Here is a 72,089-nt window from a genome sequence, read left to right on the forward strand (position 1 = left end):
TGTATAAAACCTGCCAGAGGAGATTTGTCAGAAGATACCGTACCCGTCATTTCAGCAAAGCAGTGACAAAACTATAGTAATCTATTATCATCTGTAAAGAGTTACATTCTTCTTCCATTTAACTCAAGCGAAGTATTCCATATTCACTAGCTCAGAATAGTCTTAAGAACCATCCACATCTTGAAATCAAATAATCACTTGATAATGTGGCTTTGGATCACTTTGGTTTATGGGTGGATACATCCATATGAAAGATCATAGTATACCTTGAACATATTTATTAAGCATGTTCTGATATCATTTTACATAGCACATTTTTATCTTGAATATTCCTTTTCACATACACCTGGTTTCCCACATTGACAAAATTATATATTCCTTATGTAATTTAATAAGTTTATAATTTATATGCCCTGTGTTTTTTCTCTCGCTACTAGAAAGGAGAGTCAGTTTCGTCTAGAGGTTAAGGCAACAGGCTAGAAAGAGGGAGACTGTGAGTTCTAGTTCCAACCAGTGGTGGGTTTCTACCGGTTCGTCCCAGTTCAGGCGAATCAGTAGTGGCGGTGATGGGAGGCTCCGCCCGCCCACCCAGATGTCATCATGGATGCTCTGTGCATGCACAGAAGGTTCTGCACATGCACAGAAGTGCCACGCGTAAGCACTCACACTTCCGAACCAGTAACGAAGGTAAGTGGAACCCACTGCTGCTTCCACTTTAGCCATGAAAGCCAGCTAGGTGACTTTGGGCCAGTCACTTTTTCTCAGCTTAACCTACCTCACAGGGTTGTTGTTGTGGGGAAAATTGGAGCAGGAAGGTGTGTTGGATAGGTTCACCACCTTTGGCTGTTTCCTATTGGTCACCATATTGAACATGAATTTGGCTTGTCTCATTCATTCTTTGAATTCTTTGTATTGATATCTTTCTCTTGGCAGAAGCTTAGGTTCAAAAAAAGGACAAAACGAAGCTATCCCCAACGAAGCTATCGAAGTGCTGTCCCGGTGTTTGGAGGCCGTACGGGTCTGGATGGGGAGAAACAGGCTCAAGCTCAATCCCTCCAAGACAGAGTGGCTGTGGATGCCGGCATCCCGGTACAGTCAGCTGAGTCCTCGGCTGACTGTTGGGGGCGAGTCATTGGCCCCGATGGAAGGGGTGCGCAACTTGGGCGTCCTCCTGGATGAACGGCTGTCTTTTGAAGATCATTTGACGGCCGTCTCCAGGAGAGCTTTTTACCAGGTCCGCCTGGTTTGCCAGTTGCGCCCCTTTCTAGACCGGGATGCCCTATGCACGGTCACTCACGCCCTCGTGACGTCTCGTCTGGATTACTGCAATGCTCTCTACATGGGGCTCCCCTTGAAGGGCATCCGGAGGCTGCAGTTAGTTCAGAATGCGGCTGCGCGGGTTATAGAGGGAGCCCCTCGTGGCTCCCGTATGACACCAATCCTGCGCAGACTGCACTGGCTACCTGTGGCCTTCCGGGTGCGCTTCAAGGTTTTGGTAACCACCTTCAAAGCGCTCCATGGCATAGGGCCGGGTTATCTACGGGACCGCCTACTGCTACCGAATACCTCTCAGCGACCCGTGCGCTCTCACAGAGAGGGACTCCTCAGGGTGCCGTCAGCTAGGCAGTGTCGTCTGGCGACGCCCAGGGGAAGGGCCTTCTCTGTGGGGGCTCCCACCCTCTGGAATGAACTCCCCCCAGGACTCCGTCAACTTCCGGACCTCCGAACCTTCCGTCGCGAGCTCAAGACACATTTATTCATCTGTGCAGGACTGGACTAGATTTTAAATTTATAGGGGTTTTAATTGGTTTTTAATATTTATATTTATATTTTTAATAATTTGGCATTAGAATAAGTTTTTTAATGGTTATCTTAATTTGTACATAAATGTTTTATTTGCCTGTGAACCGCCCTGAGTCCTTCGGGAGATAGGGCGGTATACAAATATGAATAAATAAATAAATAATAATAAATAAATAAAAAGTTATAGACCCACAATATGGGTGACTCTTAGGAGCCACCGCCAAGCCACCTCTATGCTTCCTAATATAGGAATTATATCTCTAGACTTTGGAGGTGTTTTTACAAAGGAATTGAGACACAACTTATTAAAAAATAAGTTCATGATGAGAAGAAATAATGCAAGCTGTCAGAGTCAAGATTTTTGAAATGTGTTTATTACAGTCATTATTGTACTTCAGTAAAAAGAATGAAACCCTCTGGAACAGGGGTCTCCAACCTTGGTCCCTTTAAGATCTGGGAGTTGAAGTCCACAAGTCTTAAAGGGACCAAGGTTGGAGACCCCTGCTCTGGAAAGAGATCAGCCAGGGTAGCTTTAACTGCAATCATCTTTGCCTGATTATCTGGAAGAAGTGATGAACTCTTTAGCCTTTCATTCACCCCACTTATTTTTCAGGAACCTAGGGGAACATTATATTTTAAATTTATTTATTTATTTATTTATTTATTTATTTATTTATTTATTTATTTATTTATTTATTTTTATTTATTTATTTTGTCACAACAATATATATAAGCATCACACAAAAAGATTATATAGTATATAGACATATATATGAGGTAATGTAAGGAAGTATAGGCATATGTATATAAGAAGAAAAACAAACAAATAATAGAACAGGAACGGTAGACACGTTTGTGCTCTTATGCACGCCCCTTATAGTCCTTTTAGGAATGGGGTGAGGTCAATAGTAGAAAGTTTTTGGTTAAAGCTTTTGGGATTATGGGAAGAGACCACAGAGTCGGGTAATGTGTTCCAAGCACTGATAACTCTGTTACAGAAGTCATATTTTCTGTAATCTAGATTAAAGCAGTTAACATTAAGTTTGAATCTATTGGTTGCTCTTGTATTATTGCAATTGAAGCTGAAGTAGTCTTTAACAGGAAGGACATTATAATAGATGATTCTATTCCCCATTGGTCAAAGAAAAATCAATAAAAGCTGCTTCTAGGGTTATGAGGGGAAACAAAGACCAAAAAAACAGTCATAAAATGATTAAGTTTAATGAAAAAAAAATCTTCTGTATCAATCTAAAACCAAACTGCTATTTTCTGACAGTGAAATACTCGGCAATAGCAAACCTGAAGGAGAAAATTATTGGGTCAGTAAATTCTCACTGTAAAAATTAAAAATACGGAAGCATTCTTTGACTTCCCATTCTGCCATCATCAACTTTAATTTCTAGAGCAGGGGTCTCCAACCTTGGTCCCTTTAAGACTTGTGGACTTCAACTTCCAGAGTCCCTCAGCCAGCAAAGCTGGCTGAGGAACTCTGGGAGTTGAAGTCCACAAGTCTTAAAGGGACCAAGGTTGGAGACCCCTGTTCTAGAGGACTCAATATGTACATTACTTTTAGCTGCAGCCTTTTATGGGAAAAGCAGGAGACACTTTTTTTGCTTGCCAAGTGCAGCTGGGGATAATTAAAAAGACAGCATTCATGCTTTCACCCATTTTGATGCAAGAATAAGGCACATCATTCACAGAATAAATGTTAAACTTGCCCAGTTTTCAAATTGGAAGTGTTGCTGTACCTTTCACAGCAGCTTTACATGCAGGGTGATGCCCACGTGGTAAAATCGAGGATACCTGCTCATTAATCACTTGAAATGTTTCCATCAGACTTAAAAACTTTGAGCCATTTTCTTTAATTTCACCTTGAAAACAACACTGCAAGAGCTCAATTAAAGATTGTCTACCTCCTGCTACTCTTACTCATTTAAGACTCTCTTCTATTTGAGAACAGGAGAGTCCAACAGAGAACATTTGAGAGTCCAACAGTTGGACTCTCTTTAATCAGGAAATTCGTACACACAAGCTGAACTCATATGCTGTGCTGAGTCATAATATGGTTGGATTGGTTTGGGCTTCTTGTGTAAACCGGCAGCGAAGGCTTGCATAGCAGGTTTTTGAATTACTATGATGTACGAACCCAGGAATAATGTTTCACGGCTGAAGATAATAGGTTCGTTTACAAGTTTCTTTGAATTTGTGATTAATTATCCATGCTTCACAAAATTGTGGTTCTGTGCAGTCTAAAACCCAGTCACTAACATTATGAGCACTATTTACAGCCAATGAGGGACTCAGTGAATTGTATCAGCTTGGATCATAGTCAAAACTGTTCAAGAAGGGAGTTTGATTTGAAGATGATTGATGGGAGGAAGGGTTGCCCCTGAACCCTCTGCATTAAATGAGCAAGATGAAGTGTGTCCCCTGGAGGAGTTTAAAAGTCATTAAGACAGCTGCAACCAAACAGGGAATCAAAGCCCTGTTGTTTGTAATGTGTATTGCACATAAAAATAGTCAGACCTTTGTGTGGTCATAGCTGCCATCTTAGCTTTTTCATTCCCCAGCCTCTGCAGATGCCCCTGTGCCAGGTCATAGCATAGGAATCTCTCTACTATAAGTGCCACTAGCCCAGGACTATCTGCACAGATCTCTAATGTACACTCCAGAATAATCCCCAATTTATATGAATGATAGCAGCACTAAATTACATAGTGGAATGCAGCGAGGAAGCACCAAGTGTTCCCCTACAACATGGGTGTCAAACTCATAGCATCACATTGCCATCATGATGTATCGCAATGTTTTCCACCTTTGCGGAGCTGAGGTGGGCGTGGCCTGTGTGTGACACATCCAGACTGTGGGCCGCCAGTTTGACACCCCTGCCCTAGAAGGAAAAATGCTTTAAACGTATATTGAGGACATTATGTTGAGTTCAAAGTGCATTATTGGTGTTTCGGACCAATTCCCAATAGACTTCATTGGCATATCTATTCTTTATTGCCTATGTCCTGACTGCCACCTGAATTATGTGACCCCAGTTTAGGAATAGACAATCTGATCTGGAATAATATGATTACCAAATAATACCAGACAGGTAGAGTTTCCAATACCTGCAGGCTGTGTGACAGATAGCCAGCTTTATAGGGATTCAAGTGTTGTGTTAGGGCAATCATATTTTGGACTACAAAAATCTGAATGACCTCTAGAATGCAGCAATGCGCTCGTCATCTTTTTCCTGACATGTAGTAGATATCTAGCACTTTCCACATCAAATCGGGTAACTTTACTCAAGCTGGTTTTGCTTTGACTTCCGCACTGAGTTATAGACTGATATGTGTATGACTTAGTTCACCTGAGAACTTGCCTACTTTTTATAATATAAATATTTGTATAATAATATAATTTTATCTATTTATTCACTGTTTTAGCTTTGTGGTACTCTGCACAGTCACTTTTGGTGAGATGGTGGCTAATACATTAGTTAAATAAACTTTAGACTAAAAATAGGCCGTAAGCAAAACACATCAAACTAATTCTTGTGTATGAATATTCCCCTATGCCTTGTCCTCCTCCCTATAGTTAACATATCTGATATTTAAGTTAAAATGCTGCCAGTATTCGGGAACAACCAGGGAGACTAAAGGCAGTCTCCCTCTGGTCAAGCCAGCAGGACTTGCATTATAATGATCACATTGAAGGTCATTTGTGGCTTGTTTAAAGGCCATCCAGTTTGAAGTCCACGCATATTAGAAGGACAATGAGCGATCCAGGAAAATCAACCATCATTGAAGTGGCACAAACTCTACGGCACTTGGACACACTAGGGAGAAATTCAGTGAGTGATGCTTTTCAACAGGAGGTTCCAAACTAAACTGGACCCTTTGCAGAAGCAGGAAACAGGTGTGTTGGATTCCCAAAGAGCACCGGAAGAACAGTTTGTCACTTTGCACAGCTGCCTCTCCACCGTCACTAGGAAATAATTACTCTTGGATGCTGTAAGGATTACAAACACCACATCTTGACAGTGTTTCCTGAAAATGCCGTAATTCCTATTGGATGGTCCCTATGAATGAAATGATTAAATGATTGATTCCAGGTTTAGTACTTTTTTTTTAAGGACAGAAAGTGAGCTAAGTTTATTTACTTGATCGAATTACATTGCATGCCAAAACCTGCACAGAATTACAGCAGTATTTTTATTTAGATCGTCCAGCACCTGATTTCAGCCAGCAACAGATGCCAAAACCCACACAAAAGCTGTTTATTCAATGCTAGCCAAGAAGATTATATATGTGTGTGTGTGTGTGTGTGTGTGTGTGTGTGTGTGTGTACCTACATATCTACAAAATACACATCCACATGCATAAAGGTGAGATTTTTCAAAAAAATAACTATTGTTTTAAAAAAATGTTCAAAATGTTCTCGCTTCAAAATAAAAGGAACCTGCAGATCACATTGCAAGATAAATGGAAAAGATGGGAATTAAAGCCTCTTGTGAAAAATAGGAGGGAAATCGTTAGAGAAGTCTGGGAAGTATTATGTTTAACAAAAGGACTATCATTAAAGGGATTACAGACATGGTCAGAAATTGAACATTATTATTATTATTATTTATTTGATTTTTATACCGCCCTTCTCCCGAAGGACTCAGGGCGGTGTACAGGCAAGATAAAACATACAATGTACAAATTAAAAATGCAATTTAAAAAACTTATTTTAAAATTAGCCTGAAAAAATTAAAATATATCAAGAACTAAAAACCCCATTTAAAATTAATCAAATTTACAAAATTTAAAATTAAAATTCAATTCAAGCTAGCCCCGCGCGAATAAAAAGGTGTGTCTTCAGTTCGCGACGGAATGTCCGAAGGTCAGGTATTTGGCGTAAGCTCGGGGGAAGCTCGTTCCAGAGTGTGGGAGCCCCCACAGAGAAGGCCCTTCCCCTGGGGGACACCAGCCGACATTGTTTGGCGGACGGCACCCTGAGAAGTCCCTCTCTGTGAGAGCGTACGGGTCGGTGGGAGGCATGTGGTAACAGCAGGCGGTCCCGTAAGTACCCAGGCCCTAAGCCATGGAGCGCTTTAAAGGTCGTAACCAACACCTTAAAGTGCACTCGAAAGGTCACAGGCAGCCAGTGCAGTCTGCGCTGGAGCGGTGTTACGTGGGAGCTACGTGGCTCCTCTATCACCAGCGCAGCTGCATTCTGGACTAACTGAAGCCTCCGAGTGCACTTCAAGAGCCCATGTAGAGAGCATTACAATAATCCAAGCGAGAGGTAACGAGCGCATGAGTGACCGTGCACAGGGCATCCCGATCAAGGAAGGGGCGCAACTGCCGAACCAGGCGAACCTGGTGGAAGGCCCTCCTGGAGATGGCCGTCAAATGATCTTCAAGCGACAGCCGATCATCCAGGAGGACACCTAAGTTGCGCACCCTATCCTTTGGGGCCAGTAACTCGCCTCCAACAGTCAGCCGCGGCTGCAGCTGGCTGAATCGGGATGCCGGCATCCACAGCCACTCCGTCTTGGAGGGATTAAGTTTGAGCCTGTTTCTCCCCATCCAGACCCGTACGGCCTCCAAACACCGGGACAGCACTTCAACAACTTCATTGGGGTGGCCCGGGGTGGAAAAGTACAGCTGGGTGTCATCAGCGTACTGCTGGTATCTCACCCCGAAACCACTGATGATCTCCCCCAACGGCTTCATATAGATGTTGAACAGCAGGGGCGAGAGAATCGACCCCTGCGGGACCCCACAAGTGAGGCACCTCGCGGTCGACCTCTGCCCCCCTGTCAACACCATCTGCGACCGGTCGGAGAGATAGGAGGAGAACCACCGATGCATGGTGCCTCCCACTCCCAATCCCTCCAACCGGCGCAGCAAGATACCATGGTCGATGGTATCAAAAGCCGCTGAGAGGTCTAATAGGACCAGGGCAGAGGAATAACCCCTGTCCCTGGCCCTCCAGAGATCATCCACCAATGCGACCAAAGCTGTCTCCGTGCTGTATCCGGGTCGGAAGCCAGACTGGAACGGGTCTAGATAGACATCTTCATCCAGGTATTGGGGTAGCTGTCGCGCCACAGCACTCTCTATAACCTTCGCAACAAAGCGAAGGTTGGAGACTGGACGATAATTACCCAAAATAGCTGGGTCCAGGGAGGGCTTCTTAAGGAGGGGTCTCACCACTGCCTCTTTCAAGGCAGCAGGGAAAACCCCTTCCAACAAAGAAGCGTTGATAATCCTCTGGAGCCAGCCTCGTGTCACCTCCTGAGTGGCCAGTACCAGCCAGGAAGGGCACAGGTCCAGTAAACATGTCGTGGCGTGAAGCCTCCCCAACAACCTGTCCACGTCCTTGGGAGCCACAGGATCAAACTCATCCCAAACGGACTCAAAAAGACGTGCCTCCTCTCCCTCGCTTGGATCATCCCAATTTCGGTCCAGACCGTCCCGGAGCTGAGCGATTTTATCGTATAGATAACCACTAAACTCCTTGGCTCATCCCTGCAAAGGGTCATCCCGCACCTCCTGGTGAAGGAGGGAGTGGGTCACCCGAAACAGGGCAGCCGGGCAGTTATCTGCTGACGCAATGAGGGTGGAGGCGTAAGAACGCCTCGCCTCCCTCATTGCCACTAGGTAGGTCCTAGAATAGGACCTAACTAGTGTCCGATCAGCTTCGGAGCGACTGGACCTCCAGATGCTCTCTAGGCGTCTTCTCCGGCGTTTCATCTCCCTCAGTCCCTCGGAGAACCAAGGGGCCGGGCGAGATCTGCGCCGGGTCAGAGGCCGCAAAGGCGCGACACGATCCAAGGCCCCAGCCGTGGCCTGTTCCCAGGCCACGACCAGTTTCTCAGTCGTGCCGTGGGCCAGATCCTCAGGGAATGGCCCAAGCTCCATCAGGAACCTCTCAGGGTCCATCAGGCGCCTGGGACGGAACCAACATGTAGGTTCCGTCTCCCTGCGATGGTGAGTGGCGGTTCGGAAGTCTAGGCGAAGGAGAAAATGATCGGACCATGACATTGGTTCTGTTACTAAATCATCTAATACCAGATCATTTAACCACTGTCCAGAGATATAAATCAGATCCAGCGTGCCTCCCCCCATGTGCGTAGGGCCATCATTTACTCGAATCAGGTCCAAGGCCGTCATGGAAGCCTGGAACTCCCGAGCTGCCGTCAATAACAAGCCAACTGATGGCAGATTGAAATCCCCCATGACTATAAGTCTGGGGGTCTCAACCGCCATAGCGGCAAGTACCTCCAACAGCTCAGGCAGGGCTGTGGTCACGCAGCAAGGAGCCAGGTACGCGATCACCAAGCCCAACTGATTCCTACGGCCCCACCGCACATAGAGGGATTCACAGCCGGCAATCTGAGGAACAGTGGCCTCCCTCGGCTCTAGATCTTCCTTAATAACAACCACCACCCCACCACCCCTACCTTGGGCCCTCGGCTGATGAAATGCTCGGAAACCTGGAGGACACATCTCAACAAGGGGAACCCCCCCCCCCTCTGGGCCCAACCAGGTCTCCGTAATGCCCATAAGGTCCGCGGACTCCCCCTGAATAAGGTCGCAAATCAGGGGAGCCTTATTAACCACGGACCGGGCATTACATAACATCAGCCGAAGATCCAAGCTCTGAGGATCATGGCCGCCCGAGGAACAGGTAGGGACTGAGGGGCCGGAGCACGTGATCGCTTTCAGACATCGAACACGTGCTCCCAACTCTCGATACGCCCCCCCCCGCCATATCTGCCTCTCCCACTTACCGTACAGATCAAACAACCCTCTAGTCCTGGAACAACGCCCTCCCCCCCTGCCTTCGGACCAGATGGAGTAGTGTCGCGAACTAGCACAGGGGCTGGATCCCTCCCCGACGGGTTCTCACCCCCACCCATCAAATCCCTCCCCCCCTTAAAAAACCCTTATTTAAAAAACTATTTAAAAAACCCCACAAATTCTTCTTGGCCGCATGCCACCTCTCTGGGTCCCAAGACCCTTCGTTAAGGTAAGCCCTCGATAGCTTGGAAGGCCATTCCTGCGAGGCAGGGGAACCTCGCAGTCGTAGTAGTTCGGCAAATGAATATCTCATGGAGAAATAGTCCATATAATCGCGGGAAAATGTCCATCCTTAGCCGTCGAAGATGTTACCGTCGTATCCATTGATCGCCAAGGCCCAACAATTAGATAGTCAACCATGTGGGTCCTAGTCCGTAGGAGTCCGTGGGACCACAAGAATAAAAAGGTCTCCCTCGAATTCCCGGCAACGCACCATCACGGGACAAAGACCCGTGCAGTACGATAATTGAAACGACACTGCCAGTGCCCTCACACCGTCCATGTCTCCACCACTAAGTCGGCAGATTATACCTCTGGGCCCAATATGGCCCCAGTGTGCCGCTATGCCGCTGTTAAAATTGTCCAGGCCAAGCCACCTCTCAGTCGCTGATGGAAAGAACAACTCAGAGAGTTGATGACAGTTGCGGTATATTGGCAGGCCATAGCAAAAGTCAGCATTGGGGAGAAAACGATGTTCCAGTCCATGAAGGGGGGGGGCGATGTTCGTGCCCATACAAGTCCCGTCCCAGCAACCAAAGTTAATAGCGACCCAACCACCTGGTGTCCGGCATATCACCATCGACGCCCTCCGTCGGTGTTCGGGACGCTCCTCAGCCTTTGTTGGTATCCTTTGTTGGTATCCGTTGGTATCTGCGGCCAAAAACGGCCGGAAGACTGCTGAATCATGCCGGGCGTCTCCTCGTACCCCCCCCCAACATGGCCGCCGCCGTTCGCTGCTTGTAAGCAAACTCCGGCTCCGTACTCGGCAGCCGAGAGTTCAATGAGGCCCAAAGACCTCGCTCTCGGCGGCTGGGAAGATCACAAGACCGGGGCCAGAGAGCAAGCAGCTGGGCGAGCGGCAGAACAGCATCGCGGCCCAAGGACTTCCAGCCGCCGTCTCCGCAAGATTTCAAAACGCCGCCATAACGCCATAATACGTTTATTAGAAAGCAAACGGTCACATTTTATAAAGTACCAGGATGGTTTCTGCTGATTCACTTTGCATTTGTCTTTTTCTGTTCTGTTTCCAGGCAAAACACAGCACAGCCATCCACAATATTATTTTCTGAAAACAGCACAAGGCACTCTTGAAATGAAGATGTAATTTCTGTCTGGTGTTGTTTTCCTGCTTCAGGAACTTTTTATAGAGTCCTTTGGTAGCAGTTACATCTGCTCTAAATCCTCTCTTCAACTGCTGACTTTAGTTCTGAGAACAAACGATAGACAGGTAGCCTATACGTCAATGCTTTGCCTTATAAAAGGTTTTTTCCCCGAACACCATCCCTCTGCTAAACAAATAAATCCCTCAACACTATCAAACTATTCACTAAGGCTGCATTGCTATTACTATTTTTAGTCGTCTCATCATTCCCATCACCCATCTCCTCCCACTTATGACTGCATGACTGTAACTTTGTTGCTTGTAGCCTTATAATTTATATTGATACTGATTGCATCCTAGTACGATTTGATTGCTTATCCGTACCGTATGACTATCATTAAGTGTTGTACCTTATGATTCTTCATGAATGTATCTTGTGTACACTGAGAGCATATGCACCAAAGACAAATTCCTTGTGTGTCCAATCACACTTGGCCAATAAAAAATTCTATTCTATTCTATTCTATTCTATTCTATTCTATTCTATTCTATTCTATTCTATTCTATTCTATTCAAGCAGGTTTTGGTCTCCTTAGGTATCTTCTCAGGAGTAAAGGCTTGGTTCAAAGCTTTTGATGGTATTTCTACTCTGTTTTGAGTATAGTGATACTGAAAGTCAAATATTGTCTCAGGAAGGCATGTTCTCTTCATGTTCCTAAAAGGCTGTAGCAGCAGAATAGAAGGTTAAAACAAATATTTACCAGGGTTCCTTGAAACTGTTCTCCAACTGCTCTCATTCTGCATATGGCTCAGACTTCTTATTAAAGAAAGATGCGTATCAGCTACTGTTTAAAGAGACCCTTCAAATACTTGACAAGCTTCCTCTGAGAACTAAGAAAGGAACACATTTCTATTAGGAAAAATTGTCTATTAGAGTGAAAGTGTTCAGGATTTGTGATCAAAGCAAAGATCAAATATTGATTTCACCCATCCCCTGGCGAGCTTTCTGGTGGACCATTGCTGGGATATAGAAGATTGCCAGGTTTAAGTCCATTCAATTGAAATTTTAAATGCTATGCTTAAATCATTTCAACTTTAAAGCAGATGGAACAAACTGGCTGTACTTTTATAACATGCTTACCATGGTTAAATGAACCACTCAGTTAAAATATTAGTTTAAATATAGTAGATAAAAATAATGATCCCTTTGTGATTTATTGTATCATGTGTACATTAGCCACTGTTAACTGAAGAACAATCTTCTTCACAATTTCACCAAGAAACCAGGTGGTGAAAGAAACCTGTTCTCTTTTGGATGGCATTCATATGACTCCTTGAATCACTAACTATCAAATCCTATTTGTAGCCTAGTATCCACATATGTCATGTGAACTAGTGGTGGTTGTTCCCGGTTCACTCCAGTTCTGGAGAGCCGGTAGTAAAAATCTGCTGGCGTTCGGAGAACCAGTAGTAATGGCTGGCTGGCCACGCCCCCGAACCAGTTCCACGATCATCAGAGGTTTTGGGGGTTTTTACTTTTAAAAGCATCTTTTCTTCAGCCAAAAAAAGGCTTTTAAAAATTTTAAAAAAAACCCTCTGATGATCGCGTGACTGAGCAGTGATCATCAGAACCCTTTAAAAGTTTTTTTTTTAACAACCTCTTCAGCCGAAGAGGTTGTTAAAACAAAAGGTTTTAAAAGGCTCCTCTGGCGATCCCAGATGAGTTAAGAGGTTCTGGGCTGCAATTAAGCAACTTCAGCTGGGATCATCAGAGGAGCCTTTTAAAATCTTTTTTTCCTCCGGCCCACCCAATCCCCCCTCCTTACTTGCCTTATTGCTGCTACTTTCGGGCTGGCAAAGCCATGCTTTACATCAGTTGCATCAGCTAGCAACTGAACCTGCCTGCCTGGAATCCATCTCCTCAGTGAGCAACTGCTTTGATGGCTGAGGAACTCTGGGAATTGAAGTCCACAAACCTTAAAGTTACTAGGGTTGGAGACCCCTGATCTAAAAAATATAAATAAAATAAAATAATAAAATAAAATATTTGTGCAGCTTTCTGAGATTTGGTGTGTTTCTGTAGTGTTTCACTCTAACTACACGGAAACACAAAATCTCACAAAGCTGTATGTGGCATTTTGTGTGTGTGTGTGATAATTAGTTGTGTTGTGTTGTGTTGTGTGTGTGTAAAGTGTGAAAGTTGGTTTTTGAGCTTTTTGTAGCTGTGTGAGGTTCCTGCTTGTTGCAGGGGCCATTTTGGGTGAAGTGCAGCTCTTTTATATTGTGTGTGAGTCTGTTGTGTTGTGTTGTGTTGTGTGTGTGTAAAGTGTGAAAGTTGGTTTTTGAGCTTTTTGTAGCTGTGTGAGGTTCCTGCTTGTTGCAGGGGCCATTTTGGGTGAAGTGCAGCTCTTTTATATTGTGTGTGAGTCTGTTGTGTTGTGTTGTGTTGTGTGTGTGTGTGTGTGTGTCCCTTCGCAAGGACTTGGAGGCGGCTCCTCTGAGGAAAAGAGGAGGCAGCAAAGCTCTGGCTGTCCCCCGGGAGAAATCGCCCTGTTTCTGCAGCATTGGTCATGTGACTGAGTGGGCGTGACCAACTTGATGTCACTCACAACAAGGTGCAGCCCCACCTTGCCCTGAGTGACTTGAAGTTGGCCACGCCCACTCAGTCACATGACAACCAAGCCACACCCACCAAATAAGCCATGCACACAGAATAGGTAGTAAAAAAATTTGGAACCCACCCCTGATGTGAACCCAGAAAATTATATTCATTGAATAAATTAAGTTAACCACAGGCAAAGTTTCATGCAAATACAGCCTTTGTTTCAGAAGTGTTAAAATTATTTCTATCAATAAATAAATATTAAAAATATTTATTGAAACCATGTGTTTAGAATAGCAAAATCCCATGGATTTCTTCATTGAAATTTAGAGCTGCTGCTCAGAAAAGAAAATATAGGTTAAAACTACCTATTATAATAAATATTTTAAAAAAGAAAAGTTTCACATTTTTATTTTTTCCGTCTTCCATACAAAAGTGGTCATGGAAGGAGAGATGTTTGCAGGAGGATTAACCTCTAAATATACTTCCAATATAGAATTTATGTCATTTTCTTGTTAATAATTAGGTAAAGGTAAAGGTAAAGGTTCCCCTCACACATACGTGCTAGTCGTTCCCGACTCTAGGGGGCGGTGCTTATCTCCATTTCAAAGGCGAAGAGCCAGCACTGCCCAAAGACGTCTCCATAGTCATGTGGCCGGCATGACTCAATGCCAAAGGCGCACGGAACGCTGTTACCTTCTCACCTAAGGTGGTCCCTATTTTTTTTACTTGCATTTTTACGTGCTTTCAAAACTGTTAGGTTAGCAGAAGCTGGGACAAGTAACAGGAGCTCACCCCGTTACACAGCAGCACTAGAGATTTGAACCGCTGAGCTGCCAATCTTTCGACTGAGAAGCTCAACTTCCTAACCCCTGAGCTACCATGTCCCTTTGTTAATAATTAAGTTACCACAAATTAGTTAAAAAAAATCCAGATGATCACAAGGTGGCAGCAAAGAGATGAATGTCACTTTTGCTATTTATCACCACCTAGTGGTTATCAGATTTTTACCACCCAGATCTAAATATGTAGATCTTCCAATAAACACTTCCCCCTTAATGTAAACCCCATCCATACCAAGAACTTATTCTGTATATACTATGAGTGATCTTCCACCCCCTGGAGGAAGGCGGAAGGACACAGAAGGAAGAGGGGAAGGGTTAAACACCTTTTTCCAAATATGCTTGTCAGGATTTTAATTCTGATTGGTAATGGGCCTGGCAGTTATTTAAATTTAACTATGTAGAACAAACATGTCACCTCAAATTGTTAAGTGTTGAGAGCTCTAATGGCATTTTTTAAAATATATGCCATTAAAAAAGAAAGTGGATGGCTACCTCTAATTATGACTCACTGCCAAAGGTTTTATATAGCAATGAGCAGCAAATTTAAGTGAATGCAAGAGCTGCATTAATGGAGTGTTGCATAGCATACTGACTTTATGGTGTTATTTGTGCCATGCTGCTATGAACTGAACTAAGAAGCTCTAGTGTTTCCAAGCAAAACCGAATTGCGAATGAATTTCGGAGACTCAGGCAAGGAAATTGCCTATTTACTTCTACATAATGCTTTATTGAATTATCCTTTATTTTTGGACTTCGTTTTGTTTGTCCAACCATTAACTGATAAGGTTTTGCAAAATGAAAGTAAATTATGGAGCAATTGTTTCTCATTGCAAATGCTTCATGCCAGTAGCCCCAATATTTATTCTTTTTGAAACTAGGCTCCAGGCAGCTATGGAGGTCAATTCAAATTTACTATTAGCAGAATACTTTAAGGTTACTGAAAACATGGTTCAGCTTCTTATGGATGTTGAAGTGTGGCCCCAGATTAGTAGTATTAATTTTCTAAAACCGCCACACATGTGTTAAGATTTGCTGAATGCAATACATTCAGGTCAAGTGGAGAAACTGAATATATATTCATAATAATAATATTATTATGAATATTATTTAATATCCAGTACTATTGGTTTTGTATTGGGTATTGCAATTGTGTATCAAGCTATTGTCGTATGTAGTACTCCAAAGTATATTTGTTTATTATTGACTAAATTAATTGTGGCTTAGTCAACAAACGATGAAGGAACTTGTCCAATAAAGATTCTGCAGCAATTTGAAAGTAGCTCCTGGCCTTAGCATCCCCACTTCACACAATCATGAATATTTGCTCGCTGAGCTGATTGATTGATCAAGCGATCAAGGCATAAGAAATCACGAAATTTTTGTATCCAAGGGTGAGACTCTGGAACAACACAGGTCTTGGTAGCAGTCTGTTTTTTCATTTTCTGAAACTCATGCGGTATTCTGTCCCCAACAATCTCAATTTAGGAGATTTGATAGATTATACAGGCAGCCTTATTGGCTAAGCAGATCATAATTCTAAGCAGATCATAATTTTTCTAGTATCATGTCATATCATAACTGGAGTATAAAAGTTAGAAGGGCCATTTAGGCATTCAGTCCCAGCCTTCTTCAATGCAAAAATCTAAATTAAAGTATCCCAGAGTGCAGAATGGGAAAACTCATGATGACATCAAGGACAATTTGTTGCAGCCAACTTATCACAGCAAGTTCACCACAGGACAACTTGCTATGGGACAATTATTTAAAATAATTTTTAAAAATTAAATTTTGTCATTCATATTTCATCTTGTCCCTCCTTTTGCCGGGATAGCTCAGGCTGTTAAGAAGCCTGTTATTAGAACACAGTAGCCTGCAATTACTGCAGGTTCAAGCCCGGCCCAAGGTTGACTCAGCCTTCCATCCTTTATAAGGTAGGTAAAATGAGGACCCAGATTGTTGGGGGGGCAATAAGTTGACTTTGTAAAAAATATACAAATAGAATGAAACTATTGCCTTATACACTGTAAGCCGCCCTGAGTCTTCGGAGAAGGGCGGGATATAAATGTAAACAAAAAAAAACAAAAAAAAATCTTTTCTTTAATAATTCTATTTCACCATTTCTTCGATATTCGTATAACTCTTGTTCCATGGCTAGTTGACTCACAGCAAGTTAGCGATGGCTAGTTGCCCTCAGTGAATTGACCATGGCAACTTGTCCTAGACCCTCCCAGAAAGGTTTATGTACAATATTGGCTTGAATACATCCTGTGAATGAAGGCCACCGTCTCTCTAGTTGATTCCATTGTTGAATTACTTTAACTACTAAGCAGTCCCACACCCACCAACATTCAATTGAATTTGCTCTCATAAATCCTCCATTTCATATCCTACATTCTGGAACAACAGAGAAATAAGTCTAGCTGTCCTTCTGTGTGACATCTTTTCAGGCATTTGAAGAGTGAAACATCTTTACCAGTCTTCTGAAAGCTAAACTACTTACTACTTACTACAACTACTTACAATTCCTCAGACTTAGTCACTATTCTATTAATTCCTGGTGCTTTTTTCAGAACTGATTGCAAAAACCCCACATCCTTCTCAATGTATGATGTACAGAACTGAATCTAATAGTCAGGGTGGGTTTTTGACCAATGCAGAGTAAAGTGAAATGATAACTTCCTGTAATTTGGAATTACATTTTTATTCATGTAGCCTAAAACTGCATTTGTTCTTTTTGTCTCCAAATCTCATGCTTGCTTCTATTCAGTTTGCAATCAGCTATTATTCATCAAGCCAGGTATACACCAGTTTCTATGAAGAAAGAACATTTCTGTAACTTCTTAAGATTATTTTGAATTTTATTTTTGTCTTCTTACCCAACTTTGTGACATCGTTATAGATTCCTTCCATCTTTTTATCTAAATCACTAGCGGGAGTACTAATACAGACAGAAGCCTGGGCCTTGTGACATCCCACCTAATATTTCATTCCAGTCTGATGAAGAATTATTAATTACCATTTTCTAAGAGTGCGCCAACAACATGACTACAGCCTTGTTTGCTGCTAAATTTCATCACTGCTTTCAGTATAAATGTATTTTGATGAGGCAATTTCCATTGCTAAACAATCTCCTTGTTCCAGCTGCTCATATTTTAGGGAAATGATGAAGCACATAGACACATGTTCAAAACATGGCAGTGGGAAGGGAGGGGAGAAGAGGAGCATCATTTTCCCTTTCTACGTGACTAGGCTAATGTAGTGTACTATCTACAAGCTGCAAGCTGCCATGACTGATTGGGACAGGCCGTGAATGGAACGAATTTTTCAAGCTTTCCTATTATAGAGGCAGCACAAGATAGGAAAGAGTAAAGACAAATGCACAGATAAATGCTTTGGAGAAACTGGGAAGTGAAAATGAGGCTGCGCTCAAAAAAGAAAGATGTGGGAAAAATCCTCAAATTACGACCACAATTGAGCCCAAAATTTCTGTTGTTAAGTAAGACATTTATTAACTGAGTAACAACCATGTTACTAACTTAACAACTGCAGTGATTCACTTAAGAACTACAGCAAGAAAGGTATGTAAAGTGTATTTGGATATGATAAGTTGTATAAGATATGATATGGTCAATACTTTGTTCATAAAATATGTGTGTGTGTGTGAAAGAAAAAAATCAATAAAACTTGATTAAAATAAATTAAATATATGTCAGTTGCCAAGTGTCTCAATTTTGATCATGTGACCATGGGGGTGCTGCAACATGTGAAAAATGGTCATATATTTTTTTCAGTGTCGTTGTATCTTTGAATGGTCACTAAAAAAACTGTTGTACATCAAGGGCTACCTGTGTAATTTAGTCTGATGTTTGAACCAGATTTTAGGGAAGGATCTCTGATGTACATCTGTGACCCCAATATATGTTGGGGCTGGTGAGGAGCATGTTATGAGATCTAAAAGTACGTTTCCCTTCTCCTTTTTCCCCCTATTAGATTTATGGGTTCCAGCTTTTCCTACCCTGGGTGATATTCTGACGGCATTGGGTTTAGACAGAAGTGGTAATAGTTGTTGCAAGCCAGAAACTTATATTTCAGAAGCTATTAATATATTGCTACCTTGGCTTCTCCTTTCTCCTACTTTCCTCTTTATTCGAATACAGTCCTTAACTTCATGAGGGTCTCCATAAGGGGTGTCTTTATTCAAATCATGGTTTACTGAATTAATCTATTCCCTAGATCCCAGAAGTACTTTTTAGGAGGCAATTGGAATTTCTTGTTTTTCTTTGAAGAAGTTTCTCTTCACATCCAAGAAGCTTCTTCAGTTCTGACTGGATGGTGGGGAATGGAAGGATTTATATTCCTTGCAGACAGTTGGTCATTTGCATTCTTTTAGAGAGTCGTTGAGGCCACCTGGAGGTTTGCCTCTATCTTCAGGGTCACCTGAGTAGTGCAAGTATGTGTGGAGCCTTCTTAGCTGCAGGATATTTACTGAAGCACAAATGGTTCCTGTAGTCTGCAATTTTTTCTGGAAACCGTTCATATTCTCACACCATTTGAAGGGTGCTCATCCCAAAGCACATAGCTAAATATCTATGGCCGAGACAATAAGTTGAACCATGAACTTAGCCATATTAACTGAACTTGCACAACATACTGAATGACAAGCAGTAGCCACTTTTGGCTCAGAATGTATGAAGACAGCCTATAATCAAGCTTTCTCAGTATATTTGTATGCAATATACAAATGTACATTGTAAATGTACAACTTCAGGAATTTTTGAAGCTCTGGTCTTGGCATTACCCTACTTAAACATGTACTATTCTTCCAGTATTATTTAACTTGAAAGAAAGAACACAATATCGACTTGTGCTAAGCCATGCTTGGCTTTATCATAACCTATTGCATAAACCACAACATGGTAAGCCACATATCATTCCTTATAAATCACAGTGGCCAGATGCATACAACTAAATAATGTTCTAAATAAAAATTAAACACATCACAGTATTCATCACAGTGTGATGAAGAATTATAATGAAGAATTCTGGTCTATAATATATGTCAGTGATATACCTAGATATAGATTTAACTGGGGTGAAATCCAGCAGGTTCTGAAGAATCGGTAGTAAAAATTTTGAGTAGTTCAGAGAGCTGGCAAATACCACCTCTGGCTGGCCCCAGAGTGGGGTGGGAAAGGAGATTTTGTAATATCCTCCCCCCAGGAGTGGGGAGGGAATGGAGATTTTGCAGTATCCCTCACGCCCATCAAACCACAACATGCCCACCAAGCCACGCCCACAGAACCAGTAGTAACAAAATTTGGATTTCACCACTGGATTCAACCTGTAGAATACAGTAGGTTTTACTCCTGATTAGTACCTATAAATCTCAAAATGCATGCTTCTATTTTTACCTATATCATTTTCTGCAGCCCGCTGAAAAAAGGCAAACAGCATAATCATCTAACACAGGACTCTGATCCCAGACGAGAGATGGACTGGAAAATGTTAATGCATTCTGCTGTAAATCTTGTCAATAACCCTTTTATAAAAGAACAGGCTAAATCACCCACCAAGTAGTCAAGTGTCTTTTTTCTCACAGGATATCGACTGGCATTTGGCTATATCAACTGAGAAGATTAGTGTCCGAAAATATCAAAGTTTAAATGCAGAGCACAATGAACGGCATTATGAGTAGAGCTGGATACACAGTTCAAAACTTCTTGTTATCTGACAATCTGTGATATGAAGGGTTAATACGTTAACCCTTACATTATTCTTATATTAATTATAATTAATTAATATTAATATATTATGTTAATTAATTATAATTAATATTATAATATTAATATTAATATATTAATATTCTTGGAGAATAATTTGCTGGATGAATCTTGGAGAACTTAATGTTAAAATTTTCCAATTCCTTACTGCTAGAATAACATTAAAAATCTGTGGTGTGTTACTTTCTTACTTTTCTTTTAATTTTGTAGGCTTATTTTTGATTAATTATAGTTGCAACTTCAACTCAAGCAAGATATGCTGTTCTAGAACCTAGGTTATTTTGACAGCATAGAACCCTAAGTGTTTGAATAAGAATTAGGAGACCTGGCTGAATGAGTCATAAGGCTAATTATAGTTAATACCCTGCTTCTTTGTACTACAAGGGGAAGTTTGGGAAGGAAGGGAAAAGATACTAATTTTCCTTTCTCATATCCAGGACATTTTCTTCCTGTCTGCTACCAGACTGTTTTCATATGACATGTGAATCTATTATTATGATAAATTTATGGAACTAACCCAATTTCCTGATTCACACAGAATGCAGAATTGTTGATTCACATGATATTTTAGGATAATTTGTGAGCCAGTGTTTATGTGAACAGAGGCAATGTTTTATAGAATGGATGCCAAAAATTGGTCTTCACCCTCGTGAATGGTTGAAGAGCCAATTTCACCTCTTAAAATTCCTGAATTATGAGACCATATATGACCTATCAAAACATTGACAACCACTAACTAAGACCAAAGAAATGTCTGCAATTCAACTACATCTAGTATATGTCTACATTTTTACAGTGCATTTCCCTATGAAAACTCCCCGCCTCCCATATGATCCATCACCCAATCTATTTCAGCATGTGGCTTGCAGCTTGCTACAGAAAACCTGTGAGCTGACAAAAACTTGTCTAGCTGTGTTATATATATATATCTACCTCATGCTGATGAAAATTATAGAGTTCCTAATCTTAAACTTGGATGAGCTTGAAGCAGTGATGAAATCCTCCTCAGATCGCCACCAGTTCTCTGCCCGCGCATCCGCAGTGCACACCAAATGTGTGCTGTGTGTGTGTGCAAGCATGGTGCATGCCAAAAGCACGCTGCATGCACATGCACAGTACATGCCAAATGCTTGCTTTGTATGGAAAAAGAAGATTTCCCTAGGTAAGTAGAACTGGGGGGGGGGATAGCTGTGCCACGTGATTTAGCTTCGCTAGAAAGCAGGATTTCCTGCTTTCTAGTGAAGCTAAACCATGTGGCACAGCTGATCATTGGAAATACCGGTTCAGACAAACTAGTAGCACTAGTTTTTATCAGTACCAGTTCGCCCAAACCGGAGCGAACCTGTAGCATTTCACCCCTGGCTTGAAGAAAAAGGAAGCAGATAATTATTTGGGCTTTCAAGTATCGTTTTCCAGGGATAACGAAAGTGGCAGAGTGAAATAGCTAATTTGAGCTAACTGGAGAGACTTTAATAGAAAGAAGAGATTTTGGAAAGAACTGAGAGGACTGTCATGGAAGGGAATTCCATTCAAAACTACAGTTCAATGGGGACAAAAGGTGCTGCATGTACTTGCGCTTCCATTTTCTACATTGGAGAAAGATAATGAGATATCCAAGGCATCAAACTGTGGTTACTTACATCATTTCAATAGGATCCATGAATACCATGTGCTAGAATGATCATTTCATGCTGATAACAAACCCTGTCTTCAGAGGGCGCAGGTACATTTTGAGGTGTAAGTGACTCATCATCTATTTGTGATGGTTTGAAAATCCTAGTGATATTTCCCATATCTAGGACAGCATTGCTTTGGCCTCCTCACTTGTGGCGACTACATGACACAGGTATAGATTAATCAGCAGGTAATGAATATGCCACAGAGTACAGTAGCAGCTCAAGGTTTGTACAATTACAGAAATCGCTTCTCAGCTTCTAGAACAGAAGCTATTTCCCCCATTGGAACCATAGGAAGAAATATTAGCCTCCAAAACCAGCCGTTACCAGAAGTGGAATAAAAAGGGAAGGAGAAAGGATATATTATATTTCTATGGCATTGGTATATCCTTTTTTCACACACCAATGCCATAGCACTTAGCACTTATATATTGCTCCACAATGCCTTACAGCACTCTCTGAGAGGTTTACAGAGTCAGCATATTTCCCCCAACAACCTGGGTGCTCATTTAACTGACCTTGGAAGGATGGATCAATCTTGAACAGGTCAGGATCAAACTCCTAGCAGTAGAATGCAAAGTTATCCTGCAATACTGAATTCTAACCACTGCGCCACCACAGCTCTTTAGAAATACAGTACAGTCCGCCCAAATCCCTGGGCAAGAGGCGAGAGGTGCTTCCCGGCTCCTTTGGAGGTCCACGGGATGGAGATGGCACACCACGCCAAGTTCCTCACCCAGACCGTGATGGTCCCGGGCAGAGACGTCGAGCTGGCCTACTGCGTCCTCACCAAAGTCCTCACTGTGGATGGGATTATCAACCACATTAAGCGCAAGCAGTACTATGTGAAGCCATGCCAAAAGAGGCAGCGGGAGGCCTACAGAGTGTGCCGGAGAATCTATAACTCTGAAATGGGCAGAAAGATCAACTTCTTCATGAGGAAAACCACCTGGATCTTTGGTTTGGTTGCTAAGCCGAAGACTTTCAAGGGCGGAGGCGCTGCTGAGGCTCCTGCTCGCTTTATTTGTCAGAAAGTTTGTGAAGTATTGACTTCCATATGAAGTTCATATGAAGTTCAAAAAAGAAAGAAAGAAAGAAAGAAATATAATACATCCTTTCTGGCCCATAGAATTGCCAAGAGTCAGACTTGACTGATTGGATAATATCATCAGAGCCAGGGAAACTAAAAACCCAGAAAGTCAGTTCTTTTCCGTCCAAACCCTTTAGTCTCCAGGCACCGGTCCAGCATTTGAGACAGCAATTCTGTGTCCTTTCTATTTATTCTCCAACACTCAGAAGCAACTATATACCGATTATTGGTTTTAATGGTTCATCCCAGAAATAAAATATCAGGATTTTCTTCAGCATGGAATTTGATTTCAGTTCGCTAATTAATATTCTTAACTGGAAGTTCTTTTATTATCCTTTTCTTGCCTTGGCATTCTCTAGTTTTGCTAAAACTGGGCACGTATGTACTGCAGGCAAATCTCCAACAATGCAGTTCTGCTACCCAGCTGTTAAACAAAAGCAAAAAATAAAAATAAAATAAGTACCACCACATTGGATTTGTATGGAACTTGCTCTCAAATATGCATTTGGTTTGCATTGTGTACTCAATGGAACTTTTCCTAATATATGTATTTTTGGACAAGAAATATTTTGAGCCAAGAAATATTTTGGAATGGATGCTAGCCACCCTGAATTATAAGCCACCGTAAATGCTCCTAGCTTTTATTTTTGTCATGTGACATCCCTTTCTCTGAAAAGAAATCTGTGATGAATTTGGCAAACAGCCTTATTTAAAACTATTATTCCTGAATAAAAGTTAAGTGAGAATGAAAAGGAAACTAATTCTTTCCAAATAGCTTTGTGCAGAGCTATCAAATCTTTTCAAGAATTTTCAGTAAAATGTTCCTTTTGAAGGGGAAAATATTTAACTAAACTTAACTAAAGAAGCATCCATAACAAACCATGATGACAACAAAATAGTATTATGCATATCATAATGCAAATTATATACTTGCCCTCCTTGCCTCTCCAGTGGATGTCACGTTGGAATAATTTTATAAGCTATTTAATGTTCATTAAATGTATGTGAAATTGCATCAAGTTCATTAGCTCTGTAATTTACAGTAGCAAATAATCTGAAATATCTGAAATATTACATTTCTGCCAATTAACCTATTCTGTTAGATATACAGGTAGCTGACTATTTCTTCACTTAATTCTCTTAACTTAATTCACTTAATAAAGTTTTATACTCCAGAATAGAGATTATGCTCTACTTTTGTCTTTCTCAATCAGGTGCCCTCTAGTTATATTCTACTACACAGTACTTACTGCAACACATAGTCTCTAAGGTAGAGTTAAACATTTTAACTAAGTACTTGCAAGCAAAGATGTTGATTTGTTTAAAAGTGAAGGCTGAATGGTTTTATTACCTCTGATATTTTGATTGGTTTTGGAAATTGTTGCTTGGAGGCTTTGTAGCTGAAATTTATTGTACTCAGCTCTTACATTTTTATTTCGAGCTTTAGTGAGAGGATAGTCTCAGAGTCTGGGAAAGAAAAGAAAAATGAAAATTTGATAGATGTGGACTAGATGGACATTCCACCTTCTCTATTAAATGAAATGTCAGTCTATTGGTCAGAAGCTGAGAGAAAGAGACCTAGACAGCTCACAAAGTGCTCATGAATAAATAAGGGATGGAGTAGACTGATCTAGTTTCCCAAATACTAACTATACCCTAATCCTCCTTCCTAGACTTAAACTTGAGAAGACTATGTGCATCTAGCTTCTTTGGTCATGAATTGCTGTTAGTTACATTATATTCACATCTATCATAGACCTGTGCTCAGATTATACTTAGCATTTATGGGAAATACATGTATTCATCAACGTTAAATGGCTTATTTTATCTGAGATCTGGGAAATTACCATCTTTCTAGATCTGGGAAATTACCATCTTTCGTGTTCAATAGGGGTGACATTCCTCCAAACAGATCCTAGGTGCAATCCAGTGGTGGGTTGCTACTGGTTCGCTCTGGTTCGGGCGAACCAGTAGTAGTGGCAGCAGGAGGCTCCGTCCACCAACCTAGACATCATCAAAAATTCTCTCTGCATGCGCAGAACCTTCTGCACATGTGTAGAAGCGCCATGCACTCACACACTCCCAATAGCAAACCAGTTGCGCCAGGATTTGAAATCCACTATTGGTGCAATCTAGGGATCTTTTGGACCTACAAATCCTGCTGAAGGAACAGGTGACAGTCATAACTAGGAAGGTCTTTATGTAACTTCATTTTGTGTGATAGTTGGGCCTGTTACTTGATTGGGAGCTCTCCTCTCACTCACTCATCCCCTGCTCATCTGTCAGGCCCAAAAAACCAAGAACAACATGTGGAGTTATTTCTGAGTTAGTTCTTTATTGTTGTTCACTTACTAACAAAATCCTGTTAGACTAAAGCAGCCATGTGCAATAACTATAAAATATAAAATGTGACCTGCTTTTGGACTGTGGGTCTGGGGATCTGCCTTCACCTTCTTCCTGCCTACTGGACATGACAAGCTCTGCTATTTCCATGTTCTTTGGGAAAAATCCCCTCCCCCCTGTGACTCCAGAATACATTCCAGTACATTATTCCGTGAATGGACAGTCTTGGGCAACTGTAATGTGCTGTACAGATGGCTAGCCTTGAAGAAAATACAGAAGCTTCAACTACTGCAGTGACTCAGTCATGTGTGCCTCTAGAACTGCACACGTTACACTTATGCTCCATGAGCTGCATTGGATGCCAGTCTGCTTCTAGGTTCAATTCAATTTGAGGGACCACCTCTCCTCGATTACATATACTTATCCCATCAGGTTTCACAAGAGAAGGATATTACAGATAACATCTGCTAAGGAGTTCCAGCTGAGGGGCCCAGGAGGACAGTATTTTCTGCCATGGCACCTTCCATGAAACATCATTCCACCCCACCCCCACCCCCCAAAGGAAAGATCTTCCAGAAATTTGGTTCTGTCAGCAAGCCTGGGAATCCCATGGAAACAAGGCTCCTCCAAAATGGTTGTGTTGCATGCAGGATTCTAAAAGTGTTAAATGTTCAGGTTGTGAGATGTCACATCTCCTAATATACATGAACACACACAAGTACAAAAATAATTTCTATTTACGGGTTTTACTTACCTTTACTACCGGTTCGCAGCGGGATAGCACGTGTGCGTTTGCTTCTGCGCTTGCGCTTGCTTCTGTGCATGCTCAGAAGCTTCCCGATGACATCTGGGCCAGTGGGCAGAGCTTTCCTCCAGTTTTATCACTGGTTTGCAAGAACCGTCCAAACTGGGGGCAACCCACCACTGGTTTTTAAGAAACAGAAAGTCAGGTCATGACATTTCTTTTCCCAAAGTTAGATGATGGCAATATGAACTAGTGGGCAGATGTCCAAAGCAGGAAGGGGGGCCTCTTTTTCCTCCATTGTCTAGCTAGCTTTTCCTTGTCTTCTTATTTCTCTCCATCATCTTTCATATTCTGCAATGACCCAAAGGATGATAACAAGGATAATTGCTGAACAATATCTCTGCCTTAATTGCAGCACTTGTGAATCTTGCCCAAGACAGGAAAGCTACATGTTTATGTAAATAACTTCTAAGACTGCCAATTCTGGGATGCAAAATCAGAATAGCCATTAGAGGACAGCAAAGGCTAACAGTGAAAAAAAAAATCTAACTCTGCACTGCCCTTTATTGTTCATCTGGACTTTAGCTGATAGATATGGTAACTGCCTACTACTGATGTTAATAACACACTTTTGTGTTATTCATTGAATGAAATTCAATGGTTAAAAAAAGTAAGGTTCTACATTTAGGCAAGAAAAACAAAATGCACAGGTACAGTATATGTGGTACCTTGCTTGATAGTAGTAACTGTGAGAGGGATCTTGGAGTCCTAGTGGACAACCATTTAGATGTGAGCCAGCAGTGTACAGCAGCTGCTAAAATACCCAACACTGTTCTGGGCTGTAGAAACAGAAGGCTAGAATCAAAATCATGTGAAGTGTTAATGCCTTGGTAAGGCCACACTTGGAATACTGCATCCAGTTTTGGTTGCCACGAGGTAAAAAAGATGTTGAGATTCTAGAAAGAGTGCAGAGAAGAGCAATAAAGATGATTAGGGGACTGGAGGATAAAACATATGAAGAATGGTTGCAGGAACTGGGTATGTCTAGTTTAATGAAAAGAAGGATCAGGGTTGACATGAGAGCAGTGTTCCAATATACCAGGGGTTGCCACAAAGAAGAGGGAATCAAGCTATTCTCCAAAGCACCTGAGGGCAGGACAAGAAGCAATGGGTGGAAACTAATCAAGGAGAGAAGCAACCTAGAACTAAGGAGAAATTTCCTAACAGTTAGAACAATTAATCAGTGGAACAACTTTCCTCCAGAAGTTGTGAATGTTCCAACACTGAAAGTTTTTAAGAAGATGTTGGATAACCATTTGTCTGAAGTGGTGTAGGGTTTCCTGCCTAAGCAGGGGGTTGGACTAGAAGGCCTCCAAGGTCCTTTCCAACTCTATTATGCTGTTCTGTTCTGTTCTGTTCTGTTCTGTTCTGTTTTGCCTCTGCCATAGATGGGAGTAAACTACATAGCAAACTTTGACAATCTTCTAATAATTTATACCACTTTAGAGACAATTTGCATCCAATGACTGCTTTAAGTTCAAAATTGTCATGCCAGAACATTTCATTTACATTGGGTCAAAAATAAGGTTTGTTGTCTTTAATCTACTCAATCCATATTATTAGATTTCCAGAAAGTTAGGAAGACCTGGTTCTTTACCCATACATCACACAAGGATAGAAGTGGGCCCAGTAAATATAATTGTAGAGTCACTAAGATGTTCTGGTGCTGTGATGAAATATATGATATTACTGTGGAATTTTGTTGGTTATATTTATTTTGATTTAATAGAAGGTTACTATGACTCACCTCATCTTATCAGGCAGCCCTATGTGTTTTCCTAGATAGGCAGCCCTAGGTGGTTTTTGAATAAATCAATGAAAATAAATAAAGACAAATAAACTCCAACTTCTTAAATTTCTCTTCATGACATAGATGTTATGCCAAATTAGAAAAACATATTGTTTCTTACAAAAAAACCTGTAGATAATTCAATTTAAAACTTTTTGTGAAGAATAAAATGTATCTCACTTCTTTTCAAACTCAAGGAAAGAAACTAACATTTCCTTTAAAAACATTTGAAAGTTTCAGTTTCTCTTTACAGATTTTTCCTGGAAGGCACCACACATTAAGAAAGTGTCATTGGGCGATTCAGAAGAGCAAACCCTTAAGGTCTCTGGTAGTTCATAAACAGTTTGATAATATTTGGTAAACCTTTTAAGAAAATGGCCAGCAAGTTAAACACATGAAAATGTGCAATTTTAAATAATTATTGGGAGAACTAGATATTGTGAATTATAAAGAGTTGTTAAACATTATCATAAGTCAAATCTCCCTTAAGTAAAATTCAACGTCTGGTGAACTTCATGGACCCAATCATATATTTTTATTTTTTATTTGGTAACAGTATGGAAATGCTTCATTATTATCTTTTCCTAAATGTTTTTGACATCCCAGTCAATCTTTTCATTATGTAGAAACTATTTTATAGTTTCCTATCCAAGTACCACTCAAGTCTGATTCTGCTTGGCTTTTTTCAATCAATGAAGACTGGCTAGATGCCAGACTGGCTGGGCAAAGAATAGGAAACACCCTATTTTTTCCTGTCCCTTGACATTTTTATTGAAAATTCTACCACATGAAGACTGGGTTTGCAAACCACTAGTTTAAAATGTGGTTGGGTAATATGGGCTCAGTGTATTGTGTGAACCTGCTCGATAATTATGTGAATTCATATGACTTGATTAACTTAGGAAATCATAACTTGGTAAATTATGTATTTGTGTGTTCAACAAATGTAGTTTGGCCTTTTCCACCCTTCAGTGATGCAATTACACAAAACAGAAAAGTTATTCTGAATCCCCAATGGGCTCATTCTATAATTCTGATTGAATTACTATATTCTGGTATAATGACTCCAGATGGTTGTTATAAAAAATAAAACAACATTTAGAAAATGAGGGTAATAAAGGCATTCTCATGTTTTCCACAGTTTTGTTTCTGCCCTGAGTGAGTATTGTTATCCATAACATTTATTTATTCATCAAATTTATATGGCCATCCATCTCACAAAAGAGTGACTCTGGGAGATGTATAAACATTGGATGCAAGACCACATATTGCTTCTCCTAAAGGAGACAATATTAAAACTATAACTGCAAAACAATTCTAGTGAGGAAGAAGAAAGGGGGCAGCAAGAGAAGTGAATATGCTATACGGAAAGCCTCATGAAGATCTGTAATTTTTAATAAATATTTTGTTCATAAATAAAATAAATAAATAAATGCAATCCAAAAGACGGAAAGATGAAAGAAAGGAGAAAGATAATAAAGTGTGAAGCATGAAAAAATAGAGAAGAAAGTAAAATAAATGACTTCTGATCTTCTTTGTGGGAAATATTGACAAAACCATCATCTTCCCAAAAGGTTAATAAGTAGGACAGAGATCAGAAATGAAAAGCTAACAAGGTCACAAAAATTACATAAGTAGTGATCTGATCCGGGGTGAAATATAAATTTTTTTACTATCGGTTCTGTGGTTGTGGCTTAATTGGTGGGCGTGGCTTGGTGGTCAGGTGACCATGTGGGCGTGGCCAATGACAATAAATAAAAATAATAAACAAAGTACACAAAATAATAAGAGGTACAAGAAACCAACTTTCACACTTTACACACACAGACACACACAACACAACACAACTGACTCACACACAATGTAAAAGCAGCTGCACTTCACCCAAAATGGCCTCTGCAACAAGCAGGAACCTCACACAGCCACAAAAAGCTCAAAAACCAACTTTCACACTTTACACATACACAACACAATACAACTGACTCACACACACACACAAAATGCCACATACAGTTTTGTGAGATTTTGTGTGTTTGTGTAGTTAGAGTGAAACACTACAGAAACACACCAAATCTCAGAAAGCTGCACAAATATTTTATTTTATTATTTTATTTAATTTATATTTTTAGATAAAAACAGTTAAATTTAAAACTTCCTTAACTTTATAAATAAATAATAAATAAATAAATAATAACTTTAAATTACTATGTCTAAAAAAAATAAAACTCCTTAAAAAACCCCCAATTAACTATTTTTTAAACCCCCCCCCCCAGTTACTTACCCATTGAAGGGACAAGGCAGGCAGATTGAATTGCTCACCGATGAGATGGATTGCAGGCAGGCAGATTGAGTTGCTAGCTGATGCAATTGATTTCAGCAGCCAAAGCAAAGCAAGGCAGCGAGTGAGCCTGAAAGAAGCAGCAAGCTGCCAAGTAGGCAAGTGGGGACCTGGCGATTGGGTGGGCATGGGCGGGGTGGGCAGAGATTTTTGCTACCAGTTCTCCGAACTACCCACTGCCATTGCTACCAGATTGCCCGATCTGGTCCGAACCGGGAGCATTTCACCCCGATCTGATCTGATCTATCCATCTTTCTGAGATGAACAGAGAGAGAAAAAATAGCAAGTTTCTAAATATTGGAAATTCAACATTTGAGGTAATACTGTTAAAAAAAAATCTCATACTGTAGTTGCCCTCCCCATCCTTAAAGCATATATCATAAAAGAGCCTCTGAAGATGCTGTTGCTGAAGATGGAACAATGTATAAGAAATAACATACTTTAGTTATGCCTTGTCAAGTCCATGTAACCAAACACTGATTTCAAAGGTATTAATTCTGTAAAGAAGGTTAGAAAAATCATAGAGATGCACAGAACAAAAGTTGAAAAACAGAATTCAGCCTAATCTAAATAAGTGGGAATATAACCAGTGATTTGAAACATGTTGCTACAGGTCCAAATTGTAGATTGTATAGATAGAGGACAAAGATACAGTGATACATCATGCTTCTGTCTAAGGATACACCACAGCAAAATGCCTAAATTTGGAAACTAATCATCCACAAGATAATGTTAAAAATCATCCACAAGATAATGTTGAAAATTTTGGACATAAGTGATCAGAAAGCTGTAGAAACTCATCATCTCCTTTTTTCCTTCACATAGTTCACCAGACCTGGTGTCTGGAATAGTTCACCAGAACCTCCAAGCAAGAATAAGCAAGTCACAAGTTACCAGTTGTTGTATATCTGTCTGTATACATGCATGTACTGTAAGTATTGAATAGAAGCAAAATTATGAGTAGATACCTGTGCCCTAAAGCAAAAACAAAGCTCAAAATATTAATTCCATCCCTGCCAAAGATGTAACCAACTCACTAATGAAACATATATGATTTTTTTAAAAAAAATAATAAACTTATTATTGTTTAATAAGGGGCAGTTGCCTGCCCCGTTACAAAATTTCACAAAACTGCCCCTTTTTTGCTGACATTTAATCTTCAGGAGCACCTGGCAATTCCTATTAATGCAAGATTTATTATTTGTTTGTTTGTTTATTTTTTTATAGATTTTATTTATCTGTTTATTTATAGATTTTTATTCTGCCTTTTCTTTATAGACAATTCAAGACGTACGACCATCTTTCTCCTATTTTCCACAACCCTATGAAGTGAGTTGGTCTGAGAGATATGATTGCCCCAAAGTCAGCTGTTCGTTGTGAAGGCAGCAGCAACCCAATTGCTGGTCCTGTCATGCCTTTAGCAGCCCCAGCCTTATTGTTTGCACTGGGGGTGGAATGGAGGGACCACTTCTTATCTCCACCCCTTGGTACACTGTTGCACCATTCATCCCTTAATAAGGGAGAAAGGAGAAATATTGAAGATGAGTCGCATTGTATTTATCTTAGAGGAAGGAACGGGAGCAATAAAGCTAAATATATTACATCTCTGTTAGTGTATTTTATATACTTTATTGTCTAAAAACCTTCTGATCCAATCAAGCTATTTACTACTGTTATCTACTGTTGACCTCACCCCATTCCTAAGAGGTCTGTAAGAGGCGTGCGTAAGAGCACCAGCGTGCCTACCGTTCCTGTCCTAATGTTCCCTTTGGTTGTATCCAATCTGTATGGTTATTTCATGCTTATACTTATATATATTGTTGTGTTTGACAAATAAATAAATAAAAAATAAAATAAATATGTCAGAATATCAAGATCCTAAAGTGCTTCTAACACGGGTACTTAGAAAAACGAGATCATATTTTTGCTAATCTAAGGAAATGTTTACTGATAAAATGTTTGCAAGGTCACCTGAAAAGCAAACATAGGAGGTCAGCTGGCTTATCTGCCTGATCTGGGGGTTAAAGAAACTCTTTTCACATTTATTGAATGGAAAGCAGAGGGGGCATGGATCTGTTTCACCGTTTAGAGGAGGCACGAATAAGTAAGACAATTGCCTTTTTTATGCTTTAAAATAAAGATGCATTGAAAACAAATTTCACAGCTCCTTAATACAGAAGTTCCAAAGCACCTCTGTTCTTTAGGTGGTATATAGATTGTTGAAAACAATGAAGGCTAGTGGCTTGAATTACTGTGATACAGGAATAAGAACAATAGCAACAGTTAACAATTTATTAAGCTTGAATGGACTTAAAGGAACACGGTGTCTTAGCCACTGAGCTTGTCGATTGAAAGTTCGGCAATTCAGTGGTTTAAATCCCTAGTGCCGCATAACAGTGTGAGTTCCTGTTATTTATCCCAGCTTCTGCCAACCTAGCAGTTCAAAAGCACATAAAAAATGCAGGTAGAAAAATAGGGACCACCTTTGGTGGGAAGGTAACAGCATTCCGTGCACCTTTGGTGTTTAGTCATGCCAGCCACATGACCATGGAGACCTCTTCGGACAGCACTGGCTCTTTGACTTTGTAACAGAGATGTGCACCGCCCCTAGAGTCAGGAATGACTAGCACATATGTGCAAGGGGAACCTTTCCTTTACCTTTACCTTTAAGCTTGAATGCTGCCCAACCTTAATGACTTTGGGTGGATCACAATAATCAAACAAAGAAACTATATTAAAATCAATAATGTATAAGAAATAAAGATATGAACAAATCAAATCAGATATGGTACAACCTATGTCATGGTAAGCATGGAGTACAGGAAGCAATGGATATCCTCTCTGACTAAATCCAGGAATAATCAGTGACTTTGTGGCTGAGGAGTAGTTATGGTGGTCCTAATCAGCACTGTAGTATTATTATATGAGTAGCTTATACTGTTACTCATATGAAAAAAAATCAGATACATCTATGCAGATTTGATGCCTACTCCATCTGCACGATTGGTTCCTGATTGCTTATTTGTACCCTATGACTATCATTAAGTGTTGTACCTTAGAATTCTTGATGATATTTTCTTTTATGTACACTGAGAGCATATGCACCAAGAAAAATTCCCTGTGTGTCCAATCACACTTGGCCAATAAAAAAATCTCTATTCTATTCTATTCTATTCTATTCTATTCTATTCTATTCTATTCTATTCTATTCTATTCTAGCTAACATAATAAGACTTTCATGAAATGACATGTAATGACATTTATCTAAGGTAGGGATATGGGCCCTTTACTATCTGTGGCTCAGGAATTCTGGGTGTTGAAGTCCACAGGTCATAAAGGGACCATAGTTGCCCCCCCCCACCCCCCAACTAAGGCTACTTCATTACTTAACACTAAAAAAATGAAAAAGTTCTTGCTATAGATAGATGAAGAGAGTATATAATTGCCGTATTTTTGCCCATGATTTTTCAAGGTTTTTTTTTTTATGCTGCTGATTATATAACTGAAATAGTCATATTTTTATAAACGTCCCTGAATCATCTGGGATGGGCATGATGCATATTTTTAATAAAGAGAGAGAGAGAGAGAAATATCAGAAATTAAGAATTTGAAGAGAAAAATGTGTTCCAGTGATAGTGTTGCACATAGGCTGGAGTACAAGAGCAGAGAGCACCAGTGAAAGGTGCTAAAGATTGTACACAAAACTATACAAAAAAGCAAAAGCACACATCTGGTGGTAATTCAAGTTGTAAGACACTTCTAAAATAAAATCTGTAAAAGCATTGATAAGCTAATTGAAAACAGATTTCCATTTAATTTGGGTGCTATTTTGTTAAACTAAATCCAAAAGAGAGATATGAATAGCAATTTATTAGCTGCCACTAAAATAGCTGCTGCCAAAAGTCAGCAGAGAAATAAATACCATCTGTGAGGGAGTAGCCTAGCAAGAGTTAAAGCTGTTAGATTCAATTAGTGTTTCTTATGCTTCTAACCTTTTGTTAATTCCATTTTCATTTTATTTTTAAAATATTCAAGATCAGTTTGCATGTCCGTCTGCTTTTTCTTCTATAATACATGCTTGTGTGGTGCATTTCCCTACATAGTAGATGGGGGAGGGGTTGGGGAACTGTATCATAACTTTTAAGAAAATGTGTATTTTGAAGGACAATTGGACTTCAGTTTACATAACAGTTGATATAACGCAACAGGAAATATAAACGTGGAACTGTCTAAATAAAGTGACAACTGAAATAATTTTCCTATGATTTTCCAGGTCTCTAAGCATATCTGACAAATACATGCAACTAAGCGAAACAACAAGATAGCAACAAGAACACTCTCACTATCTGGATTCAAAGTCAGCCAAATTAGCGACTGAATTTTATTTCAGCACTCATGTTAGGATAGCTTCTTTCGTTGGAATCAATTGAGGGTATTGATCTTCAGATACTGGCAGTACATTCTGTATGGACTCTCTAGAGCAGTGGTTCTCAACCTTTATAGTGCTGCGACCCCTTTAATACAATTCCCCATGATGTGGCGACCCCCAACCGTAAAATTATTTTCGTTTTGAATTTATCATGCATGAAAGCCATATTGGCTAGCGATCTGAATTGCTTGCGATTGCCTTGAGGACGGAGGCATTAAAGCGGAGACTCCTCCCCTATTAAGTTTATTGCGCCTGAAGCCAGATTAGACTAGCGATTGGGAGTGATTGCAGCTGGCTTGAGAGGGAGACATTATAGCAAAGATTTCTCTCTTTTTTAATTGATCATGCCTGAAGCCGAATTCGGCTAGCGATTTGAAGAACCTGCAGCTGGCTTGTGGAGTCAACCATTGGAGCGCGATTCTTCAACTCACAAGTATACTTCCCATATTTCCGATGGTCTTAGGCGACCCCTGGCAAATCGTCATTCGACCCCCAATGGGGTCCCGACCCACAGGTTGAGAACCACTGCTCTAGAGATATAGTAAGTATAAGAATTACACATACATTTCTTCATAAATATATTTGTTTCCAGTTAAGAGCAAACTGTTACTGTCTATCAAATTGTTATGCTCATGAGCTCACATTTTTAAAATCTATGTGTAGTAGCTGCTAATGAACTTATCAATAATAACATCTGTTCATCCAGCCATCCAGCCAGCCATCCAGCCAGCCACCCATCCATCTGTCTGTCCATCGATCCATCAATCCATCAATCAATCCATCGATCCATCAATCCACTGATCTACCAATCCATCCATCCATCAATCCATCAATCCATCCATCGATCCACTGATCCACCGATCCATCCATCCATCAATCGATCCATCCATCCATCCATCCATCCATCCATCCATCCATCCATCTATCATTTGTCTGTCTGTCTGTCTATCTATCTATCTATCTATCTATCTATCTATCTATCTATCTATCATCTATCTATCCTGTTTTCTTTTAAACAATGTTAAGCACACCTATCATATTTATGGTCCCTGGTTCAGTTCCCATAATTTTCAGTCAAAGGATGACAAGTAGACTGAGACTTTGGAAATCTGTGACATCACAGTTCTGTATATGTAGGTTAATTATTTGATTCATTGGAATAAAGATCAGCTTCACATACATTCCTATCAAGTACTGGATTTTAGAGAAATATTACCTGTACCTTATACATAGGGTGAAAAGACGAACAAATTTATATACAGTTTTGTAGAGAAGGCAGAAATTCTTACACTGAAATGTGGGTCCCGTTTACCAGCCAAGTGCTGGTAAATTTTCTTTTCTGTCTTAGCAATGAGCAATTTTCTTTTCTGTCTTAGCAATGAAAATCCTCTTATGAGAGAAGCAACAGTTTTTATTTTATTTCTTTGTTAAATCTCTGATGCACTAAAAACAGTATTTTCTCCTCTAATTTCTCAAGCAATAATAGCCTTGTAAGACTGGCAACTATTGAATGATTGGTTGAATATTACCCGATTAGCTTTCATGGCTAGTATCTTGGTTGAAGGATAGAATCTTGTCAATGGAACCACTAGATCACACTACTCAATGTAGAGAAAGTTTAAAGAGAGAAAAGTTCCATGCTTGATAATAGAGCACACTTTGCATTCAGACAGCCCTGAATTTCAGTCTCCACCATATCCAATGTAAGAATCTTAGGCAGCAAGGTTTGAAGAGTCTTCGGCATGCTGTCCCAGAAAAACATTTTTCACATAGTGCCCTTTGGGATATGAATTCTAATGCCCCAAAAGCCAATGGATCTTCTAAGGCTAGTAAACAGAAACATTCCTGATCTGCCTGGCGAAAGGCTACTTCCATTTGAAAATCTCCCTGTGAGAAACGTAGATGGCACATGCCTGGCTCATAAGCCAGATAGTCACCCTTTTTAGAGTCCTGGAACTTCGACAGCTGCCCAAGGATGTGATGTGATGAAGGCAGACCTCTCCTGAGACTAGGTAAAATGGACTAATGTTAAAACATTAGCTTTGCTGGCTGAGAGGTTCTGGAGTTGAAGTCCACAAGTCTTAAAGGGACCAAGGTTGGAGACCCCTGTTTTAACCTGATCCGTATAAGATATCTTAAAATTTCTTCTCCCCGTCTTCCTTTTCAGGTAGCACTTAATGACCTACCTAATCATTAGCTGTGCGTTACACAGCTAGAGTTCGGAGTGTGAGACACTAATGGGAACATTTCTACAGAGGCGTTCAGCCTGTTAATGGAAAATGTTCATTCTGAGAATTGCTGCCTATATGATTTTCAACTCATAAATAAATCACAGACTGCTTAGATCATACTAGCCTCATAATCTTTTTGGAGTGCCCCTTATGTGGCACTTTTAATAGGAAGCATGTTCTCTAGATATTTTTTTTTTGACTCAGCAGTAAAATAATTCAGAATGAGCATACAGACTTAACTTGGGTTCTCATTTACCTTATCACGCTTGTGATTTATTAATTTGCTAATATATTCTGGTGCTGATAATAGGATTTGAATTTAAAAAGTGGAACTTAAGAGCATGAAAGGCCAACAATTGTCCCCAACAATCTGGCTCCTCATTTTATTGACCTCTGAATGATGGAATGCTGAGCCAATCTTGAGACCTATCAGGATCAAACTCAAGACTGTGGGCAGAATTTGCCTGTAATACTGCCCTCTAATGACTGTGCCACTAAGGCTCTTTATCCCCATGAATTTGTTTTCATGTCATCTTCAATGAAGCCTCCAGATTTTTTGTTATTAATTTACCATCCCATTTCATGAAATAAGAATAACCGTGTTAAGTTTCTCTTTGTCAGGATGCAACTTCAACATTCCTTATATCAGTTTCCTTTTATTTTGATGAAAGACAACTTGTATTTAGACATTCTTTCAAGCAGAAGAGGCTAAAACATTTTATGTTTTGTGCTTCTTCAATTGCAGGGTGACCAAGGGGTATGTGCAAAGGTTCTGCCTTTCCTTATGCTATCATTTTTTCTGTGGTCCGCAGCCTCAATTAATGCCAAATACTTTCATGAGGAAATTCTCCCAGTTAGCTTGTCTAATAATAATAAAACCAGCTCTTGAAAAATTGTTGAAGAAAAACTCCTTCCCCTGGAGGAATTCGGAGGTGGGGGGGACATCATCCAATTATTGTTTACAGTCTGGGTAGAAAATTTGCTTATACCCAGCTTTATTTTGTAGCCTCAAGATATGCTTTTCCTTTCCAATCAAGGTTTCTGCTGGAATGAGCAATGAGAAAAAAATGTGTTCTCTGAAATATGAACTTTTTATGTAAAAACCCAAGTTTTTGCAAGAATCTTCTATGTTAAACTAAACTATGGACACTATTCTTTTCACTCATTTTGTGAGGGTGGGGGAATGTCTTTCAAAGTATTTAGTCAACAGATAAACAAGATTTGATATCTGAAAAATAAAAGAGACCCAAACAGACAAAGAGAAACAAAAATTTATATAAAAAAATATTTTCAACTCTGGCCTTTTTAAAAAAAAACCACAACCGATTTTTTCCCTTCTCTTTCGCTTTCATATGTATTGGAAAAAAATAATATTGATTTATTTAGCCATTATTTTTATATTCATATAGTAGGGAAGAGAGAAACTGTGGTATAGTAGCATAGAATAATACATGAAACATTATCCATTATTATTTTGATAGTGGGGGACAGTGAAGCTGCATATGACAACAAAATAATGCAGTATTATTGCTCATTTTCCTGTATGCTGTCCTTTTCCAAGAAAGTGCACGAGGCTGTCAAATCAATTTTAGCAATGCTGCTATATTAAGTTCCTTGCAGTCCGAATGCGTGCATAATTACACACTGCTCACTCAGTCTTGTTATCCAGGCATTCTGCTTCATTTTCTCTTGGGTATTTTATTTTACAGACCCCCATCTCTGTCTTCAAGCCGTTTGGTTGGATTGCATCTCTTTTATGATCCTCAAGATGGATGGGATGAAGATCACACAGAGATGGGGCCCAGCTTCTTCTGTACTGGCCTGGCATTCTTGCAATGCATGTCTTTGACTACTTCTATGCTTAGTTTTCTCTCAGTCAAGTTTTGGCTGACTGCTTATGCTTTCCACCTGAACGAATTCTTGGCCTTTCTAATTTTGGGCTAGCTGCAGAGGTGGTGTTCAGCAGGTTCTGACCTATTTATTTATTTATTTATTTATTTTGTCACATCATACAAAAAGATTATATAGTATATAAACATATAAACATATATAGGAAGAAGAAAAGAAAAACAATAGGACAGGAACGGTAGGCACGTTTGTGCGCTTATGCACGCCCCTTATGGTCCTCTTAGGAATGGGGTGAGGTCAATAGTAGAAAGTTTTTGGTTAAAGCTTTTAGGATTATGGGAAGAGACCACAGAGTCAGGTAAAGTATTCCAAGCACTGATGATTCTGTTACAGAAGTCATATTTTCTGCAATCTAGATTAAAGCGGTTAACATTAAGTTTAAATCTATTGGTTGCCCTTGTATTATTGCAATTAAAGCTGAAGTAGTCTTTGACAGGAAGGACATTACAATAGATGATTCTGTGAGTTAAACTTAGGTCTTGTCGAAGGCGACGGAGTTCCAAGTTTTCTAAGCCTAGGATTTCAAGTTTGGTGGGATAAGGTATTTTGTTGTTTTCAGAGGAATGGAGAACTCTTCTTGTAAAATATTTCTGGACACGTTCAATTGTATTGATGTCAGAGATGTGGTGAGGGTTCCAAACAGGCGAGCTGTATTCTAGAATTGGTCTAGCAAATGTTTTATATGCTCTGGTTAGTAGTGTGGTGTTTTTGGAAAAGAAGCTACGCAAAATTCTGGAGAACCAGTAGCGGAAATCTTGAGTAGTTCGGAGAACCAGTAAATGCCACCTTTGACTGGCCCATCTATGCTCTGCTTCCCGAATCCCAACTGATTGGGAGGAAATAGGGATTTTGCAGTAACCTTCCCCTGGAGTGGGGAGAGAATGGAGATTTTACAGTATCCTTCCCCTGCTATACCCACCAAGCCACGCCCACCAAGCCACACCCATAGAAGCAGTAGTAAAAAAATTTGAATCCCACCACTGGCTAGCTGATACAGCCATATCTATTGGTTGGATCCCACACCTATAGTTAGGTGAAATTGTTCTTTTGGCTAACTTCTTAAATCATAATAACCATGTTATGTTATTCCATACCCTTTTATCTTCTTTAACTTTGGATGTTGCTACAATTAGATACATGAAGACAATAGCATTGGCCTGACATGCTCTTCTTGTTCATTATTGAGCAGCTTCAATCCCCTCACTTTATTTGCCCTGTCCAGTTGCTAAACCTGCAATTTGTAGAGGATGTTCATTAGAAATAAATAGAGCCAGGAACACTGAGTGTAGCTAATTGTATACAATTATGCATCCAATTCTCTTGTTATTTTATGTCTCCTTCTCTTTACAGGCCAATTACCCAGTAGATCAGTGGTTCCCAACCAGTGTGCCGCGGCACTAAGGGGTGCCGTGAGATCTTTTGAGGGTGCCGGGAACTTTTGAGCTACGGAGATTTTAAATATCTATTTCCTTATAAGGGTGCCGGGAACTTTTGAAAGGCTTTCCAAGGGTGCCTCAAACAAGAAAAGGTTGTGCCTCAAACAAGAAAAGGTTGGGAACCACTGCAGTAGATAGTGTGCAATTAAAGCTATTTGCTTCAAAGGGCTATCCTTGCCCTTTGAAATGTCATCTTAATGTGAGTTTTCTCACCAAGGACAGTGGACATAGAGAATATTTTTAAAACATTCTGAGAACTTTTCCAGGTATAATTTGTACTGCTTAATCTTAAAATACTGCTAGAAAGCCAGGTTGGTGTAGTGATTAAGGAACCAGGCTAGAAACCAAGAGACCATGAGTTCTAGTCACTCTGGATAATCTTGAACCAATAACTCTCAGTCTAAGGAAGGAGGTAATGGTATGAAAACCCTTGCTTAGAAAATGGCAGGGACTTGTCCAGACAGTCACTAGGAGTTGAGCAAACAAACAAGCAAACAAAAACAGGGCAGCAGAAGGTTAAAAAAATCTTTTGGGAAAGAATCACTTTAGTGATCCCTTTGATAGAAATCTTCAGTTTAATTCTGTTTATCTCTTTGCTGTCAGCTTGTAGAGGCACCATATTCTTATACTGGGATGAAAAGCTGAGTCAGTGATTCTCAACTCTATTGCTTCAAGGTAGCAGATGACCCCCCTGAAGGACTCAAATAATGAACTAGCAGTGAATGAACAACATCAAGAGAGAGATGTCATGTGTCCGACACTGAGATTCAGTCACTTACAGAAGGTGGTTGTGATGGGTGCACTCACCAAGAAATCAGGCACATGGATTAAAAATGCTTCTTGATTTTCCTAGAGTTTCAGTTGGAAGTTGTGATAAACTCATTTGTGCAAATAAATTCACAAGCTGTGATGATTTTTCAGTCACTTGGACCTCCTCAAAGTGACCTTACCTACAGTAAATTACATGGATTATTGCAATTCACATTGTGAAACAGTCATTTCATATAGTACAAAATGTAGCAGGCAAATTGGTAAAGGATTCAATTTGTCAGTTGTTTTCTAGGCTAAATTCAAGGTGTTGATTCACACAAGGTGATTTACAAAAGCTTTAAAAAAATCACATCCATACACAATTAAATGTGTACTGCAATCTATAAATAATAAAAGGATAGAAGCATACAGATCGATCAACCAATCATAACATTCCATTGTAATGAATAATGTTGAAATGTAATTTCTTTTACTATAATTATCTTTTTTTATTATGTTTATTATGTTTTATTATGTTTATGTCCTGGCTTTTATCCAGGAGATCAAAACTGCATACAAGTAGATGTCTCTTCATTTTATCCCCATAACAAAAATCTTGTGAGATAAGTTGTGCTGAGAAAATGAGATTGGTCCAAAGTCACTCACTGTATTTCTACTGAGAGTGCACTTACAGCAATGGTCCCAGGACCTCTAAAACACAGAACATGTTGTATGTCTGAATGCCATTCCACCTTGGAAAGATGAGGTAAATATTTACTTTTGACAAAAACAAAATCAGTCATTCTGGGGAAATTTAATGTCATCCAGGAGATGATCAATGGCACAAAAGTCGCTTGGTTATCTGGAACTGGAGAACAGCTGTAGATTTCTTTGCCCAGTCTGATTAAATTAAAGTACCATTTATGAATCTTCAAGATAAGATTGGATATCCATTTTTCCAGGACTCAATAAGGTCTCCTGCCTTGGGCATGGGGTCAGACTAGAAGACCTCCAAGAGCCTTTCCAGCCCTATGTCTATGGAGATTCTCAATCATCTTCACTGCAAAAACATATGGACTAAAAATCTTGATCAAGGCAAAACAATAGATGCAATTTACATAGACTTTTGTAAAGCTTTTGACTTGTTGGTACATGACAAACTTCTCCTAAAACTAATTTCCTATGGCATCTCTGGACCCCTCCACAATTGGATAACAGCATTCCTGTCAAACAGACAACAAGTAGTCAAAATAGGCAGTGCCCTATCAAATCCTGTCCCTATAAATAGCGCCGTTCCCCAAGGCAGCGTTCTTGGACCAACACTCTTCATATTACATATTTATGATCTCTGTGACCATATTAAAAGTAATTGTGTTCTCTTCGCTGACGATGTCAAAATATTTAACACTACTAACAATACAGCTGACCCTCAAAAAGATCTTGACTTTGTGTCAGAATGGTCAAAAACTTGGCAACTCCAAATCTCAACCAGTAAATGCTCTGTCTTACACATTGGAAAAAAGAATCTAAACACTAAATACAAACTCGATGGTCATTACCTTAAAGATGACCCCCAAACCTTGGAGTTTTCATATCCAATGATCTAAGTGCCAAAGCCCACTGCAACTACATCGCAAAAAAGGCTTTAAGAGTTGTAAACCTAATCTTATGTAGCGTCTTCTCCAGAAACACTACACTGCTAACCAGAGCTTATAAAACATTTGCTAGATCAATTTTTGAATACAGCTTGCCTGTCTGGAACCCATACCATATTTCAGACATCAGTACAATTGAACGTGTCCAGAAATATTTTACAAGAAGAGTTCTCCACTCCTCTGAATACAACAAAATACCTTATACCACCAGACTTGAAATCTTGAATTTAGAAAACTTAGAACTCCGCCGTCTTCGACAGGACCTGTGTTTAACTCAAAGAATCATCTATTGCAATGTCCTTCCTGTCAAAGACTACTTCAGCTTCAATCATAACAATACAAGAGCAAACAATAGATTTAAACTCAATGTTAACCGTTTCAATCTTGATTGCAGAAAATATGACTTCTGTAACAGAGTTATTAGTGCTTGGAACACACTACCTGACTCTATGGTCTCTTCTCAAAATCCCCAAAGCTTTAACCAAAAACTGTCTACTGTTGACTTCAGCCCATTCCTAAGAGGTCTGTAAGGGGCGTGCATAAGAGCACAAACGGGCCTACTGTTCCTGTCCTATTGTTTCCTTTCATTATATCCAATTAATATAGTTATTACATACTTATGCTCATATATATGCTTATATATTATATAGTTATTTTCATGCTTATGCTTATATATACTGTTGTGACAAATAAATAAATAAATAAATAAATAAATAAATAAATAAATAAATAAATAAATAAATAAATAAATAAATAAATAAATAAATTATCCAGGTTATGGTAGCCCCAGAGGTGCCGTTCAAGAAGGCAACTAGACGTTCTTGGGCTTTTTCCTTGAAAATGTTTTTTTTTTCTCATCCAAGAAGCTTCTTTATTTCTTTTGAAACTATGATACTACGAAAAATTTACCTACCAGTTCTCACGTATTTTCGTACTTGCATGTACAGTATTTCACTTGCCTTTACTGATTGTATTACTTGCTATTTATATTTTATGAGTCTCATTATACTGTACTCCATTTAAACCATCACTGTCAATTTTTTTGTCTCATTATTCTTATGACAAATTATTAGCCAGTTTACAGAATTCTGCCACCTTTCGTAATTAAGCAATATTTTATAGCTTCTGTTTATGTGATTCCATATGGTAATTAAACAGGCTATAACTGTTTGCTGCTCTGAGATCTTGAACAGTATGAGTAATTCCTGGACTATTGTTTTACTTGTTAAGGCATTTGAAACAATATTCTCAAGAAAGGAAAAAAATGCTGTGAGCCATCAGATTTACTAAAAAGTACATTGTTTGTTAGCTGAACATCATGATGCTATTATGCTGGTACCAACTTACTATTCCAAAGTGAATTCATAAGAAATAGGAGGTGCATTTTTTAAAAAAATTACTTTCATATTCAATAAGGGGGGGGGAACACCATCAAGACAGATTGGCAGGGAGAAGACAAAAAGTAACAATATTATGTTCCTAACAGGAAACAATTCAGCCTAATCTTTAAACACATTCTTAAGCTATATGGAATAATATTGATCAGTCTTCTTTTTACATCAGTAAAGAGCTTGTTCATAAGGAGAAAGAAAACAAAATGTTGATGTTTAAGATTTAAAAGTGGGAGAAATGGCCAGCGTCGCAACAAAACGGACGCGAACCCCGAGAGCTCTGGGGTGAGCGCCGAAAATCCCCTCGATATGGGGGTCCGAACTGGACCATAGCTGCCCTGCAGGGGCAGCGAAGAATGAGGGAGCCACTGGCATGAACAGGGAAGTTGCACATTCCTTGCAGCTCCGGCTTTTTTCTCTTGACCCAGTAAGGTGGATCGCAGCCACCACCAGCTGCCCAAAGTCGGAACGGCCACAAAGAACGAGCAGGAGGATAAAGTGGAAATATTGAACAAGATATTGAAGCCGGGTGAGTCAATACCAGCTCACAAAGAGGCAATTTGAGTAACTTTGGCAACAAGCCTTAAAAGAAAAATTGTGAAATAGTGGCTAAATTAAACAGGAAGTGAAAACGGACGGAAATAATTGAAATGATACCTTAATCCTGACAAAATTTGGCTTGGAACTGCCAAATTGCAGCCATAATTAAACAGAGAAAAATAAGACTTTAATTAAAATAGATATTGGAGAATTTTGGAAGTTTTTATTGATTATTTAAAGATTACATGCAAGAGGAAGGGGGAAAAAGGAATTAAAGAAGATTTTAAAACTGGACCTTAATTAAACATCTCCAAGTTCCTCTATTCTCTATAAATTTGGATTAAAAGGAATAAAATGAAACTACTTAAACAGGACAAATTTGAAAAAAGGGAAACAATTTAAAACGAAAAAGGTGCAGCGCAACGTTACAGAATCAAAATGGATATTTTGTTATTTGTGGATTGCAACTGTAGATTAAAGAGTGATACCTAAATGCAGAGGAAGAAATACAAGATGGAAATGTCTTTGCGATTGCAGAAGAGTTTTATGAGAAGATCTTAGTAACCAGATGGCTGACCTTTAAGATTTACAACATTAAAGAACAAGCAGAGAACAATGGGCAACAAGAGAAATATACAAATGACATTTAAGCAAGAAACATAAGAGATAACTACAGAACTGGAACATTAACAATGTTAATGTTAATGTTTCCTTTTTAGGAAAAGACAAGAGCTGCTCGCAGCAATCTTAGTGAAGAATACAAAAAGCATGATATTATAAAATAAAGCTAAAATCTGTATTAAAGATTATTAGAGGATTATAAAAATGGTGAGAAAAGAGGGAAAGGAGTGTTAAGGAATTGAATAAGCTAAGAAAATATGAATTTTTTTAAGCATAAGTAATGAAATTGAAATAGCTCGAGATAAAACTTCCAATAGAACTTTTGAATATAAGCGTGGAACTTTTTAAGAAATGAGAAATGTTTGCTCCTTTTTACTTTGCTCTTTTTCTAAGAATAGATAATGTGGAAATTGTTATTGAATAAAAATAAAAAGTGATGGGAGATCTTTTTGAAATTGAAAGGTGAGATTTAAATGTATGAGAGATTTTTATAGATACTACCTTGTTCTTTTCTTTTTTTTCTTTTTGTTATTGGTATTTTTCTTGATAAAATTAGAGATAATTATTGTTGTATTTTGTGAAATGTAAGGATTTCAGATAATGATTACAAGGAATGGAAAGAAAGGAAATTGTGCTGGGAGAATAAATATTTCTAATGAAGAAGGGAAGGGCAAGAAATGGGTAAAAATGTGGGGACTAGACTTGATTTAACATTAATTTCAGGATAGGGAGATGGGACAGATTTTATGCTAGAAATGTGCAAATAATAAAATTTTAAGAAGGAAAGGAAAATATATTGGATAAACAATACAATGGGGGGATTGAAATTTGAATTATGTTTAATTATGTACCCGACTGATATCTTGTTCAAAAATGATTTGTATGTGGTTTGTTTTTTAAAAAAATAAATAAATAAAAAGATTTAAAAGTGGAATCAGACCATCAGACATCTTGCAAAATATTTTTTTTTCTATGTGATTCCCTATGCTTGATAAAGTCTTCACCAATCTCTTTCACTTATTATTATTCTACTTATTATTATATTATATTATAATATTATTATTATACTTATTATTCACTTATTATTATTATACTTATTCACTTATTATTCAATCACCAATCTCTTTCCACTTATGACTGTATGACTGTAACTTTGTTGCTGGCAATCCTTATGATTTATATTGATATATTGACCATCATTTGTGTTGTAAATGTTGTACCTTGATGAATGTATCTTTTCTTTTATGTACACTGAGAGCATATGCACCAAGACAAATTCCTTGTGTGTCCAATCACACCTGGCCAATAAAAAAATTCTATTCTATTCTATTCATGCATTGGGAGGTTCCAAATTAGAAAATTTCAACACTTCGTATGTTTACAAACATACAATGATTAGATTTTTTAACACTTACAATAACAAATGTATGGGTATTAAATTCAAATGGAGCAAAAATGGAACAAGCTTATATTATACAAAGAAATATCCCCTCACCCATCCTACACTTCCATAATAATGACAACTAATCAACATTCCCTGAGATTTCCAGTAAATTTAAAAAGGAATCTTCTGTTGAATCATTCCATCTTAAGATCACAAAGAATATATATCATATTTTAATACAATTAGACATTGATTTGTTGCTACAGGATATTGCAACTATTTAACCCAGAATTCTTGTAAATAAATGTATCAGCTGCCACCTTATGCTTGCTTGTGCTTCACTGTTATGTGACGAGAGACTGCAATGAACTTTGGGGGGTGGGGGGTGGGAATTAAGGGAGGGAGAATACCTGGGAAAATGAAAGTAAGTGCTTTATCTCCTTAAAGCTGCTTCAAAGTCACCCAGCTGGGAGAAGGAGGGAACCGCATGGACTGACCATTATGAAAACATCTTGGCTCAATGTGATTGGTTACAAGGTTTGGGTGATGAGAAACAGCTAAGGGAGGGCAGAGTTAAACTTAGGAATTTTGGTACACAATTTTCACTTCTGGGTTTGCATTACTGCAATACACTCGACTTCTAATACAACTATATTTTTCTCAAACAGTGGACCCAAGGATCATTTTGATTCAGAGGTTTAAGTTACTTTAGAGTCACTTTTGCTGTGTGAGTCCCTTGGACTGCAAGGCGGACAAACAAGTCAGTCCTAGAGGAGATCAATCCTGACAGCTCTTTAGAAGGTCAGATCTTGAAGATGAAACTGAAATACTTTGGCCACCTAATGAGAAGGAAGAACTCACTGGAGAAAAGCCTAATGCTGGGAAAGATTGGGGGCAAAAGAAGAACGGGATGACAGAGAATGAGGTGGCTGGATGGAGTCACTGAAGCAGTAGGTGTGAACTAAATGGACTACAGAGGATGGTAGAAGACAAGAAGGTCTGGAGGAACATCCATGGAGTCACGATGGGTTGGACACCACTTCGCAACTAGCAACAATAAGGGTTACTTTAACAATATCATTTAATCATTTACTGTAGACTTAGATTCTAACATTCACTTAAGTGCTGAAAGTAATTTTGAAATTGAAACAGTGCTACTAGATCTGGATGAAATAAAATGAAGTGGTTGAAGTAAAGGCAGATTGCTCATTGGAAATACTAATGATAAAGGTAAAGCCTTAGTATTTAGGGCAAACAATATGAAGGGAAGAGACACTGAAAAAGACTCTGATCTCTGGAAAAAGTGAATGCAATAGGAAAAAAGCAAGAACCTGATGCAAGACAAAGTGGCATGTTAGTGTCACTAATTACATAAGCGTGAAGAAAGAAGAGAGGAATCGAGGAATTGCTGACAGGCATTCCTGACAAAATAACAACCACTGGGCCACAACGAAGTGCAACTATTGCAATGAGTTTCGACTCAACTGTGAAATCAAGAGACACTTTTAATATATTTCATTTTACATTTTTACATAATTCAAATTCTTCCTGCACAAGTATATTAAAATGTGGTTGACAATAAGTTAAACTTAAGTGTAATATTCCAACTAGCCCATGATTTTCAAAGAGAGAGAGCAAGAACGAGCAAGAGAGAGAGAGAGAGATCTGCAGTTTTTAAATTAGGTTTAACCCAGATAACACAGTTGTCAAGCAATTATAGAGTTACAATTATATTTCTGTCCTATCATCTTTCACATCTTGCATCTTTAATGCAAGAATTATAGTAAAGCTACAGCTAAAAATCAAGTGAAAAATCTGCCATGTTGTCAAAGAAATCACATAATATTTTCTAATTGTGCCCATATTGTGACTTGATGATGAGTATTTCATTGAGAAATTAAAGTAAAAATATAAGTTCACTGAAAATTAGGTAGGTTAAGTCAAATAGATTAACCTCTCCCACGCATTTTAGATTTTTTTAAAAAAAAATCTATGGATTTGTCATTCCCATAAAGACAACTTTAATAATTTGCCAATCTGCTCAAAATAAGTTAACTATATTAGAATAGTAATATGCTAGATAAATAAATATATTTTCCTTGTAAACTCAATGGGATTTTAAACCAACTATTAAACAAATATTTTAAACTGAAATATTACTACTAAAAAAGATATGTACATCTTCACATACGGAAAGATTTCTTAGAATCTTTGAAAGGTTATCCCCAGATATTTAAAAAGGATTTCAAAGAACATAGAAATATTAGAAATATAGGAGATATATAATATTACTTCTAGTTAATCAGGTAATACCAAACTGTTGTGCAAAATCAATACATTTTGGTATAGAAAATACAAAATTTGATATAGAAAATACTAAATTATCAATAACTAAATGTTTATATTCAACTCCAGGCACTGTTATGCTCAAAATGTCCCCTATTTCACTAATAAAGCAAGCTAGTGGTTCCAATCTTAAATAAATTACTGGAGATAAAGCACATCCATGACAATTTTACATGAGACATTTATTTATTTATTTTATTTATTTTATTTGATTTTTATACCGCCCTTCTCCCGAAGGACTCAGGGCGGTGTACAGGCATAATAAAACCGACAATACAATATACAAGTTTAAAATACGATTTAAAAAACTTATTTAAATTAGCCCAGTGATTAAAATTTATCATGCTAAGACCCCGTTTAAAATTAACAAATTTGTTGGAGATGCGATTGTGAAGATGCTACTTATTACCATATATGGTGGACTTGTAAAAAAGTTAAAGCATTTTGGATTAAAGTATGGTGGATTATGCAGAATATTTTGAAAAAGAAGATTAAGTTTACACCGCAGTTCTTTCTACTAGGAATAATTATGGACTGTACAGCTATAGAGACTAAATTGATTTTGAACTTAATAACAGCCGCAAGACTTTTGATTGCTCAGTATTGGAAGAAAGAAGAATTACCTACAATTGAAGAATGGACCCTCAAAGTATCAAATCTGGCAGAGATGGCAAAAATCTCCGCTTACTTGAAAGACTATACACTAGAAAAATATATTTTAGAATGGAAAATGTGGATTGATTATATTCAAAATAAGTATCAGATAAAAAAATATCGAATAGCATATGAGTAAATTTAGGAAATATTTTGTATTAGATATATTTCTGAAGGAGAGGGGAATTGAGAGTGTGACTAAGTGTGGTGTGACTAGAGATTATAATTTAGGAATTATTTTGGATTATGATTGTTAGTTTTGATACCCTGCATTTTGTTCTGGGAAGTCGGGGTGGGGGGTGGGGGGTAAGGGGGAGGGGAATTGGGCGGGGTTTGGTAGAGATGGAGTGATGGTTAATGTACAGGGATTATAACTGTACATTGGATGATTTATTTGATATGATAGTAAAAATAAAACTTTTTATTAAAAAAAAAAATTAATAAATTTAACATTAAAATCCCAATTTAAGCCAGCCCCGCGCGGATAAAAAAATGGGTCTTGAGTTCGCGACGAAATGTCCGAAGGTCAGGTATTTGGCGTAAACCCGGGGGAAGCTCGTTCCAGAGTGTGGGCGCCCCCACAGAGAAGGCCCTTCCCCTGGGGGCCGCCAGCCGACATTGTTTGGCGGACGGCACCCTGAGAAGTCCCTCTCTATGGGAGCGTACGGGTCTGTGGGAGGCGTGTGGTAACAGCAGGCGGTCCCGTAAGTACCCAGGTCCTAAGCCATGGAGCGCTTTAAAGGTCATAACCAACACCTTAAAGTGCACCCGGAAGGCCACAGGCAGCCAGTGCAGGCTGCGCAGGAGCGGTGTTACATGGGATCTACGCGTAGCTCCCTCTATAACCCGCGCAGCTGCATTCTGGACTAACTGAAGCCTCCGAGCGCACTTCAAGGGGAGCCCCATGTAGAGAGCATTACAGTAATCCAAGCGAGAGGTAACGAGCGCATGAGTGACTGTGCATAAGGCATCCCGATCAAGGAAGGGGCGCAACTGCCGAACCAGGCAAACCTGGTGGAAGGCCCTCCTGGAGACGGCCGTCAAATGATCTTCAAATGACAGCCGATCGTCCAGGAGGACACCCAAGTTGCGCACCCTATCCTTTGGGGCCAGTAACTCGCCTCCAACAGTCAGCCGCGGCTGCAGCTGACTGAATCGGGGTGCCGGCATCCACAGCCACTCCGTCTTGGAGGGATTAAGCTTGAGCCTGTTTCTCCCCATCCAGACCCGTACAGCCTCCAAACACCGGGACAGCACTTCAACAACTTCATTGGGGTGGTCCGGGGTGGAAAAGTACAGCTGGGTGTCGTCAGCGTACTGCTGGTATCTCACCCCGAAACCACTGATGATCTCACCCAACGGCTTCATATAGATGTTGAACAGCAGGGGCGAGAGAATCGACCCCTGCGGGACCCCACAAGTGAGGCCCCTCGCGGTCGACCTCTGCCCCCCTGTCAACACCATCTGCGACCGGTCGGAGAGATAGGAGGAGAACCACCGATATACGGTGCCTCCCACTCCCAATCCCCCCAACCGGCACAGCAGGATACCATGGTCGATGGTATCGAACGCCGCTGAGAGGTCTAATAGGACCAGGGCAGAGGAACATCCCCTGTCCCTGGCCCTCCAGAGATCATCCACCAATGCGACCAAAGCTGTCTCCGTGCTGTATCCGGGTCTGAAGCCGGACTGGAACGGGTCTAGATAGACATCATGTATAGATCAGGAGATAATCCCACTTACGTGTAGCATTAACAAAGGGAGTAGAGTACCACATGCTAATAAAAAGACATACATAATTAAGCAAGATTTGCTTCAAAAAATTCAGTTGCATCCTATCAAAATTCATTCAAACATCCAATGAAATCAGCAAGGGATATTTTCTGTGTAATCAAATATTACCAGATACTTGGTGACCTTTACAATGCCAGATTGTTCAGCATCTGCTGTCAATGTTTCTGTGTCAATGTTTTGCATCTGGATAAGATCTTTTCCAGACTTCAAATCTGAATCCAGCAAGATTTGTTCCAGGCTTCAAAACATATTTACATAAGTATCCTTAAAAAGAAACTTTTTAGAAAGGCACCATTTTAGACCTCCCATACTATTGGGATAAGGATCTTGATAGATATCATTTATCACTCTGTGGGACAACCATTTGAACCAGAAGCTTTTCCTGCTTCAAACATTTAGTGGTATGTATTATTCCATGGAAAGATAAAAGTCAGAGCTAAATAAACAATGTGGTCATACTTAATCTGAGAAACAGCTATATTAGAGCTATATAGAAATTGATTTCTATCTGAAGTTACATTTAACTCTGTATGATACAGTTGAGATTAAACATTTCAAAGCCAAGTTACTGAACCAGAACCATGTACAGTATCTTACTGGAAACTGGTTTCAGCAGAGCAACTTATAGTTTACCCCAGGAGTGAAATACTACTGGTTCAGACTGGTTCTGCCGTCCAGATAAGGAAAATTTTGATTGGCCCTGCCCAACTGCCCTCCCTCTCCTCTCAACTCTCCTATATTCTGTTGTTTATTAGCTCAGCTGATTCGCATGGCAGAGCGATTGCCGCCTCAGCTGAGCTAAGAAACAGCAAATGAGTCTTAGTCTCATTTGCCTTCAGCTAGAATAATAAAGGGAAACTTTCTGCCGCTTTCCCCCCCCCTCCCCTCCAAGCAGGGAAAGGAATACTAGCTTTAATGAGATGTCTGGGTGTTCAGCCAAGAGCAATTATCACCTTCTTAAAATGTTACAAAGCTGCAAACCACCTTGCCTGAATTGAGAAACTGCCTGAAAAGAAACTGCCTTTTGCTTCCACCGGAGCAAAAGCAGAGAGGCTCTTCCAGGGAAGATTTCTCTTGTCTTCTATTTTTCTTCCACAGCAGAACAAAAAAGCTTCTTCCTGTGAAGGCTTTTCTGGTTCTTTATTCTGATTTTCTTCTGGAGCAAAAGAAAGTCCTTTCTAGTCACTGGTTAATTGTTCTCACTGTCAGGAAGTTTCTTTTTAGTTTTAGGTTGCTTCTCTGTTTCTTCAGTTTCTATCCATTGCTTCTTGTTTTGCATTCTGGTGCTTTGGAAAATACATTGCCCACCCACCCCTATTCTTTCTAGCAGCCTCTTAAAAGCCTGTTGCCTATCACATTCCTGGGCAAAGCATGTGAGCCATTTCCTCCTTTCAGTGGTCCATGAAAATACATCTATAGTGTATAGATAATAAAGGTGAAAAAAGGTGAACAACGTTTTTATAGAACTGTAGATATGTTGAGGCTGGGTATGACAAGGAATGGCTGGGAGGGGAGGGGCCAGGGGAGTCACCCCTTGACGTGAGTGACATTGAGTTGGCCACATCCACAGTCACATGACTACCAAGACACGTCCACAAAGCCACACCTACAGAACTGGTAGGGAAAATTTTTAGATTTCACCACTGGTTTACCTAATAAGAAGGAGGAACAATGAAAAGGGCTTTTCCTTTTATGAAGCAAAATACATTTGAGTGAGGAGTATTTTGCTTGGCTCTTTCTGGCAGCTTTTCTCCCTTTCTCTATTTATCCCCTTACTTGGAATATCATGCCTCATTTTAGGTTCTATTATATTTTTGCAATTGAGATTTCAGTAGAATAGGCACCATTCAGACTTCTGATCAGCATCATTGTCAGGAATACAGTTTTAAACCTTCCAGTTAATGGTTTCCACCTCCCTTTGAGTGGCTTTTAGGATTTCTGGGGAATGAATTATTCTTTAATGTAAAAGGAATAAATGGTGAAACACAAAGCTCTTCTGTCTAATTTAATAATAGAGTAGGATCATGTAGCACAATCAAATGCAGGAACAGGTGTTGGGCTTTTGAGCTGCAGCCCTCTTGACTCATTGGTCTATGAATCTGGACTTGGCCTTGAGTCTATCCTCATCACCGTACTGCTTTGGAGCCTATATCACAATTTGCCATGAGATAATCAGGGAATAATTATCCTATTTCTGAATGCTTAGCCAAAAGCTGAAAGATCACAGAGAAGTCCCTGCTATGGCATGGCTGGCAGTGAAATCCTTTGTGGAATAAGAGAAGATAATAACCTTCATCCTCTTTCCTTTTTTTTCTCCTTAGATGTCTCTGAAACAATCTTTTATGCTTTGTCTATATATATATATCCTCCCCAGGTATAATTTTCTCCCCAGTATGGATGTATGATCATTTACTTCCTCATTTTGCTCAATTATAAATGAAACTGAGAACATTTTCAAAACTAAAAAAGAAACATTGGAAGGTATGTTCTAGAATCAGTGTCGCCTAAAAATTTAGAAATTACTGCATGGATTTAGACAGTGACTAATCTGAAGTCATCGATAGATCTAGACTGAAGACAATTATGGCTGTAATGTATCTTTAAAAGTTTTGGAGGGAAAACTGAGCGGGAAAAAAGCACGTTGCTGATTGGTTGAAGCCACCGGCTAAACTGTATATAAAGAGAGGTTTTCCCCAGCACGGGCCGCTGGGTTCACCATATAGTAAAGAGCTGTTGTCACTATCCTGGTCTCCTGCCTCGTTATTGCCCGAATCTAACACTGGCGACGAAGGTGGGATCTCGAGGCTAAGAGCGCCAGGAAAAAAGCTGAAGTCACCAGGAAGACGCGAACCCAGCAAACAAGGGGCGGAAAGCAGCGATGTCCAGCTACACACCGCCAGCGCCATTTGACCCAGCTAAGGAAAAATGGGGGTCATACATGGCTCATTTCGAGTGCTTCCTCGAGGTGAACGAACTTCAAGGAGTCTCAGACAACAGGAAGTGAGCGTATTTCCTGAGCCACTGCGGTCCAGAGGTTTTCGATACCGCAGAATCGTTGGCGGAGCCAACGCCGGTACAATCGGTGCCGTGGCAGACTCTACAGACCGTATTGAAAGCTCATTATGCACCAAAGCCGTCCAAGTATGTGCGACGGTACGAATTCAGGGAGCGTAGGCAACAAGAGGGCGAGTCCATCAGCGTATACATGGCAGCCCTGAGGAAAGCCACGAACCACTGCGAGTTCCGAGACTTGGAAGAGGCATTGCTGGAGCAACTCATTCGTGGGGTCAGGGACATCCGTTTGCGACGGCGGCTGCTGTCCAAAAGCAACTTGACGCTGGCAAACGCCTTGGATGAAGCCAGGGCTAATGAGATGTCTACCCAAGCGGCGGAAACCCTACAAAAGCAGGTCGCACCAACGGCTGGTGCGAAATCAACCCCGGTCCACAATGAAGAGGTCCAGGCCGAGTCGGACGGTGAGGAGGAGGAAGGAGTCTTCCACACCGGGAGGCCAGAGAAAGAAGACCGGGGTGACTGCGCGAGTTGTGGAGGGCAACACCAACGACAACAATGCAAATTTAAGGATGCGACTTGTCGGCGGTGCGAAAGGAAGGGGCACATAGCACAGGCTTGTCGAGCACCCCAACCTTCCCGCCAAAAATTCAAACTGACCAACCAGATTGCGGGAACGGCGAAGCGGCCCGTGATTGGTCAATTCAAAAAAGGCGCGAAGTTGAATCAGACTGTCGTGAGAGTGGGTCACGCAGCAACACGCCTAGAAAAAAAAATCTTTACGAAGCCAAAGATTGAGGGGGTGCCGTGCCGATTGGAGGTGGACACAGGCTCAGCGATCACGATCATGTCCTGGGACACTCTCGTGAAAGCCTTACCCGCCATCGCAAAGCGCAAGCTGAAAACACAGATATTAAAGGTACAAGACTACCAAGGGAATCGCATCCCTGTTCGAGGGGTAACGTCCGTCCACGTCGAGTATGGACAATACAAGAAAACTCTGCCCATCACCATAGTCGATGGGACCCTGCCAAGCTTGTTGGGACTGGACTGGTTCGAGCATTGGGCATGGGGTGACTGGAATCTTCAGAAATGAAGTCAACCTCAAAGACGCACTCATGAAGGAATTTGAGGGCGTTTTCAGAGACTGCCTGGGCAAGTACACGGGACCCCTATTTCGTTTAACTTAGACCCAAAGTTGCCCTATTCGTCTAAAGGCTAGGAGGGTCCCGTTAGCCCTAAAGCCCAGGATTGACCGGGAACTGGACAAGCTAGTAAACCAGGGAATTCTAGTGCCAGTTGACCATGCTAAGTGGGAGACCCTATAGTCACCCCAGTCAAACCGGACGGGTCGGTCCGGTTGCGCTGACTATAAGGCAACGCTTAACAAAGCGTTGCAAAGAGTGCTTACCCGTCCGGTGGTACAGCACTTACTGCACTCAATGGGGCAAGGGCAGGTTTTGCCAAGCTAGACTTGACCCAAGCCTATCAACAGCTGCCTGTAGATAACAGCACAGCGAGCGCAGACAATTGTGACTCACAGAGGGGCTTTTAAGTGTACCCGGTTACAGTTTGGGGTTAGTGTGGCTCCAGGGTTATTTCAGAACCTAATGGAGCGGCTATTGCAGGGACTACCAGGGGTGGTCCCATACTTTGACGATGTACTGGTATCCGCTGAGAATCTAGAGGAATTAGGGGTAAGGCTGCGAAAAGTTTTGGGCATTTTCCGGTCTGCCGGTCTCAAAGTTAAGCTGAACAAATGCCAGATCGGGGTTGAATCTGTGGAATTCCTGGGCTACCGGATAGACAGGGAAGGGATTCACCCCACTGAAAGCAAGGTACGGGCCATCAGGAAGGCCCCGGTTCCAAAGAACAAAACGGAGTTGCAGGCATTCTTAGGTCTGGTCAACTTCTACGCGGTATTCTTAAGAAATAAGGCAACAATAGCCGAGCCGCTTCATAAATTACTAGCAAAGACGGTTGCATGGTCTTGGGGAAAGGCGGAAGCTAGGGCATTCGAAGGGGTGAAGAATCTCCTATCGAGTGATAGCCTCCTTATCCAATACAAAGGCACGCTGCCATTAGTGTTAAGCTGCGATGCATCTCCCTATGGGGTGGGGGCTGTGCTCAGCCACAGGTTGCCAAATGGCACAGAAGCCCCTATTGCATATTACTCCCGAACCATGTCATCAGCTGAAAGGAATTATAGCCAGCTTGATAAGGAAGCCTTGGCTATAGTCTCCGGAGTAAAGAAATTCCATGAGTACGTATTTGGTCGTGATTTCGAAATCATCACGGACCACAGACCCTTGCTAGGCCTGTTGGCAGGCGACCGCCCAACGCCCGTGGCACTTTCGCCCAGACTGACCCGATGGACTATCTTCCTGGCAGCGTATTCTTACAAACTACTACACCGGCCAGGGAAGGAATTAGGGCATGCAGACGCCCTGAGCAGATGCCCGTTACCAGAGACTATCGAAGACCCCACTCCGGGGACACCAGTTCTGCTAATTGACTCTTTGGACTCTGGCCCAGTCACATCCAAAGAGGTGGCTCGGGTTTCGTACAAGGACATTACAATAAGGACTGTAATTGGTTGGGTACAAAGAGGTTGGCCCGCTGCGCCGGGCGAGCGTTTTAAAGAGTTTGTAAAAAAACGTGGGGAACTCTCAGTTCAAGGGGGGTGCCTGCTATGGGGGGATCGAGTGGTGATCCCGGAGAAATTGAGGGAAAAGGTATTGGGGCTCCTTCACGAAGGCCACCCAGGGATCGTGAGAATGAAGGGTCTAGCGAGAAGCTATGTGTGGTGGCCCTTAATGGACACGGAAATTGCTGAAAGGGTAGGGAAATGCCAGGCCTGCCAGGAGTCCAGACCGCTACCCCCAACGGCCCCGATTCGGGAATGGGAGAGACCCCAGGGCCCTTGGTCTAGGATCCATATCGATTTTGCCGGCCCCTTCCACAGCCAAACCTTTCTGGTAGTAGTCGATGCCTACTCCAAATGGCTGGAAATCATTCTCATGAGATCCATGACAGCCGAGGCCGTGATTTCAGTCCTACGGCACCTATTTGTAACCCACGGGTTGCCCGACACGTTAGTCTCCGATAACGGCCCGCAATTCACGGCAACCCAGTTTGAGGGGTACTTGGCAGAGGAGGGCATCCGGCATGTCCTCTCGGCGCCTTTCCACCCTGCGACGAAGGGCCTTGCAGAACGTTTCGTTCGGAGCGCAAAGGAAGCATTGTCCAGAATCAGGCCAGGCGATTGGCAAACAAAAATCGACACATTCCTAGCAGTCCAACACAGAACCCCCTGTGTAACAACTGGCCGCAGCCCGGCAGAGCTATTAATGGGTCGGAAGCTAAGGTGCCCACTAGACCGTTTAAACCCAAACTACACCCCAGACGGTTATTTATTTATTTTTATTATTTATTTTTCCAATTTATATACCGCCCTATCTCCCTAAGGACTCAGGGCGGTTCACAGGCAGTTAAAATACATATAAATACAAATTAAAAAACAACAATTAAAAAAACTTATTCTATTGCCGAATTTAAAAAACAATATAAATAATAAAAAACCCTTAAAACCAATAACTTTAAAATCTAATCCAGTCCCGCGCAGATGAATAAGTGCGTTTTAAGCTCGCGACGAAAGGTTCGGAGGTCCGGAAGTTGACGAAGTCCTGGGGGGAGTTCGTTCCAGAGGGTGGGAGCCCCCACAGAGAAGGCCCTTCCCCTGGGTGTCGCCAGACGGCACTGCCTAGCTGACGGCACCCTGAGGAGTCCCTCTCTGTGGGAGCGCACGGGTCGGTGAGAGGTATTTGGTAGCAGTAGGCGGTCCCGTAAATAGCCCGGCCCTATGCCATGGAGCGCTTTAAAGATTGTCACCAACACCTTGAAGCGCACCCGGAAGGCCACAGGTAGCCAGTGCAGTCTGCGCAGGATAGGTGTAACACGGGAGCCCCGAGGGCCCTGACGATCCAATGTCGGAATCCACAGCCGACTCAAACCCGGGGTTAACGCGGGACTTATCTGAGTTCCAGGAGGTCCAGCGATGCCAACCGGTTCCTCCGGAAAACAGCAGGGACGACTCAGAAAATAATCCAGGGCTGGATGGCCAAGAGGAGGAGCTGAGAGGAACAAACAGTCCCTCCGGTCAGCTCGACTCACTCCCAGAGAATGAATTGCGCAGGTCCGAAAGAGTCAGGAGACGCCCAGTCTACTTGCGTGATTACGTCGAAAAATAAGATGTTAATTTTATGTAAATATTGGTAAAGTGTTTTCTGGGAGGGAAGGAGTGTAATGTATCTTTAAAAGTTTTGGAGGGAAAACTGAGCGGGAAAAAAGCACGTTGCTGATTGGTTGAAGCCACCGGCTAAACTGTATATAAAGAGAGGTTTTCCACAGCACGGGCCGCTGGGTTCACCATATAGTAAAGAGCTGTTGTCACTATCCTGGTCTCCTGCCTCGTTATTGCCCGAATCTAACAATGGCCAATACAGAATTGCTCCCAATGTTATTGATGTTTTCCTTTATGAACACCACCAAAAGAAAAATGAGTGTGGTTAGCTGAAACATATTAAATAAATTGTATTACAACCACAAGAAACTTTAAGGTTATCAACTGTTTTCCTGTCTAAAAAAGCACCAGTACACAGCTGCTTCATCTTATCCAAGTTGCTTTCTGCAGTGTGCCCAGCTCATCCAGCCTGGAAAAACTTGGTTCAATTCTCTTGTGTATCCCCTCCATAGTCCTTTTACTGCAATATAATCTGAACAATCTAGCAAGTTTCAGATATTAAAAAGGTAGTGATGAAAGGATTGCTAGTATAAATCCCCATCCCTAGATTATGCCAGTCCTGTCCACAATTTTCTCAGAAGTGCTATAGAAAAACTTAGAGAAGAAATGCATTTCTCATGTTGCCCTGAGCATTTATAGCTTTGGAAAAAAAACAACACCAAGAACCCTGACCAATGTGTTCATTAAAAAAAAAAATATCCAGATATTTTGGGTGAGAAAAAAAATATATTAATTAGATTTTAAAGATATATTTCACCATTCCTCAAATTTGGATCACATTACAGATGAAAGAAGAATGGTGGGCTCAGCTGATCTCCATTGAACAAATGAAGCCAACAACAAAATTAAATGAAAAAGTTGAGAATTATATTAAAACTTCAAATTACTTTTGGCCTCATGCTGCTAATTACTAATGCTAATCTTCCTCAAGCTCTACCTAAAGAGTAAACAATCCATTACTAAGATAACCAATCACCAACAGTTCCCAGCAGTGCTTGCTGCAGCTAAAGAATATGTTATCCTAAAGGTTTTTAAGAAAAAGCTAAACTAGTCTTTCATTAAGAAGATAAGTTAGAGAATTGATCATCTTTATGGGCTGTTCACAGGTCCCAGGTTCATATATTGTTCTAAGCATTGAGTCTAGTAGTAATGAATTGTGCTTACGATGGAGAAGTGATGTGATGGACTACAATGAAGTAGCAGTTTCTCAGGAAGGAGGGAACACATTCCAAGGAGGGGAGTTGAGACAAAAGACAAGACTGTCTGGAGTTGGATCAGGGTATAGAGAAAAAGATTTAGGATAGCCACTTCCTAGACTCATAGTTCCTGCTTAGGCAAGATTCTGTCTATATGCTGTGAGCAAATGAGAGCTGTCCTTAGATTGGATTATTCTATATCAGTGATAGTCAACCTGGTCCCTACCGCCCACTAGTGGGCATTTCAGCTTTCATGGTAGGCGATAGGGGTTTTGTCCGATACTGAAGCACTTTCCTTTTTTTTAATTTAATTGACTTTTTTTTTAAAAAAAACATAGCATTATTTAAAAACATTTTCATTAGGTTTTCATAAAATTAGGAATTCATAAAATTCCCCGTGACAATTTAAATTTCTGAAAATATACTATTTGTATTGCCTGTGCATAAGTTTAGTTCATGTAACGTAAGTGAATCTAAATGCCGCTATAGTGCGACCACAAACAAAAGACCCTCATCCCAGAATAGCTCGCGCATCTCCCCCCAAACCAGTGGGCAGTTAGAAAATTTTACTACTAACAGAGATACAAAAGTGGGCAGTAGCTATAAAAAGGTTGACTACCCCTGTTCTATATGTTTATTGGATCAGGCTTGACAGAAATGGTTCTGTTTAGAAAATATACCAATTTCCATCCCATCCATCTTCTTTTCTCCTTCCCAAATAACTGTTCTGTCTTACTATTGAGCATGAGGTAAGGCCACACTTGGACTACTGCATTCAATTTTGGTTGCCACAATGTAAAAAAAGATGTTGAGACTCTAGAAAGAGTTCAGAAAAGAGCAACAAAGATGATTAGGGGACTCAAGGATAAAACATATAAAGAATGGTTGCTGGAACTGGATATGTCTAGTCTTATGAAAAGAAGGACTAGGGTTGACATGAGAGCAGTGTTCCAATATATCAGGGGTTGCCACAAAGAAGAGGGAGTCAAGCTATTCTCCAAAGTACATGGGGGCAGGACAAGAAGCAATGTCTGGAAACTAATCAAGGAGAGAAGTAACTTAGAACTAAGGAGAAATTTCCTGGCAGTTAGAACAATTAATCAATGGAACAACTTGCCTCCAGAAGTTGTGAATGCTCCAACCCTGGAAGTTTTTAAGAAGATGTTGGATAACCATTTGTCTGAAGTGGTATAGAGTTTCCTGCCTAAGCAGGAGGTTGGACTAGAAGACCTCCAAGGTCCCTTCCAACTCTGTTATTCTATTCTATAGTTATGGTTGGGACTCTTTCAGAAAGTATTTATGTGGGCTTCATTGTGGGCTGTTTTGGTGCTTGAAAAAGAATTTCTTTCTTTCCAATTATCTGCCAGTTTAAAATGTGTCATCTTCTTAGCCAGCACCACTATCTCTTTCAAGCAGCAATAAGATTACTGCCAAGAAAAGCATCTGCAATTACCAACACCATACATGTTTTGTCAGTTTTAAGCCTATTCTGTCTTAACTGCTTTGATGTACACTTCTGAGCATCATACAAAATAGCTCCCATTGAGTCTAAATAAATGACATTTTTATTTGCTAAATACTTGCTGTTTCATCTTTGGTTTGGTTTACACCCACATTTTTAATCTTAAACCCAGGCTTCATACAATATTATTTCAGATGCTCCCCTCTGTGTCTCACAGAGAATTTTCATCAAATCAAGAAAAGGATAAAAGTATGGTGCATTAAAAATGAATAATTCTGTTTTAAGATAACCTTCAGTATTCAAATTTGTTCTTCTAGGTAGATAGGTACTCTCAGCTGGGTCAAAATATTTGTTACCTTGTTTCCAATTAATGATCTCTCCCACCCAGAAGTAATATGCAGTGTGAACCAGCTCATGGTTATTTTTTTAGATTACCCAAATGGAAAGTATTTCATAAAATATCACATACAGTTAAATGATTATATATCATAAAACATTTGATAAATAGCTAAGAATTTTATTTTGAATGGCTCCTACAATGTTTAGCTCATCTACATTTAGATAAAGACTTTTGTCTCTTTTATTGTAAACATTTCCAGGGTCACTTATACAGTGAGATGGACAGTGTATGTAGTTGATAAGAAAGAAAGAGAGAGAGAGAGAGAGGGAGAGAGAAAGAAAGAAAGAATGTCTGATTTAGTCACCATAGGCAACCCAGAGGCAAGCAAGCATTTTAAGCAAATCTGCAGCCAGCACTTAAGGAGCATTCAGCAATTTGCAATATGTTCCCATAAATAAATGATAAAATATTCCCCAAACAACTGACATGTGCTGAAAAATCTGTTCATGGATAATTACCAAACAGAAATAGAGAGAGCACAGCTATCCGGCATTCCACTATTTATGAGATTATATGCAATGACTTTAACTGGATTCAAGATTTTTTTTTTCTGATAAAGGGTCCAATTGAAAATGTTAGATATATCAGTCATCAGTGTTCTATATATTTTCTCAAGTGTTGAATATTCACTGTAAAAGTTTGGTATTTGACAATTATAATACTTGGGAATATTTTAATTTGCAGTGAAGAATGAAAATAAAGGGAGTGGTCTCTTCGAAGAAATGGTGATGTTGGAATCAAAGGCACATTCCTTTCCTCTCTTATTTTGTCATTCTTGACTTCCTAAAAATCACCAAATATCAGTTTGCAAAGTAAGCAACAAGCATCAAAGATGAATGCAAATTATCACAACTTGCATGGTTGAAAACTGAGTTGACTAACTGAAATGGTCAGTGGGAAGTCAAAATATGACTTTACTCAAATGAATTTTCCATCAAGTCTTTTCTTTGTTCTTCAATATAATTTCTATATCTTTTTTGGAAACCAGGCATGTTTTTCTTGGTGAAAAGGTTTAATATAGGACAACAAGAGACTGTTCTTTGTTGTTCAGTTGATGCTCCATCTATGAAGTATTCCAATAACATAGTGGTATGTTCCACCAAGAATATGCCACCAAGTATACTCAGTATGCTGAATATATGTTTGTGCTCCAGACTGAAACTATACAGAATACAAACAGAAAAAAATGTATGTGATTATGTTTCCCTGAAAATAAGACATCCCCTGATAATAAGCCTAATTGGGCTTTTGAGCGTATGCACTAAAATAAGCTCCCCCTGAAAATAAGCCCTCCCTGAAAAAATTTAAACACATGTACAGCTGGTCCCTGCCATTTCCTCTGGTTTCCTCCACGCACCCCAAAATAATAAGACCTCCCCAAAAATAAGGCCAAGTGCTTATTTTCGGGTTCAAAAAAATATAAGACCGGGTCTTATTTTTGGGAAAACACGGTACAGTCATACATTGTACACCATAACATTTTCTGGCAAATTAATGGCAAACTAATCTGCCCCCCCCAAGTTATGGATCACGGGGGCAAAACTCAATCACGTAACAGGCTGGATCGTGACATATCACAATGTTTTTTGCCTTTGTGGAGCTGGGATAAGTGTGGCCTGCGTGTGATATATCTGGCCTATGGGCCAGTTTGACAAGCCTGTATAGATTAATTCAGAAATTAAGTATGCTTTTATACAAATCAGTTGTTTTCCTTTGGTGCTTTTTTGTTGTTATTCACCATGTTTTATATAAATTAACAGCCCTTAAAAACTATTCCCCCAAAAGCTAATTTCTGAAAAGTTAGCAAATAACATTCAGGGTAGATCCAGAGCTAAACATCAAAAAAGAAAGAGAAATCTTTGTGCTGCCCTTTCTGTTGTATTTAATTAGTGTCAGACTCATTTCAAGGAGGTGCACTCCAGCCTCTTACAATTATCTTTGCCTTCTTGACCTGATTCTCATCCAGTAATGGAAGGGACCATAACTAATAACTTTACCTTTTTTTTGCTTTGAAGGCTTTAAAAAGAAAAAACCTAATGCATTCCAACTTGCTTTGGGATTTATGACTAATAAATATTTAAAATGTTTAAGCCCTAGCACTCTAGCTCTTATTCTTTTAAAGATTATGTTGTCCAGACGCTCCACACCATGGGTTGACAGTGGTACTTCTTTTTATGTGCTTTGAACTGTAACAGTCCAGATTTTTAGGGAAGGTGATAAGTAGAATCCAGCCAATTTTCAATCTCTTCCTAAGGACTTTAAAAAGGGGGGGAAACCATTATTTTGTTTAGAAAACAAATCAAATACAGGAGAAAGGATATAGAATAATTTTTGTATGTACAAAAATTTTGTACATATATATTTTTTTATGTAAGCAAAAATAAGTTGCCTATTACATTTGCCAAAAAAGGATCATTTTTCCCAAATTAAATCAAAGGTAACTCTTCTAGCATACCCCAACATTTTCCATCTTTAATACATCAATTTTTCTATAGCAACAACCTTCCATAATTTTCCATACCAGAGATCTAATTATGAAGTTCTGTGTCTTTCTAATGGAACTTATGGATGAACTTGGAGAATGAGGGGAAGAGATGCTGACTAGGAAACAAATAGACAAGAGAGGATCCTCCAGTGGCTTAACAGTCAGAGAAAGAAACTTAGGAAGAACCTGCCCTAATGGATCAAGCCCTTAAAAGCGGGATCAAGAACTTTGAGCTTTCAGACTTGCAAGATTTTTAATGTAGCCTTACAATAAAATAGATTTAGTTCATCTAGTCCTATTTCCTGTGGGTTTACCTGGGAGGACTTACAATTTTTCTAGTATTCTACTATAGCTAACTTTGCAGCAACCATCATGTAGGGAGAGTTTTTTGTCACGGCAACCTGGTCTACTCAATTATGGGATGGAACAAACTGCTTTCATTTTTGCCTTTCAGCCCCAATCCAGGAGCCTTCACAGGCAGTTGTTTTCGGGACAAACTATTTTTGTGTTGGATTTATGTTTTACCAACAAAGAAATAAAGGGAGACTAGTACAGATCTATTTCAAGGTATTTAGCTCTCATCAGCTAGCCATAGCCTTCTGGTGTATGTTTTAGTTTGAATCCCAGAAGAGTATGGCTAACTGATGAGAGCTAAATACCTTGAAATAGATCTATACTAGTCTCACTTTATTTCTTTGTTGGTAAAACATAAATTCAACACATCATGTATTGACACTCATGTTTTCAGTTCTATGTCTTGTCTCATTAAATAATGAAAGTAAACATATTTTGGGAACTTAACTAAATTTTCTGATGTCCATGCTGTTATTCTCTCTACAGATAATCCTTGATTTATGACAGTAATTAAGCCTAGAATTATGACTGTAAATCCTTTCCATCATAAATTAAGGCAATAATGGGATTGGAAGTAATATTCTGGCCTTTTTGGAAAAGTCATTAAGTGATCATGGTGATCATTAAATAAACCCATTTATTTGAATGGGCATTTTTTGCCAGTTTCCAACAAAAAATGCCAGAAACCAGCAAAAAAACCATCGCGAATCATGGTCATGCGACCACAGAACATCATGACTGGTCATTAAGCTGAGCCATTGGACATGGAGTGATGGGACCATTTATGAAGGCCAAGCTGTCATCATTTCAAACAGTTGTAAAACAACCATCATTAAATGAGGACTACCTATAATCATTCCTGGCAAGAATCTTTGTATGATCTCACAGGACCATTATATATGCACATGGGTGCATTTCAGGTGTGAAATGCTCCCAGTTCGGACTGGATCACCTGATCCAGTAGCGATGGCAGTGGGTGGTTTGGAGAACCGGTAGCAAAAATCCCTGCCCCTTCCCACCCATGAGCCGTGCAATCATCAGTGTTGGTTTTTTTTTACTTTTAAAACCATTTTTTCTTTGGCCAAAAAAAATGCTTTTAAAAGTAAAAAAAAAAAACTTCTGATGATCGCGCAGCTCAGCTGGGATCATCAGAACCCTTTAAAAACATTTTTTCTACAACCTGTTCGGCCGAAGAGGTTGTAGAAAAAATGCTTTTAAAAGGCTCCTCTGGCGATCCCAGCTGAATTGCTTGATCATCAGAGGCTTTTAAAAGCATTTTTTTACAACCTCAAAGAGGTTGTAGAAAAAATGCTTTTAAAAGTAAAAAAAAAAAAAATTGGCCATGCCCATCCAGTCACATTAACACACACACACACATACATACACCCGAACCAAGCCACATCCACAGAACTGGTAGTAACAAATTTTACATTTCACCCCTGGTGCATTTTGCTTTATCACAGTTCCAACATTTATTTGGGCCTTTTCCATAATTTTAGCAACTAGTATAGTAATAGCTTTAAGACTTGTATAACTCTTCACAATGGTTTACAGCCTTCTCTAAGCGGTTTACAGAGTCAGCATATTGCCCCCAACAATCTAGGTCCTCATTTTACTGACCTCAGAAGGATGGAAGGTTGAATCAACCTGGGGCTAAAGTATGGAGGTAAAATACCATATATGAATAATTTCAATAGTTTTTTTAAAAAAAATCTTTGTTGACATAGATTGCAATGTGGAATTGTTCCAAAGGGCAGCCATTCTGTGTCTTAGATAGTGATTCTTAAATCTGAGTCTCTTATTTCTTTGAGAAATTTTGATCCCGTTCTAACCACTTATAGTTTTTGGGTTATAGATTTATAGAATTTTATAGGTTTTGGGTGTTAGGCCTGAAGAGGACTCTGGAGGTTCTAATATACAATTTTCAAAATCTGTTAATAAGCACAATGCTATGTCCTTATAGATTTTACTTTTAACCAAAAAACCTTAATTAGTAGCCAATTAATCATCAAGGCCCAGACCAAAACTTCTTTTGAAAATTAGAACATAAAACATAGAATAATAGGGTTGGAAGGATGTAGAAAGATTCTGAAGTTATTGAATGAATGAATAAAGTTGATTCAGATATAATTAATCAAACTATGTTATGTACAAATCAAAAGTAAAATGAAAATGGTAATAATGTTCACCTACCTAAGTACATTAACAAATTATTGTCAGATTGTCAGGGTTCCAAGTAAGAAATCCATAGCAAGACCTCTTTGAAGCTGGCCTGACCCAGACATTATATAATCAGATAATCCAAATTTAGAATAAATAGAAAACTATCTCAAGGATATTCCACTAAATTCATTTCTTTAGATCAGAGAAGGACTTTGAATAAAGATATTTCTGTGTCAGGAAATACTCAGTGTTATAAAGAACCTGAAAGCTAATAAATCATCAGAACCTGACAGACTCTATAGTATTTCTTTTTATATAAAGACAAATTATATAACAATATTCTTAAAAACAGCACTGAGCCTAATATATGACAGGACTCAACAACTGAAACCAAATAAAGTTCAACAGAGGTAGTTATTTAAAGACTAATTCCTCTGCTTAATAAAGATGCACAGATTTTTTAAAAATGTATTTATTAGCTATGAGATTAAAAAAACGAATAAAATAATCTATTACTTTAGATCAATATAGCTTTGTGAAAAGAAAACAAGTCTCATTAGAAAAATATTAAGTTGTATTAAATATTTCAAAAACAGATTACATTTGGTTGGTTTGCCTCTTGATGCATGCCTCTGATCACTTAGAATGCACATTTCTAGAAAAAAATCTTGAATAAATATACCTTGGGTTAAAATCTTTGCTCAGATATTATTAAATTGTATAACGTTGCAAAGCCAGTGCAAGGATTAATAATTCAGAATCAGAAATGTCCCAGATACATAAAGGGGCAGGATAGCTCTGCCCTACTATACATAATATTTGTGCACCCAATATTATGGAGAATCAAAAACAATGGGAATTGTTTGTTTCTGTGAGTTTTTATGTAATGCATATGTTAATAATATTGCATGTTCTTATCTAACCCAGCCAGAGAGCTACCAATTATTATAACAAAAAATAAATAATTATGGGAAATTAGCAGGATTGAAAATTAACAAAAAAGAGAAATACTTTTTATAAATATAGGCTCCAGATCCAGAAAGAAATATAGATCCCGAAAGAAATTAAGAAAAAATGTAGTATTAATATATATAGTATAGTCAATAAGTATTTTAAAAAAAACCACAGTAATTAAAGTGTGCTGTATTATAAAGCACTGTTGCAGGTAGTAAAAAAAACCATTTAGAAAATATCCCCCCCCCCCGCCAATCTATGTATTCAGGGCAAAATGTGTGGTTTTTACTTAATCTATTTTAGCCAAAATAACTGCTATAAGTTATTGGTTTTTCCAAAACTGTTTTATTATTTCCAAGTTATACAATATATTTGAATTCTAAGGTTTTGAAATCTTGGCAACAAATCTTTATAAAAGTTCTATTTAATAGAAAAACACCAAAAATTAAAAAACAACAACACCCTATTTCTAAAATTTGAAGAAAGAGGGTTGGGTTTTCTTCCTAAGCATTCTCAATATGAAATATTATATAGGTTTTCTTTTAAGGAAGACAACTTGATTATAAATGAATATTTGACAGAACTTATTTTAATTTTTCTGGATTTTTAACAATTTTCTTATTCTGCTTCATTATGTGCATTTTAGTATTATATGTGTCAGATGTTTTAGTTGTTTATTTGGGTTTTACCATGGTTTTTCCTGGTTTTATATAAATCAGTATTTGGGCAGGCAAATTATGTAAGGTTATAAACACCATAAATTAATCAGTGCTCTAATTCTTTCTAAGCTGACCTGGTTATTGGCACCATCTTGTAGAAAAGCGGAAAAAGAGAGAGAGGAGGGAGTGAGGGAGAGGGAGCTCTGATCCAGGTGTTTTCAAAGGAAGGGAAAATATTTGGGGAGCAATTCTCCAAAAAAAGCAGTACCAAGAGATTCAAATTTTTCTCCCTCTTCACTTCCAATTTACCAGGTTGTCACCTGGGGGATGTTGGGATGTTCATAGATGATAATACTCTAAAAGAGTTTCTCATAAAAGTATAACGTGATATAGATTAAAATTTCATGTGGTTTCCAGTAGTTATATGCAATGGTAAGCAAATACATTCCATAAGTAGGTCACCATTCTACTTCACGGCAGGTTTTGCCCAGATTTTGACAAGGAAGCTTCTGACTATTGCTGGATATTAGAGTTTGTGACTGTTTGCTGAGTCATTTAAGACAACTTTGTTATATAGATTTTGTTTAATTATTTTTTATGGCCAGTTTTGCAAAAGGTACTTCCTTCTTTTTCTTGTACGAATATTCTTTCTAAATTTGTAATGATGTATGCAATAATGCTGCAGAAAACAGCCAACAAATGCTGCAGAAAACAGCCAAAAATATGATATATATATTTGGTTAGATTTTTATAGTCAATGTATTATAAAAATATCCTTACATCTCTTGTAGACCAGTTAACAATAATACAGATGTCTATGTTGTTCCTTAGGATAAGAATATGGGATGTATGGAAAAGGGGGTGAGAAATTTGAGTTGGTAGATTTGATCACATGGTTGTTACCATCTTACCTTTTTTTAACCCTCACCACCTTCTGCCATAGATGCCCCTACATGAGAACCATTAATTAGTTTCAGAATCATGAAAAAATAATTTCCCTCAGTGAAGGCATCCTATCTACTTTGTGCACCAACAGTAACATGAAAGTCAGTGCTCTATCCAGAAAAGATAACTAAGTTTGTTGTTGTGAAAAACAAAAATTAGCTTTAAAATCTGATAGATCAGCCTTGTGTGAGAGAGACAGCTCTCTCTGTGCTATTAAGCAGAGTGAAAACACAGCAATAATAGAAAGATTAAAAATTCATTGGCACTTACCGTGACTAAAAAATAAGGTCCAGTGGGACATTGATTTGGCTGCTTTTCAAGCCACAGAGCAATTCTAATCTAAAAGCAAACTGGCAATATAGGGTCCAGCACAGTAGGGGTGGGCGGTTCTACTTACCTTTACTACTGGTTTGCAGTTAATCGCACGCACAGAAGCTTCCTGATGACCTCAGGGTTGATGGGCAGAGCCTACCCCCGATTTTACTACCGGTTCGCAAGAACTGGTCTGAACCAGGGGCAACCCACCACTGGTTCAGCAAAAAAAGCTTGGCAGCTACATATGCTATATATTTACTGAGTTCTCCTCTGGTCATAAGTTCAGTCTCTTTTTCCTTGCTGCAAACAACAACAACTCCAGAGAAGGGTAGAAAGACCTTGTTACTGAAACTTTTGAGCCCAGATTATCCTGGACAAGACTGCCCATATTCAGTCTCTCAAGTTGGTTTTAGAACAGCTGGATATTCAGTTGTCCTAAAGGTGCTTTTTTTCAAGAGGCAATTGGACTTTCTGGTTTTTCTTTGAAGACCTTTCACTTCTCATCCAAGAAGCTTCTTCAGCACTGACTGGATGGTGGGGAAGTCAGAACTGAAGAAGCTTCTTGGATGAGAAGTGAAACATCTTCAAAGAAAAACCAGAATGTCCAGTTGCCTATTTAGGACAACCATGACATGGATGATGGAGAATCTCCATAGACGTTTGGATATTCAGATGTTTTAGGTTGAGAAAAATATATATTTCTACTGCTCTTCCATGTCAATTTGTTAACAGAGATAATTAATCTGCAACACTTCATTCCATCTATTGCTAAAGGGAGGCTCCTTAACCTTCTCCACTAGCACAATAGCAAGAGAGGGATTCTATTTCTAAGGAGCTTGCTAGTAAAATTCTGATTTGAGTAGCAGATGGACAATGCTAAGTTGTGAACTGTATGGACCAACACTCTTTATACTATACATTAATGCTCTTTGTGACCATATCTCAAGTAATTGTGTTCTCTTTGCTGACGATGTCAAACTATTTAACACCACAGACAATACTTCTATCATTCAAAACGACCTTGACCATCTAACCGCTTGGTCTAAAAAAATGGCAGCTCCAAATTTCAACCAGCAAATGCTCAGTCTTACATATAGGAAAAAAGAACCCAAACACTAAGTACATACTAGATGGACATTACCTTACAGACGATCCCCATCCCATTAAAGATCTTGGAGTTTTCATATCAAATGATCTAAGTGCCAAAGCCCACTGCAACTACATAGCAAAAAAAGCTCTAAGAGTTGTAAACCTAATCTTGAGTAGCTTCTTTTCCAAAAACACCACACTACTAACCAGAGCATATAAAACATTTGCTAGACCAATTCTAGAATACAGCTCGCCTGTTTGGAACCCTCACCACATCTCTGACATCAATACAATTGAACGTGTCCAGAAATATTTTACAAGAAGAGTTCTCCATTCCTCTGAAAACAATAAAATACCTTATCCCACCAGACTTGAAATCCTAGGCATAGAAAACTTGGAACTCAGTCGCCTCCGACAAGACCTAAGTTTAACTCACAGAATCATCTATTGTAATGTCCTTCCTGTCAAAGACTACTTCAGCTTCAATTGCAATAATACTAGAGCAACTAATAGATTTAAACTTAATGTCAACCGCTTTAATCTAGATTGCAGAAAATATGACTTCTGTAACAGAATCATCAGTGCTTGGAATACTTTACCTGACTCTGTGGTCTCTTCTCATAATCCCAAAAGCTTTAACCAAAAACTTTCTACTATTGACCTCACCCCATTCCTAAGAGGACCATAAGGGGCGTGCATAAGCGCACAAACGTGCCTACCGTTCCTGTCCTATTGTTTTTCTTTTCTTCTTCCTATATATATATATGCTTATACCTCCTTATATTTACTCATATATGTGTTTATATACTATATAATCTTTTTGTAAGATACCTACATATATTGTTGTGACAAAATAAAATACATAAATAAAATAAAATAAAAAGTATGGAAAATAACAATTGTCAACTGCATTCAGAGAAATACCTTATGCCTATTCTACCTTTGCAGCCAGGGTAAGAGTATATAATCAGAATTATTTTCAAGTTTATGAAATTTACAGATTCAATGCATTTCACAGGAAATAGACATCCCTGCAATGAGCAAAGGAATCTTTCATTTTATTCAAATGGATCTTAGGATGTTGAAATGAGATCTTCTTTCAACTTGGGTACCTCATTTCGGATGTTTGGCACTTTCTCCTAAAAGGAAAGGGTAATTTATAAAATATACATTCAGCTGAGTTAGTGATAACGTATCAAATGCAAAAGATTATGGGCTGAGGAAAATTCAAATTTATTTTATGAGTTTATGACTATTGATTAGATGTATTTCATAAGACAGATATAATTTTTCCAAAGTGATTGAAAATAATGGTTCTGAGCACACAGTGTGCAAAATATTTTTTATTTTATCTGAGCAGCTCACTTTCAGCAACAA

General features: G+C 39.5%; 1 pseudogene; it reads left to right on the forward strand.

Moving 5' to 3' along the window:
- The first annotated feature begins 22,581 nt into the window (after window positions 1–22,581).
- LOC131189939 (small ribosomal subunit protein bS21m-like) lies at window positions 22,582–22,844 on the forward strand (annotated as a pseudogene).
- The last annotated feature ends 49,245 nt before the right edge of the window (window positions 22,845–72,089 follow it).

Source organism: Ahaetulla prasina, chromosome 1 (assembly GCF_028640845.1).
Source record: "Ahaetulla prasina isolate Xishuangbanna chromosome 1, ASM2864084v1, whole genome shotgun sequence".
Lineage (NCBI taxonomy): Eukaryota > Metazoa > Chordata > Lepidosauria > Squamata > Colubridae > Ahaetulla > Ahaetulla prasina.